Consider the following 72,089-nt stretch of genomic DNA (forward strand, 5'->3'; position numbering starts at 1 on the left):
GACCAGAAAACATAATGCCTGTACTACTATCGTAGGTGGGGCATAAAAAAACCGGCGAAATGAGACAAATAGCGTCTGTACGCAAATTCTTCATCTGCTATGCATACATCAGACCTTTATATTCGATTGTACATTTAGCAATATGATCAATAGACACAGTGACAAATTTAGATATCATAGCAACTTTTGACAAAATTGGAAAAATGACGTTATATTTTCAATTTTGACCATTTTATTATAAGGGAATGGGATGAGTTAAACTTGATGGTGGCATCTATCTATACATTGAAATACAACTCCAAAAGACGAAATTTAGCTTACAATCAAACAAGATATGTACAAAACAGTAGTGTAGAAAAAATAACACATGGACAGTACGAACTTACATCAAAACCGGGATGGGTATTTACTGAAACGACCTCTTAAGGCACACATTGTGCCAGACTACACCAAGTGTGCATGCCAATGATACAGACAAAATAATGCAGATAAGTTTAATTTGAAATAATTTTATTTATCATATTGCTCATACTGTAAATGTCACGCACAGGTTTATATAAACTGATACGTGCTGTAAATATTCATTGTTATTTCGACCCCTTACATTTCTCATTGTTTGGATTCAGTTGGTTAGAGTGGTTATCCAGGTCGGGTTTAGTTCCTGTTCCAGTATAACCAGGCTGATGTCCTTCATATTTAGTGCTGGTTGGATTACATTGGTCGGACTTGCTGTCGTTATTTACTTGGCTTTGACCTTTTTCAGACCTTTTCTTCTGTAAAAAAGAAGTCAGATTTCATATTATACCTTAATTTTTACCCTAAATTGTTAAATTAGCAAGCATCCTGTGAAGTTTCTAACCATCAACATAAATGCAGTTCAACAGTCAATGGAAATCTAGTCGTTCGCTTAAATAAAACTTTCATCACTTGAATTGCTGTACGACAAATTAACAAGATAATTATATTGAAAAATTGTAATTACAAAAATACCAAACTCCAGATTAAATTAAAAAAAGGAAAGTCCTTTAAAACTGACAAAACCAAACGTTTAACTATATTAAACAACGGAACGACTGGAAAGCAACTGACTTGGTACAGACATTTTCCGAAATTATGGAAGTAACAAACGGATTCTTGTCATTTAAACCTCTATTGATTTCCGGTGTTTTGAATTCTATTTATATTTTGTAAACATTTAATTTCAAGTTACAATAAATTTAGTTTCAAGTTACAATAAATAATGTCATAACACACCATCATAAACCATATGTTACGTTTATCGGTCGCTTATATTGCATACGACATAGTTGAGTAATTCCTTTCTCTGAAAATTGCGTTGTAATATTCTATTTTTGTCGTGTCAGTTTCGTACTCGAATTGCTCCCAAGCTATTGAAAAGAAATTTGTTCCACAGAACATTTTGACTCACATACATTTTCTTCGGAGACTGCCTGTATGAAGTCAACAATATGGCAGTTGTTTTTCACTTGTTCCGTTGATTGATAGAGTTTGATTTTGTCAGTTTTTGTGGACTTTCCTTTTGGAATTTGACTTGGAGTTTATACTTTTTTTTGTTATACTTTTATACATGACATGACAAATTTTGTGTCAGACATTTGGACTAACATGGTAAGAACATATGTCAGACATTTAAAGTTTTATTCGTCAATTGATTTGGACTGATACTTTTCAAGATCTCTGCTGAGTGTACGAATATAGTAGGTCTCTTGTACAAGGCATACAATGAAGAAATTTTTTTGATATAGTTATGTTAAGGTATGTAATCTGATTCAAAGTAATTTCACACCGTATTAAATTCTGAGACCATTTTCATAGATTTATAGTTTATATACACAAATTTACTTGATAGTTGTACATAACAGATTTCTGTTTTCTGTTGTTTTTCTTGTTAAAGAACTTGTGAGATAATTTTGTATGCTTTGGAAGAAAATTAGCGTGCCAACTTGTCCGGGAACACAGTTACCGTCCCTTGATTTTCGTTTTCCACAAATATAGTCTCTAGTGTGGACAGTGTGTTACTTGCCATTTTTTTTATACCTCTTCCAAATGTATTTCTTCATGTTTTATGACTCGAATAGCAAGCAGGGGGATGAAATTACACTGTAAAAAAATTGGGTCATGAATTAAAAAGTAAAGTAGTGATTTGGTCCAGCTGAAACAGGTTAAAAATTAGCACTTTGGAAGCTGTCAAAAGATTTCAAGACCCCTTAACATGAAATTGTCCATATTTTGAGTTAGAGCCGATGAAGTTTTCTATAATTTTGATATAATTTGTCCCAAAAATAGTACAACACACTGTAAAAATATTATTGAGAAAGCGCAGGTGGGAATTTTTTTTATTTTCATTTATTGTCTAAAAGAAAAGCACTACGAAATAACTGTGTACTCGGACCTAAGAGGTGAAATCAGTAAATATAGAATCTGTACTTTGGCAACTTCCCTGAATGATTTAATGGTGCCAATTTGTCAAATAGCATGAAACTAAAGGATTTAATCTTTTATTTGATAGAAATTCTGTAAATAATGACCCATTTTGGCATTATATGGTCATAATAAGCATATCAAAGATTTTTCAATTTTGATTCATAGGTGGCATTCTGACTTTCTATGTGACAGATTTTCATGTGTCAATATTTGTGTTTCTATGCTTTAATCCAGTTGTATTACTTATTTGTTAACTCTGAATCTACAGAAAAGAAGATTATCTCAGACAATATGTGCAAAATGTGTTGTATAAATGACCCTCGTCTAACGCCCTGTTTGAATCAAGTTAAATGTGAGGAGCTTGGTACATAAAAGTTGAAGTCCATAATAAAGATTTCACTAAATTTGTATAAAAAGCACTTTACAATATCTTTTGTACCTGTTTCATTTCACATAATATCTTTCTTTTCTTCTGTAGAATAGCAAGTGGTTCAATATAAGCCTATTGAGACTAAAATTGCATGCAAGTTTTCACTAAAAAGTGAAAAATCTTTGTATCAGACCATACTGTCTGCAAAACAAGTTGAATGCAAGAGTCATTTTGTGCTCAGATTTATTGTATCATGTAACCTGAGTATAGAAATTATAAAAAAATAAAAAAAGACACAAATTTTTATTTCCTATAGCTTCAGTATGCATTTTTGAATGTAAATGTGTGCTAGGTCTAAATTCACCCTAAATTATTTTCAGTCCTACTTGGCTTAAGACCCTTTTATACTAATATGGTATGCTATTTGTAATTTTTCTTTCCATTTAAAGTACATTAAATACATATATAAGGATTATTTATACCCAAAAAACTTCACAAATTTAAAATTGCTGGAAAATATTACATCTTCATGTAAGGCCCCCCTTCATTGGAAAAACTCCATTTTTTGGCACAAGCTCATATAAATTTGACTTTTGAAAAATTGTGATAAGTCTGATAAATCAAATGAGAATTCTATTGCTTTTAATACATGATATATTATATATTAAGGCATTTAAAAAGTAATTTTTTGCAATATTTTAATTTTTAAAGCCCCAAATGTTGATAGTTGATTTTTTTCAATTTAAACGTCAAAATTTAACTAGCAAAGTTGAATATATAAATTATCATATTGTCTATAATATATATTCTATTGCCATGAAACTTTGTCAGCAGTCTTATAATATATTACGCTTTAGTCATACCAAGTTTTATTAAGATTGGTCAGGTTTTTCTATCCTATTAGGTCCGGGAACACAGTTATCGTTCCTTGATTTTCGTTGTCCACAAATATAGTCCCTAGTGTGGACAGTGTGTTACTTGCCATTTTTTTTTATACCTTTTCCAAATGTATTTCTTCATGTTTTATGCCTCAAATAGCAAGTTGGGGGATGAAATTACACTGTAAAAAAATTTGGGTCTTGAACTTTAAAGTAAAGTAGTGATTTGGTCCAGCTGAAACAGGTTAAAAATTAGCACTTTGGAAGCTGTCAAAAGATTTCAAGACCCCCTTAACATAAAATTGTCCATATTTTGAGTTAGAGCCGATGAAGTTTTCTATAATTTTGATATAATTTGTCCTAAAAGTAGTACAACACACTGTAAAAATATTATTGAGAAAGCGCAGGTGGGATTTTTTTTATTTTCATTTATTGTCTAAAAGAAATGCACTACGAAATAAGCCTAGTGCTAATCAATGTGGAATAGTCGGTCGTACTATCTGACAGCTATATATATATATATATATACATATATATATATATATATATATATATATATATATATATATATAACAAGTCTAAAAGGGTACAACATCACCAAAAAATGACAATAAACGAACAAATGTAACTATAAATATACGGATAACAGATATCCTTCATCAGTATGAGCACGATGTAAAATGAATCAGATCAATCTATTCTGATTATTAAACTATAGCAATCTTGAATTCTATACAATAAAAAAAGTGAAACAGATTCACCCGAACATCATATGTAGAGACGCTAATAAATTTTTTAAATTTCCAAAAAACGACTCAAAGACATGCCTAAAATGAAAATAGTAATTAGAGATATGAACTGGCACAACTCTAAAATTCCAAAATGACGTCAGTTAAGATGTTACAACAACTGCGTGTAAATACATTCCCAAAAAAAACAGCACTGATCAATATAAGCTGGTAAAATATGTCAAACAGAGGCTGTCCTTAGCTTTCTTATCCAAAACCTTTCCCGAGCAAGTCTGTCGGCTCTTGACCAACCCTCGTTGACCACAACTGCGTGTAAATACATTCCCGAAAGGGCCGAAAGACCACAACGAGGGTTGGTCAAGGGCCGAAAGACTTGCTCGGGAAAGGTTTTGGATAAGAAAGCTAAGGACAGTTTCCCCAGAGGGCATAAATGAAAAAACATAGAATGAGTCACTCACTTTCCCTACCATCACTCATTTTCCTGACATCATTTGTTTCCAGTTACTCCGGCTTCCTTACTTGACTCTTACAGTTTTAAGGATTCTTTTGGAATTTTTTGAATTTTACTTGTTTAAATACCAGGTTTCTTTTGCATTTGGTAGGGATGTACAAGTACACATCCACATCCAATTTTTTAACCTTAGCCCAAATTTACTATTATTTTTTCTTTTCATTTTAAAACTGCTATTTATTTGGGATGATAAGTACGCAGCCTCTGTTTGACATATTTTACCAGCTTATATCGATCAGTGCTGTTTTTTTTTTGGGAATGTATTTACACGCAGTTGTTGTAACACCTTAACTGACGTCATTTTGGAATTTTAGAGTTGTGCCAGTTCATATCTCTAATTACTATTTTCATTTTAGGCATGTCTTTGAGTCGTTTTATGGAAATTTTAAAAATTTATTAGTTTCTCTACATATGATGTTCGGGTGAATCTGTTTCACTTTTTTTATTGTATAGAATTCACGATTGCTATAGTTTAATAATCAGTATAGATTGATCTGATTCATTTTACATCGTGCTCATACTGATGAAGGATATCTGTTATCCGAAATATTTATAGTTACATTTGTTCGTTTATTGTAATTTTTTGGTGATGTTGTACCATTTTAGACTGGTTTTATATATATATATATATATATATATATATAGATAAGGGCATTCGATTGGGCCGTTAACATTTCTTTGCATCAATTTTGACATCTAATTTGTAAGAGGTTGATTTTAGAAATATATTTTATATTTCAAAAATGCATGGATTAATATCTAGAAAATTACATGTCAATTCGATCTTTTTTTCAAGGAGAAACGAAATCTGATGAAACACATGTCAGAAAAGATATGCAGCTAGACGACATTATATAAATATGTAATACAAAAAAGAAATGTTGCATGTTGAAATATCTACGAAAACATTGATAACAACAACCAAGACAAAAATACATATGCAAATTTAATCCAAAACAAAAAGCATCGCGTAAATATAAAAAAAACTAGTATTTTCGGTCATTTATTTTTGAAATCTCTTTGTGTATACAATATCTTTTTGTGAAAATATTAACATAAACATTAGAATATGACTGTTTTATTAGGATTTGAGATCAATTGAATTTTCCCTTTTACAAATGCCTCTCCTAAATCTGAAATCTATTTAAAAAAAATTGTTCAGACAGTGAAGTTTTAGTCATCTTGCTTTGGACGTTTTGTGTTTTTTTTTAACAGTGACAAATTCCGAAATCGACCAATAGATATGCTAGTGTAAACTTTTTTTCGGATCTTTTTTTAAATCCTTTTATGTGCTACCCTATCCACTACCTCCGTAAAAATTATTGCAGTTACCTCTCCCTATGCCATTTCCATCAAAGATTAAAGATTGACACAAAGTCAATGAAATGATAACAATACTTTGAGCATTCATGAAGTAGTATTATTTGCTATTTCAAAGAGAATATAATCACTGTGTCTAAACTACCCCGGCAAAAATTGTTTGGACTCGATGGTATCTAATATCCGGCACGGTGACGGAACATCAATAGACAGAGAAAAGGTACTTTTCTGTTTATTTATTTGTTATTCTTATGATATCGAAGAATATTTATACATATATAACTGTTTTCTATTGTGAGATATAATATTTTCTACAACCGTTCTAGATTAACAGAGAAATAAGTAAAAATGCACGTCAAAATGACGAATTGAACGAACCTTGCCTCGAATTTGTTTAATTTCTCCTTAAATTGTTCACATGGTACGGAAAGAAAGGTACGGAAATAAAGATATTGACATGGAGATTGCAAAACTAGTCACTATGAGCACCTCAATACTTGTATTTCTGCGTGTGGAACGAAAGAAATAGGTCATGTCAAAATGGAAGCACCCGGTTTTGTCAATGTGTACAACCCGGTTTTGTTCTAGATTTCACAAGGCAGAACCCGGTTTTGTCAAAGAAAAAAAATGCATAATCGCATAACATAATTGAACTTCAGCAATTAAAAGGAGTTTGGTGGCTGGTTGGAAAACGAGTTCTTACTGAGGACAACCTGTTATTTATTTGAATCTGTAAACACTTGAATTCCTACTTTATTGGAACAATTTTGCTTTGCATTAAAAAAAAAAATACTGTAACTGCGAAATAGATAGAAATGAAGGTTAAACCGCAAATTGAGTTTTAAGCTCTCTATACGTTTTTTTTTTTATATGAATTATGTAAATTTTAGTGTTTACACTTAAAATTAGAGTTTATGGTCTTAAAAATTGAAAGACGCACATTTGATATGTGATTTTCTTGCACAACAGGATGGTTATCTTTATAAGTAATCCAATCTACCTAGGGGTGTAATATTTCCTATGATCGTTTAAAATAAATCTTCTTAAGGCTAAATGTTCATTATAAGGCATGATAATCAAACAAATGTATATATGCTTGCAGAATCGCCATAGAAAATGAATGTTTATGGTGAGAAAAGGATTACAATAATCATGCATTAAAATCAAATCTATCTATCCCTAATTGTAACTATAATACTTAGTACAAATTAGTATTATAATAGTCTCAGGCCATCGAGAAAATGCAATAATGATGAGTTTATTAATAGTTGTATAAATAAACGGTTCTGTTATCTCTCCATTGTGTTATGATTATCGTACATTGACGTTGGTCAATATATTATTGACAATATATAGGGACGGATTCAGGGTTTTTCAAAGTGGGCGTAATTCAAACAGCTTACATACCGCAGAGCGTAGCGAAGCGAACAATGTTTTGGAAGAACGAATTATGCTAAAAAAAAATCGTAAAAAAAAGATTTAATTTTTTTGGGCCATCAAAGGTGGGGAGGGGGCGTGTGACCTGTACGCCGCCTGGATTCGCCACTGATGTTATATAACTAAATCGTATACCAACTTTATATAAATTGTAACTTGGATGGAGAGTTGTCCCATTGGCACTCATACCACATCTTCGTATATCTATTGAAATTTTATAAGAAATAAGAAAGCAGGGACACCCACGAAATTGGATGTATGTGAGTAGGATTGTCATGTTTATTCTAAAAATTCACATTGATATTTTGGAATTGTCGGCATGCGAGACCAAGGGATGCAAATTCGTGGCGGCTTGGACTCTTTGTATGAAGCTTCATATGTCAGAAGTTAGAAGGCTTGACTGCAACATACCTCGCACACATATCTTTTATGTAACGACAGAGGCAGATTTAGAGGGTTTTCCAGGGAAGCCCTCCCCCCCCCCCCCCCCGCCCTTTTGTGGGAAAAATTTGGTTGATTATTTAGGGAATCATTAAACCTAACGTATGGCGCACATGACTATTTATGTGACCTTGAACTTATTTTCTTGATTAATTGGTAAATGTTAAGTTTTTTTTTTTTGGTTGGTTTTAATGATTGTAATGTGTTCATGTCCGTCTGGCAGGTTTCATCAGACCTTGACTTTTTTATGGTTCTATGAACAATGTTAATCTTATAAGATACTTTTATTAAATTATTTATCTTACAGACCTTCAAAATAATTTCGATAACGATCATTCCAGCAGTCGCGACATGTCAGTGCGTACAGTCACTCCTGTAAAAATAATACGTAGTATTTATTTTTGTAAAAAAAAAACGCAATTGAAGTTGTTTTGCCATGTCTGATTTGTTTATCTCGTTCGTGTAAGCCTTAATTATGAAATGTTAGACTTTTTTTTAATTCAAGAACGGTTCAATCTTGTTTGGAATTCTTGGTTGGTTTTAGCTCACCTGACCCCAAGGGAAAAGTGAGCTTTTTTCATCATTTTGCCCCCGTCGTCCGCCGTATTCCGTTAATTTTTTACATAGTCTTCTCCTCTGAAATTACTGGGCTACAATACATTTAACAAAGCTTATCCACAATCTCATGTCGGTTTTAAAAGGTCTAACGAACTTATGTTTAACTGTTTTTCATCATCATTGGGGTATCTAGTTTAAAAAGTTTTTGATGACCCCCGCTTGTCAACAAAGATGGCCGACATGGCTTAAAATAGAACATAGGGGGATGCAAGTTTTGTCTATTATTTGAAAACAGCTATAGATAGAGAAAATTTAACAGGGGCAGATATGTTCATAATGTTGAGCTCTACCTTCTGTCCATACACATCAAAACTCTCACACGAATTCTTATAGAAGTTAATGTCCTTGAATGGCAAATTTCTCCTTTTTTCCATTTCTGTCTATTATCTTGAAATATATAAAAGTTATATAGCAAAAATGATCAGCAAGACAATATATACGAATAAGTCGACTTGGTCGATATCCTTGTAAGAATTATTGACCTTTAATTACGATTTTTACCATTTCTTTGCGTTTTTGCCAATTATCTTACAAAAATCTTCTCCTCTTTAACAATTTAATTAAACTTGGCCACACGCTTTATTGAGGTATCTGGTTTGAAAACGCACATGATCAGCCATTTGTAAATTTATTTTTTTGTTTCAGGGTACCAGTGTTAACGTTGTTTATTCAGAAAATAAACAAAACAGTGTTCTATACATAGACAAAACCGGGTCATTGTGTAGTAAACAACATTGACAAAACCGGGTGCTTCCATTTTGACATGACCTATTTCTTTTGTTCCATACGCAGAAATACAAGGATTGAGGTGCTCAAAGTGACTAGTTTTGCAATCTCCATGTCAATATCTTTCTTTCTGTACCTTTCTTTCCGTACCATGTGAACAATTTAAGGAGAAATTAAACAAATTCGAGGCAAGGTTCACTCAATTCGTCATTTTGACGTGCATTTTTACTTATTTCTCCGTTAATCTAGAACGGTTGTAGAAAATATTACATCTCACAATAGAAAATAGTTATATATGTATATATATTCTTCGATATCATAAGAATAACAAATAAATAAACAGAAAACTACCTTTTTTCTGTCTATTGATGTTCCGTCACCGTGCCGGATATTAGATACCATCGAGTCCAAACATTTTTTGCCGGGGTAGTTTAGACACAGTGATAATATTAAATAACCTTTTCCAATAAAGATGACAAACAACAAACTTCAGGACAAACACATTTGAGGTAATATTTATATCTATTTTCAAATGCAGTGATCTAGCGAAGTCCTTTCCTGGGATGTTCATTTCTAATTTGAAATAGTTAAAAATATTCATATCATTTTATATATATATACTCATATTGGTAAGAGAGTATTAATAGACAGAGTTTATTTACATACAGTTTCTCAGTTTTTGACTGATGGATATTAAGTGTACAATGACAAGTCTTATACATATTTCTCCCATCGTGAATCTATAAAACCCTTTATAGTGGTCTAAACTTAAAGGAACGTGAAAAGGAAATGAAATCTTTATTCTGCAGTATAATTTCCTAAAAGTTATTCAAGAGTGAGGTTAAAAGTAAAAGTTTTCCCTTTTTGACTAATACACTTTTATAAAAAAGTGGAAAAAAAGAAGCAAATCATTAAACTGCAGACTAATTTCCTAAGGTTTTTCAAGGGCGACAGTGAAAGTAATGTTGTCCTCTTTTTAACTGATAAAAATTCAGTGTAAAAATGACACAACCACATTACGTTTCATAGTCTAATTAATTCCATCAATATAAGATAAAAATTTGTTTTAACGTTTGATAAAAGTGGAATAGAAACCAAATCTTTAAATTGCAGTCCATTTCTTAAAAGCTATTCACGGCCTAGGGTGAAAGTGAAAGTAAAACTGTGTTTTCCCGGTTTTAAACTGATACGTCATCCAGCTTTAAATGTATGTGTACATTGAAAACGAACAATGATATAAGTTGTTCAAGACATAAAAAACGATAAACAGTATACATAATGAGAACAAAAACAACTGTGAAACAGATTTATTACGCAGCAACTACAGACATAAACAGTTATGGACACTCAGGGCTTTGAACAGTTGCATAAGTCATCATTTACAATGTACACATAAAGTTTTGAAGTCAAATGGACAGGGGAGGGGAGGGGGAAGGGAGCGGAAGAAGGTGCAAATAACGTCGTGTTTTGTCATATGTAAATTAAAATCCCGATGAAAATTCAATTTGGATGACAAGTTATGAATTTGAGACTACAAGTAAAATATATCCGTAAGTGTATATCTTATATTTCATGAAGGTCAACAAAGTCATGATGACAACCGCTAAAGACTTACGAGAAAAAAAAACTTCACCGTTATGATTTAGAATCTTTGCTTCAGAAGTTTCGTTATAAGCAGAAGCACTTTATCAAGAAAATTCTAATAGAAAACAAAACCTCTGGATATCGTATTAACTGGGAGATATAATTACTTCGATTCCTCAGTGTTTCCCATCAATGACAAAAAGTATGATATTCGTTTTCTAATGGTCACTTTTGCATTTTTTAGTAATTGCATGACTCTTCCTACGGTATGTTTGCGATATGACAGATCGTTTTATTTTGATGTTCACTCTTTTACCTTAAAAATTTGCCGCAGTCTTAATGAGTCAAATTTATGGTTATAATACTTTAAAATTGGTCTGTTACAATGGTGTTATGTCTTAATTTCATGGATATAAGTTTACTGTCGTAGATCCCACTTGTCTGTGTTTATTACCTTAGTGACGTACCCACTCTCGCTCTTTTAGAGCGCATGCGAATTCCGCAATATTTGCTTTAACTCGATTTGCCTTAATCGATATATGAGATCTAAACATTGAAAAACTACTATTGCCTTTTATTATTGACATGTTCTGGGTCTGTCCCTTAGTACTGTCTGTTATGATCTGTCTTTGTTTATTCCCTCCATTGACACGTTCTTGGTCTTGACACTTACTACTGTCTGTTTCTTAAAAAAAAATACGAGTATTGACATGTTCCTTGTCTGGACAATTACTGCTGTCTATCTATATATTTTTAAAAACAAATTAAAAAAATAAACGAATAAACGAGGCGAAATGCTGCGGTATGGAAATCCTTCTTCTGCTATGCATACGTCAAACTTATATATAAGCCAGGTTTTCTGTGTCGATTATATTCAATTGTACATTTTTCTATATGGTTAACAGACACAGTGAAAACTATAGATATCATAGCAACTTTTGACAAAATTGGAAAAATGACTTTGTCTTCTCAATTTTAACCATTCTATTTACGGGAAATGGATGGTTAAACTCAGTTTGATTGTTGCATGATTACTAATATGATACATAACACAAAATCAAACAGGATATGTACAAAACAGACGGTAGTGTAGACTAAAGTAACACATGGGCAGTACGAACTCACATTAAAACAGGGCTGAGTATTTACTGAAACGACCTCTTAAGATAAATTAACTGTGTACCGCCATCTTGGATTGTAAAATAGCAGTACACAATCGGTCTAATTCTTTGCTTAAATCTGCAAATTCTGAGAAAGATTGACAAATAATATGTAAGACTGTTAATTTGAATAAAGAAAAATTTTCATTTTTTACTTGTAGCAATTAAACAAAATCGGTGACGCTATGTTGTCTTTTTATTTTCTTTAAGCATATTATAAAACCTATCTTCTAATATTTTATATCGAAATTCTATCTCATAGATTTTTTTGTATTTACAAAAAAGTGTTTTCTCATGAATAATCTTGCCAAAATTAGACAATTTTGCACGACTTGCAGCTTGAAAAATAGCACGGTGACCCATACTTTTTATTATATTTTGAAAAAAGTATGGTAAAATCTACATTTTGGCAAAGTATAAGAAAATTCTATACGAGGAAATATAAACCGATGATCCACTTTAGGCACACAAATTGTTAGGCTAAACTAACTTAGCATGGCGGTGATGTTTTCACACAGAATCAGACAGAAAAGTTTAATTTTAAATAATTTAATTGTTCATTTTGTTCATACAGTAAATGTCTCGCACACACGCACACACACACATATATATATATATATAATAATACGTGCTTTAAATATTCATTGTTATTTCGATCCCTTAAATACCTGATTGTTTGGATTCAGTTGGTTGGAGTGGTTGTCCTGGTCGGGCTTAGTTCCGGTTCCAGTATAACCAGACTGATGTCCTTCATATTTAGTGCTGGTTGGATTATACTGGTCAGACTTGTTGTCGTTACTAGCTTGGCCTTGACCTTTTCCAGACATTTTTCTTCTGTAAAAAACGAGTCAGATTTCATACAAGACTGTAGTATGCACAGTTACCCCGAATTTTTAAATAAACAGAAAATAGAAAAAAATAATGTTTTACTACTAAAACGTGAACGTTAAGTTAAAGCATCAAGTGCAGCTTCAACTCATCAACATTAATCATTGCAATTCAACAGGCAATATGGAATTCCAGTCATTTGCTTTAATAAATTTTCACCGCTTAAATTATGAATTATTGTACGACTGATTAACACAATTATATTGAAAATATGCATATAACATATTAATTTTCTAATCATTTTAACCTCTATTTGTTTTTTGTGTAATGATTTTGTCTTGTATTTTGTAAACATTTATTTATAAGTTACTTTAAATAATGCCATAATACATTAATTTAAAGCGCGTTTTACGTTTATCGATCGCTAATATTTCATAAGAGATGGTTAGGTAATTCCATTTTCGGAATATTGTGTTGTTTGTTATGATTTTTTTTTGAAGTTTCGTACTTTGACTGTTTCAAATTTATAAAACATGACATTTGGACTGACAAAGTCTGAGAATTTGTCGGTCCAATTCTTTAATTGTATAAAATAATTCATTACATATATAATAATAACATATGTCAGACATTTCAAAAGTTTATCAGTCAGATGATTCGGAATGAAACTTTATAAAAACTCTGCTCTTAGAATACTGTACGTCTCTAGTAGGAGAACAAATCTATTTGATTTAGTTATGTAACGAAAACCAAATGTTAGTCTGTAATCCAAGTTATTCTACACAATGTTAGATTCTGAGCCTTTTTCATAGATATATCTTTTAAGATGAGCTTCTTGTGTAATTGAATAATACAAATATGCTTAATAGTTGTACATACCCGATTTATGTTTCCGGTCAAAAAAGTGATGAGAGATTTCTGTTGCTTTGTAAAAAAGTTAGTGTGCCAACTGGCGCAGTGCGACGTAGATCAATCAGTCATATGCTTTTATAGTCGGGTCGTACTTTCTGGAAAATATATATAAATAACGGCATTCGATTGGACCGTTAATATTTCTTTGCATCAAATTTGACATCTACTTTGATAGAGGTTGATTTTACCAACTGTTTCATTTTTCAGAAAAAAAGCATATATCAAAATAAAAAAAAATACATGTCTATGATGGTTTATAAAACTGTAACTTACCTGTACTATATTGGATTCCTCCGGTAAAACTGTAACGGGAGTGAAGTTTCCTTCTGGCTTCGCTATCTTCCCGTTGTCTAACCCAAGTTCTGGGATATTGGACAAACTACGATATAAACAGAATGTTTATTTGAATAAATACATGGTTGAAATATACAAGTCATACAATAATGACATATAAAAAGATACAAAAGTACGGTGGTAGCTAGTCTACATGTTGCCTAAAATGTACGAGCCAAAGTATGAGCGTCTGCTCATTTCAAATCCTCTCGTAGACTGCCCAAAGACCCGGTGAGTGACGTCATACTTATAGTTCCTAGGGACAACGAGCCCGGCCGGGCCGGATGTCAGGCACGTGCAAGAGGCAGGAAGTCCCGACAAGAATAATTACATGGCCGGTCTCGGAAGAAAGAGTTACGGAACTATAAATAATACTAACATTAACCAATTTCCCCAAATAAATAAAATAAATAACAAGTAAACAAAGTGACCACTATTTCAAAACAATAAAACAGTTTTATTTGTAACTTTTCGGAACTTTTGTCTAAACATTTTCAATGTCTAAAAATAACATAGTTTCATAAATGTAGAAAGAAGAAGAGATAAACGAAGGGTTTTCATAGGTCTACGGTGACAAACAGGCTGCATAAAATTCCTACTGATGTAGTCAACATGGCAGAGTCTAGAAACATGTCTTTACACAGCCTGAAATTTTCAGACATCCTATATATTTAATATTACTAAATCGGAAAATTTAAATGCAATTACATATCATTTTAAAGAAAATTCATCAACTTTTTGACGATATTCTATAAATTTATACTTCTACTGCCTCTGTGCGATATATCTAAATTTCAAATATGTATTATTTTACGATAATCAGATACTGATTTAGATGCTCTAATTGGACATATAATTTCATAAAAATCTTCAATATCGATCATGCTTTACATATCATATTTGTTTTTCGTTCATTATTTTGTACATAAATCACGCCGTTAGTTTTCTCGTTTAAATTGTTTTACATTTGTCTTTTCGGGGCCTTTTATAGCTGACTATGCGGTATGGGTTTTGCTCATTATTGAAGACCGTACGGTGACATATAGTTGTTAATTTCTATGGCATTTGGTCTCTTGTGGCGATTTGTCTCTTTCGCAATCATAACACATCTTCTTATTTTTATATTTACGTATCTCTTATATCTGTTAGTACATGACGTCGAAACATATCTGTGTTAATGAATACTTGTATTTCGCTGAACTGTAGTATACATAATTGTTTAGAGGCCAGCTGAAGCACGCCTTCGGGTGCGGGATTTCTCTGGCAGCTTTGAAGACCCATTGGTGGCCTTCGGCTGTTTTGTACCCTTTGGTCGGGTTGTTGTCTCTATGACACATTCCCCGTTGCCATTCCCTATTCTATTGCATACTGTTTCTTACATTATACATCTAGTTACATGCATGAACTCAAAATGTAGTTTAAGAAAAAAAATGGATAAATGTTGAAACTACAACAGGCGACAACTGTTGACACAAATGGAAAAATTACTTTGTATTTTCAATCTAACCATTCCATTTTACGGGAAATAAAATAACGGGTTTTGACATGGCAAACCTTCTACTAATATGACAGTTGTCAAAACAACTTCAAAAGACGAAATCTAGCACACCATCAAACAGGATACGTTCAAAACAGACGGTAGTGTAGACTGAAGTAGCACTTGGGTAGTAAGAACTCTCATCAAAACAGGAAGGGATATTTACTGAAACAACCTTTTTTAGGCACCCATATTGCCAAGCTACACTAAGTTTTCATGGCATTGATGTTTTACACAAAGAAACAGGTAGATAAGTTGAATTGAAAATAATTTAATTTATCAAGTTGCTGAAACAGTAAATGTCCCGCACAAGTTCATATAAACAGATGCGTCTAAATGTTCATTGTTATTTCTTTCCCTCATATTCCTGATTGTTTGGATTCATTTGGTTGAAGTGGTTTTCCAGGTCTGGCTTAGTTCCTGTTCCAGTATAAGCAGACTGATGTCCTTCATATTCAATGCTGGTTGGATTACACTAGTCAGAATTGTTGTCGTTACTTGATTGGCCTTCACCATTTCTAGCTTGGCATTCACCTTTTCCAGATTAGCCTTCCCCTTTTCCAGCTTGGCCTTCACCTTTTCCAGACATTTGTCGTCTGTCAAAAAATGATTCAAATTTCATATTCGAGCTTAGTAGGCACTGTATCCCCGAATTTTCAAATAAACACGAAATATATAATCAATGTTTTGCTACTGAAATTAACGTTAAATTAAAGCATCCAGTGCAGATTCCGATTATCAATACAATTCAGTGCAATTCAACAAACAGCATAGACATCCAGTCATTCGCTTTAATAAATTGGCATCTCTTAAACATGTACTTTTACTGTACGACAAGTTAACACAGCTATATTGAAAATATGCAAATAACATATTGATTTTCTAATCATCTTGACGTCTACTGCTTTGTTGTTGTTGTACTTTCGTACTTTGACTGTTCCAGATTTATTGAAACAGTACATTTGGACTGATAAAATCTCACAATTAATCAGTCCTATTCACTATTTTTTTGTTGTTTAAAAATTCACTAATTTTTGTCATACCTTCAGACGGACATGATAACACCATATGCCAGACATTTCAAAAAGTTTATCCGTCAAATGATTCTATCAGAACTCTGCTCTTAGAATATTTTACGTCTCTTGTACAAGGCATAGCTTTTTGATCTAATTATGCGAAGATACCTAAATGTTAGTCTGTTATCCAAGTTATTCTAAATAAAGTTAAAATCTGAGACTTTTTTTTATAGATAAATCTTTTAAGACGAGCTTATTATTGTGTAGATAAATAATAAAGGGTAGTAAATAGATGTACATACCCGATTTCTGTTTTCCGGTTCAAAAAGTGATGAGAGATTTCTGTATACTTTGTAAGTAAGAAAGTGTACCAACTTGCGCAGTGCGATGCAAATCAATCTGTAGTATGATTTTTATAGTCGGGTCTTAATATCTCGCAGCTATAAATGTATAACGGCATTCGATTGGACCGTTAACATTTTGTTGAATCAACTTTGACATCTAATTGGTTAGTTGATTTTAGCAATGTATTTCATAGACAACTTTTGATTAATATTACCACAACTTCCCTTTACAATATTTAATTCCTCCTTACAGAAATGACAAAGTTCTATTTGTAAACTTTTGGAAAGTTAGTCTTAAAATTTTAAATATCTAAACATAATACATTTTCATCAATAAAAGGCGGACGAAGGGTTGTCGTATGCTGAGATGGCAAGCGAGCTTCTTACAGTTCATACATAAATTCTTACATAAGAAGTCAGTATGGTATAGTCTCGACTCAGTTCCTTTAGCAGTCAAAATGAGTTGCTATTTATTACAAGTCTTTCAATTTGTTTTTCATTAGAACTTTGCTCTAACATCAATATCTGTGAAGTAAAGTTCATATCCCATTATAGTAACTTATAAATAAATGTTTCTGACATTATGAATCGAGTTACGTGCATGGATTCAAATTGAAGTTTAAGATAAAACAAAATGGATTAATGTTCAAACTACATCAGGCGACAGTCAAACTGATCAACGCAGCTGTTTGCCAAGATAGATTGATATGTTGTAGGAAATAAAATGCTGCAGGTTTAACGAGCTTCATGCATAACCACCCCTTATTCATCCTTAGCACATTATACAATTTTTGACCAGGCGACTTAAGGTAAAAGTACAGTAAATAGGCTGTCATGTATCAACAACATATCAAATTTAAAAAATATTATATGCATTGGTAATTGGAGATTTCAAGATTTCAAGACAAAATTAAGAAGGCTTTTAGTCGATTTTATGTGCTTCCTTTACAAATGTGCATCTATTTTTTAAAGAAATAATTCAGCAATATTTCAGAAAATAAAACAGGTAAATGCATTATTTTTTTCGATTTTCTGTTATAGTTCAACCTTATGTAAGTTCTTACTGTAAGTGAACTGCCAATATTAATTTTATGATAGTAAAAGATACAAAACAACTAAATATTTTGAGGAAATTAATGTTTAAAGTGTAAACTGAACCGTATGTATTTGTCGGAGTACACATAACTTTTGTATTCTTCCAATTTTAGAATCTTCGACTGATCATTACCTTAGTCTGGGAGAACCTTATTTTATTATCAGTTGTATTTTCTTTTGAACTAGCTTTCGGTGACTGCAAGTACTCATATATCGTGACTGTCTTTTGTCTTTATCTAATTTGCTGTTTGTTCTGTGCTTTGTGCCAATCTAATAGATCAAGTATCTTTTAACTATTTTGATTAGGTTGTTATAGTTTGCTATTAAACCAATGTCTCATGTTAGGTATAACAGAGCGCTTTATTATTATGTGCACTATACCTTAAAAGATATAGCCACATGCTTATTAATGTTTGCAATACTTCAAATTGGTCTGTTGTTACAGTGGTGTTTTGTCTTAATTTCCTGAATACATGTTTACTTTGTCAAAGACCCTACTTATCTGTTACGATCGGTCTTGGTTTATTAGCATTAAAACGAACCCAGTCTTGCTCCCTTTGGAGTTCATGCGAATCCCTCAATTAACTGACTACGGGTAACTTTGTTCTTTTTTGTTTGATTACTAGCATTGACATGTTCCTGGTCTTGATACTTTCTACTGACTGTATTATCTTTCTTGGAAAAATACCAGCATTGACATGTTCCTTGTCTGGACAATTACGTTTGTCTATTATGCTCTTTAAAGTAATCAATAAAAAAACGGAAAAAAATAGACAAAATGCGTCTTTTGGTATTTGGAAATCCTTAAACGGCTATGCATACATCAGACATTTGTATTCGATTATACAGTTTGCTAAATGATAAGTAGACACGGTAAAAACTCTAGATATCATAGCATTTGTTAACATATATGGAATAATGAATTTGTATTCTCAATTTTAATGATTCCATTTTACGGGAAAGGGATGAGTTAAACCAAGTTTGATTTACCATGCCTTCTTCTTATATGACAGTTCTCTAAACATTGAAAAACAACTTATTAAGACGAAATCTAGCACATGATCAAGCAGGATATATTGAAACAGACGGTAGTGTAGACTAAATTAGCACTTGGGCAGTAAAAACCCACATTTAAACTGGGACGGGTATTTACTCAAACAATCTCTTAAGGCTCACATATTGTTAGGCTACACTAACTTCGCATGGCAGTGATGTATTTCACACATAATCAGGCAGATACGTCTTATTTGAAATATTTTAATTGTTTATATATAATCAACTGATACGTGCTTTAAGTATTCATTTTTTTTCCGACCCCTTATATTCCTGATTGTTTGGATTCCGTTGGTTGGAGTGGTTTTCCAGGTCGGGCTTAGTTCCGGTTCCAGTATAACCAGACTGATGTCCTTCATATTTAGTGCTGGTTGGATTACACTGTTCAGACTTATTGTCGTTCCTTGCTTGGCCTTCACCTTTTCCGTTTTGGCCTTCACCTTTATCAGCTTGGCCTTCACCTTTTCCAGCTTGGACTTTACCTTTCCCAGCTTGGTCCTCACCTTTTCCAGACATTTTTCTGATTTAAAAAAGAAGACAGATTTCATATAAGAGCTTAGTAGGCACTGTTATCCCGAATTTTCAAATAAGCAGAAAATAGAAAATTCAATATTGTGCTTCTAAAATAAAGCATTCAGTGCAGCTTCCGACCATCAACACAAATCATTGCAATTCAACATTTAGTATGGAAATCCAGTCATTCGCTTTAATAAATTTTCGTCGCTTAAACTTTGATTTATTGTACGACAAGTTGCCACAATTATATTGAAAAAAAGGCAAATAACATATTGATTTTATAATCATCTTGACCTCTATTGTTTTCCTCTGTATTGAATATTACTGGTATTTTGTTAACATGTAATTATACTTTACTTTAAATAATGTCATAATACATTATGATAATGCACATGCTACGTGTATCGACGTTTATATTTCATTAGACATGGTTAGGTAATTCCATTTTCTGAAAATTGTATTGTTTATTATATTCTTTTTTGTGTAGCAGTTTCGTACTTTGACTGTTCCAGATGTCTTAAAACAGGACATTTGGACTGACATGGTCTCAAAATTTGTCAGTCCAATTTTTTTAATTTTATTAAATATTTCACTAATTAGTCACCTTTAGACTGACATGATAACGTTTATCAGTCAAATGATTCGGAAAAAGTAAAACAAAAATACCGAACTCCGAAGGAAATTAAAAAAAAGGGGATTGACACTTTAGGGCTCTGCTCTTAGAATATTTTACGTCGATTATACAAATGGTAGTCTGTAATCCAAATTATTCTACACTATATTAAATTCTGAGACTGTTTTCATAGATATATCTTTTAAAACGAGTTTATTGTGTAAATGAATAAAAAAAAGACATACTTGATAGTTGTACATACCCGATTTCTGTTTTACGGTTGAAAAAAGTATTGATAGATTTCTGTATGCTTTGTTAAGAAAGCTTTTGAGGCAACTAGCGCAGTGTAATGCGGATCAATCTGTAATATGCTTTTATGGTCGGGTCGTACTATCTGGAATGTATATATAGATAACAACATTCGGTTGGACCTTACACAATTCTTTGCATCAACTTTGACATCTAATCGGTAAGGGGTTGATTTTATCAAGGTGTATATAATTTTCTGAAAACGCATATATTAATATCTAGTTAACAACATGATAATGTTAGTTAATATTACCATAACTTACATATACTATATTGGATTTCTCCGTACACAAATGATAGTTCTATTTGTTATGTTTCGGAACGTTTGTCTGACATTGTTTAGATATATTCCTACATAAGAAGTAAAAAAGGCATAATATAGAAACATATTCTTACGCAGGCATAAAAAGTTGCTATTTATTACAGATCTTTCAATTTGTTTTTCATTAGAACTTTGCACCAACATCAGTAACTTTGATGTTATGAAGTTCATATTCCTTTCAAGCTCGTCTGATGATAGGTGTCATGCAGAAATTCTGAAAAAAGGGAAACTCCTCATACATTATACTCGAAACATTCATCTTATTCCTTTCGCAGATTTGGAAAATTACTAAATAACACAAAATAATGTGCACTCCATGTTCGTACCTTAACCACATAAATCACAGACCTAAAACCTCTGTCGTGTTTGGTATATACTTTTATTTGTTGTAAATATTTATTTGTGTTTCAAAGTTCTACGTTAATTAGCGATAGAAAGAGGGAGTGTTTCGACAATAAAAAGTAAAAGGAACCGAACCATGTATGAATAATTGAAATTAAAAAAAAAGGAAGCATACGAAAATTCTAAAACAGCTAGTCATTTTCCTTTTGATAATTATTTTATTGTTTTAAATTATGTTCATCTCATTTAAGAAACCCATTTTGAAACGTTTATATTAATTTAACAGGATTGAATGATACGTGAACTGAAACGAAAACAAAAAATGTTGATTTAAACGGTTTACTGTCAAGGTCATTACTAGTGAACGAATAATCTTACGTAAAAGAGAGTCGAAAGATACCAAAGGGACATTCAAACTCATAAGTCGAAAATAAACTGAAAACGCCATTGCAAAAAAAAAAGACAAAAAGACAAACAACTGAACACAAAACACAACATAGAAATCAAAAGACTGAGCACCAAGAATAAAAAAAAAAACCGGGGGTGATCGGAAGGGTAAGCAGATCCTGTTCCACATGTAACACCTGTCGTGTTGTTGCTCCTTTAAAATATGCGCAATAACGGATTGGTAATTGACTCTTATCTAACCCTAAGACATCACCAAATTCACAAACTATCGATCATGTAAATTTTCTAACCCTGAAACCTGACCGAATGTGGAATATTGAAATTGAAACAAGTTGTTCATGACAAAGGACAGACAGGACTGTTACCGGTATAAACATCAAAGACATTCAAAAATTAAAAAGCACATAAAAAAACCCACTAAAAACTAAGGCAAGAGCAACACGACAACGTCCTATAGCGAGTGAAACCACCGTTTTATTGTTAACTGACACATATTCTCCTTTCCCTTAAAAACAGAATTGTGTTAGTGGACTTTTCTACTTGTAAGCACCCATAGTTAAACTTTTAAATTTATCCATTTTGCTTACACATGACATTCTCTTGTCTGACAAAAATTGTACTGACTAAGTTCGTTATTCTTTCAACCATTTTATTTTATTAATGCTTGTGGTCTTGTCATCAATAGAATTTCATAATTTATTTACTTTTAGCCATTAGCAATACCATATGTTATAGTATTTAAATTTGTGACAAAAATCAGGGTGGTGCTATATTTTTTTCCAGGTGTAAACACATTGAAAACAATGAATTTTTATTGTTGTTATTTTATAAATATTGTATGTCTCGGGGTTTGTGTGTGTGTAGATGGAACACTTAAGCTGCTTGAAAAGATCTCTTTTTCATGTTTCAAAATAAACGAATAAGGTGCGAAAATAGGCAAATGTGGCATTAAGTGTTACCCTTGACTTTCCGTCCTTCCGTCCGTCCGTACGTCTTTCCATCTGTCCGCCCGTCCGTCCGTCCTGCCGCCTTTACGTCCGTCTCATTTTCGTTTTTGCGCTCTTATTTAAGTTTGCCTCATGCAAATTTTACTCATACGCAATGCTAAGAACAACAACACGCAGACAGTGTTCGAATTTGGGCAGTGAGTCTTTTACTGTTCTAGAGTAATGCTCCTTTTTAACTCGGAAAGTTGCAAAGCTTGAGGGGGCATTCGTGTCCTCAGACACATTGTTCTTTTATTTAATTTTTTATTTGTTTATCTTTAAATAGATATCCACAGCTTATCAAGTCTTTATATCAATTGATACGATACATCATTAATAAAAATTATATTTACCAAGATTTCCAAGATTTAAAAATATGTGACAAGGGTTGGGTAAATGGTTTCGTAGAAGCTCACCGCTACCACAAAAAGATCCAAGTCCCAAGAAATTGTATGCACTTTGCATTCTTTATCTTTTTAAATCTTATTCAGGTTATTTTCTGTAGTTGTTGCCCGTTTATAGATAAGTTCATGTTGATACTTAGTTGTTTATCTACCTTGCTCGTATTTGTACTTCCGGTACACTGCTTTGTAGGACACTGGAATTTATTTGAAATATGACTACCAAAAAGCGTTAACATGATGAGGTATGAGTATCTATGTGAACTGCCAGAAAAGAAATCAGTCAAACGAAAGTTCTACTAAGCTGGATGACTTAATATGGCAATATGGAAATGATTAGAAGACATTAAAAGGATGTCCAGACAGAGAAAACGCCAGACCAATTTGTACATTATATGCTGTGAAAGGCCTGCGCATAATTTGAAGAACGTAAGCCAGAGATAGAAATATAGATGCTGTCTTGGGTAGTATGGAGGAAGACAGAATCTTTGATTCTACTACATCTTAGGCCATCAAGGGAGAATCAATGAGGACCAAAAAGTTAAACCAGTTTGCAAGAATACCAACACTTTCCATTTTCGACTCTGATTTGTCATTCCGGCACAATTCTGATTTCAGAATAGACCAAATGGGGTCAATTTTTACAAATTTATTACACATATTACTGTGAATAACTTCTTTATGAGACTTTATACTTCAGTTTTCAATATTAATTTTTATTATAGATAATACAGCTTATACCGCTGTTTTTATAAGAGATAAGTGGGAAAATGTGTCCGGGCGGACACAAATTGCTACTATAAAAAGTCCATGGTTACAAAATGTACTAGTGTTTTTAGGTCCATGTCAGTAAATAATGTCGACAGATAAATTTTCCTAGTTATTCTTGTCCATGTCCTGAATATTCCTAGGTAAAAATGTCCATCTCCTTTATTTTACTAGGACAGTTTTTTGTTCTGAAAGAAATCATATACATGTAAATAATGGGATGTGTTATTGTTATGTTTGAATGTTTTTGAACAGTTGTACATTAATCTTTCATTATTTTATTAAAAACTGGCAATCTCATTAACATGATAAAAACCAATAATTAGGTTTCGCTTCCATAGTGGTGATACTCTCCGTCAACATCGCATTTAACCAGATTGAAAATATGGGTGTTTTTATAATAATTAGGTCTTTCCACGAAAAAGTGGAAAGACCTTTTGATTTTGTTCTGAAAATTTTTTTTTTCTTGCATGGTATTTGTTGTTTCAAAAGATGAGGCTTAGATTTTTTGTAGATGATATCGAACAGTTTATACGCTTTTGAAACCAGGTTTAATCCACCATTTTTTTCATAGGGAAATGCCTGTACCAAGTCAGGAATATGACAGTTGTTTTCCATTCGTTTGATGTGTTTGAGCTTTTGATTTTGCCATGTTATAAAGGATTTTCCGTTTTGAATTTTCCTTGGAGTTCGGTATTTTTGTTATTTTACTTTTTTTTTTAACTGACCCTGCTAAACCGAACAGTTTACTTTGTAAGAGTTATCTCCCCGAACACTGTTTTTCTGTTATGACTACTCCTTCGCAACCGTAAAAGAAAGCAACAAATTTTATTTCCAAATTGCTCGGTATATCCTCAGAATGTCACGTTTAATTTTTAACGAAGCGTTCTGGAGACTCAATATGAGAGTTATTTCCCCTTCTGAATTCAAAATAAGTGAAATGTAAACCATAGGTGATAGAGACCTAGGGTCTTTTGATTTGAGGTCAAGGTCAAAGGTCAAGGTCGTGTCTTAAAGTTTGATTTTGGCCTGTTATCACTTATTATCAGAAACTGTATAAGGTATCGACAAAATATTTTTACTAAATATTTAGTTGCGACATGTCGTAACACATAAATGTTTGTTGGAAGGGTACATTGACATTTAATTGGAGTTTTCTCCCCTATTTTATTAGAAACTAGCTGTATGGTGATATAACTTATTAACCATGTATAGTAGAGACCCAGGGTCTTTTGATTTGAAGTCTTTGCTTTATGACCTAGAAATTAAGGTCAAGGTCAAATTTTAATTTGACGTTCTAGATTTTGACCTTTCCTGAAACTATTCTTGGTACATGATAAAGTCATATGGTCTTTTACATGGGGTTGCAAACATATAACCTTGAAGGTCAACCGGAAGTGACCTTTTGTTATCCGGAAGAAGTCATTTTGCATTATTTTCATGTCAAAGTTTGGAATCAGTGTGAAATCAGGTTAAAATAAAACCGGAAGTGAATTTTGTAAACCGGAAGTAACTACTTATCTACCTTGTTTTTAGCAAAAGGATATATAAACCATATATTTTTGGAATCAGCGTGAATAAAACTATTATCTAACAACATCGTTTTTTACGAAAAAAGTAAAATTCTTTTCAAAACAAGACTTATAAACACAATCCAAGCAAATATTCCATCATAAATGCTAACATAGACTACCCTGGATAACTAATTCACTTAGAAAACTCATAAACAAGAAAAACAGACTAAATAAGAAACCCAAAGACAGCAACTTCTCTGACAAATACAAAACATAGAGAAGCTTTCTGGAATTACATTGAAACAATAATTTGTGACCTATCTATAAACGAACCAGACCAACCTTCAAACAACCAGGCAAGGCCAAAAAAAAACTTTTCCAGTTTATAAAATCCATAAGAACAGACAAATCGTGTATCTCGGCTCTCAAAAAAGATGTCAACCTCATAACTGACACCACTGAAAAAAGCCAACATCTTGAACGATCAATTTCAGTCGGTTTTCACATCAGAACCCAATAGCACCATACCTGATAAAGGACCTAGCGAACATCAAAATATTTCACATCTAACCATATCTACACCTGGTATTACTAAACTTCTAAAGAACATAAACCCTCACAAAGCCACCGGCCCAGACAACATTAAAGGTCGAGTTCTTAAAGAACTACACGAACAAATAGCACCAATATTACAGCTTCTATTCAAAAAGTCATTTGACAGTGGGCAAACTCAAATAGACTGGAAACATGCTAACGTCGCTCCAGCTTTTAAAAAGGGAGAGAAACATAAAGCAGTAAATTACAGACCTATTTCATTGACTTGCATCTGTTGCTAGTTAATGGAACACATAGTTACAAAGCATTTAAAGAACCACCTTAAAAATAACAACATCCTCTATGATCTCCAACATGGCTTCCGAAATTCACGCTCGTATGAAACTCAGCTACTTTCCTTCATACAAGAAACATACAATAAAAACATTCAAACAGATTTAATTATTATGGATTTTGCTAAGGCATTTGATAAAGTTCCACATCGAAGACTTCTCTATAAATTACAATATTATGGCATCTCTGGACAAACACTTAACTGGATAAAGGCTTTTCTTTCGAACTGTACACAAACTGTTGTCATAGATGGAAAGTCATCATCCACTGTCCCTGTCACTTCTGGTGTTCCGCAAGGTACTGTATTGGGCCCTGTCTTGTTTCAGGTTTACATTAATGACCTACCAGACTACTTGACCCACAGTAAGCTCAGGTTATTCGCAGATGATAGCAAAATATACAGACCGATCAGATCCCAGAGTGACTGTGATAAACTCCAAGTAGATCTAGACGCGGCAGCTAGTTGGGAGCGGGATTGGTTATTGGCTTTCCATCCAGCTAAATGTACTGTGCTATCTGTCACAAAAAGAAACAACCTGTACAGCACAGCTACATTTTAAATGGTCATACACTTGAATCGGTAACATCAGCTAAGTACCTTGGTATCACAATACAGTCAAACCTCAAATGGGACAAACATATAAATGACATTACATCCAAAGGTAACAAATCACTGGGTTTTCTAAACCGAAATCTAAAAACAACAAACCCACACATAAAAACCCAGGCATACCCAGCACTCGTCCGACCAAATGGAATATTCTTGTTCTGTTTGGGACCCTCACACAACGGAATCGGTATCCAAAATTGAGATGGTCCAACGACGAGCTGCTCGGTATATCTGCAATAAATACCACAATACGAGTAGTGTTACAAATATGCTTACCATATTAAAAATACCATCACTAGCAGAACGTAGGCTACGCACAAGATTGGTTATGATGAATAAGATATCATAACATCTTGTTGCTATTCCATCTGACATACTCATTAAAGCAGACTCAAGAACTAGGAAAAACCATACACTCACATATAGGCATATACATACATCTAAGGACTCCTACAGACATATATACTTTCCTTATACAATACAACAGTGGAATCAGCTCCCTGTGGTACTTGTCCAGGCACCATCCATTTATAGCTTCAGGGAACAGCTCACTTCAGCTGTTCTCTGTACTATTATTTAATAGCATTAATCAATATTGTATATAGTTTTAATCACAAAGTTGTTATTTTCATTGCACTATATAATTACATTTTGTTTAAATTGGGGTAAACATTTTTTAAATAGTCCACGTATGTGGACAATATGTAATCATCGGATGTCGATGGAATATTGTATACCAAAAGTAGAAGAAGAACAGAATTGATAATTAAGCCGAAAGTGAATATTTTCCTTTCAAAAATACGCATTTTTCTTGCGCTGTATTTGTGTTTCAAAAGATGTCGCTTAGATTTTTGGTATACGATATCGAGAGGCAAAAGATACCATAGGAACATTCAAACTCATAAGTCGAAAATAAACTGACAACGCCATGGCTAAAAAAAAAGACTAACAGACAAACAACAGTACACAAAACACAACATAGAAAACTAAAGACTGAGCAACACGAACCCCAAAAGTTTATACGCTTTTGAAACTGACCCTGCTTAACCGGGCAATTTACTTTGTAAGATTAATCACCCCGAACACTGTTTATCTTGTGCGAACTACTTCTTAGCAACTGTAAAAGATTACGACAAAATTATTTACCAAATTGCTCGTTATATTCTCAGATTGTCGAGAACAATTTTGATCGAAGAGAACTGAAGATTCCATATGAGAGTTATTTCCCTTAATGTCTTCGACATAAGTGAAATGTAATAGTTATTCATAAACCATATGTGATAGATACCTAGGGTCTTCTGATTTTAGGTTCTGGATCCAGCAAAGGAAAATGAGGACAAGGTCAAAGGTCACGGTCAAGTTCTAATTTTTTGCATTTGCTTGTGCATATATCGACAAAAGATTTTCACTAGATCGTTAGTTGTGATCTGTCGTAATAAGTAATTTTTCTGCGAAGCAGTGTGGTAACATTTACTAGGAGTTTTCTCCCCAGGAATGGTAAAATAAGATGTATGGTAATATAACTTAAAAACAATACATAGTACAGACCTAAGGTCTTTTGATATGAGGTCCTTGCTTGATAACTTCGAAATTGAGGTCAAGTTCATAGGTAAATTTGAAATTCTAGATTTTGACCTTTGCTCTAACTTCATATTTATACATGATAATGCCATGTAACTTTTTGCATTAGGTTGTAAGCCATATGAACTTCAAAAAGCCAACCGGAAGTGACTTGTGTAAACCGGAGGTAGCTATTTTTATAATTATTTGGTGTAAAAGTATATAGAATCATATTTGTTCGGAATAAGTGTCAAGTAAACTATCATATAATACCGAGAGTGACATTTTTCAAACCATAAGTAACAAATTATCTCTCTTATTTTAAACAAAAATGTATAAAAACCACATATTTTTGGAATCAGCTTTAAGTAAGCTATCGTCTGACACCAGAAAGGACATTTTAAACCAGCTTTTAATATTTTCATATCAAAATATGTGCATTTGGGGTGGAAAGAACTTCAATTGTTCTCTGAACAATTGGTTTAAAAAAAAAAAATTTTCGGCTGTATTGTTTTTTTCAAAAGATGTCGATTAGATTTTTGGTATATGATATCGAACAGTTTATATGCCTTTTGAAATTGACCCTGCTTAACCGTAACAGTTATCTCCCCGGACACTGTTTTTCTTTTGCACACTTCTTCTTCGAAACCGTAAAAGATTACGACAAATTTATTTTACCAAATTGCCCGTTATATCCTCAAGTTTTCGAGAATAATTTTGATCGATGAGATCTGAAGATTCCATATGAGAGTTATTTCCCTTAATGTATCGACATAAGTAAAATGTAATAGTAACTCATAAACCATAAGTGATAGAGACTTAGGGTCTTTTGATTTGAGGTCCTAGGTTCACCAAAACAAAATGAGGTCAAGGTCAGAGGTCAGGGTCATGTTTTAATTTTTTTGCTTTTGCTTGTGCATGCTCCTTCTATGAAACTGTAGTATATATCGACAAAAGATTTTCACTAAACTGTAAGTTGCAATCTGTCGTTACAGGAAATTTTCTTCAAAGCAGTGCAGTAACAGTTACTAACTTATTAACAATACATAGTAAAGACCTAAGGTCTTTGGATATGAGGTCATAGGTAAATTTGACATTCTAGATTTTGACCTTTGCTTTAACTTCATATTTATACATGGTAAAGCTAAGGGATATTTTGCCATAGGTTGCAAACCTTTTGACCTTGAAAAGCCCAACCGGACGTGACCATGTATACACCGGACGTAGCTATTTTTTGTTCTTATTTAATTTAAAAGTATACTGAACAATATATTTATGGAATCAGTGTCAAATAATCTATCAGGGTATACATGTATTCGATGTAAATCGAACAACGTTGTGCACCTACCTCTCAAGAGTTTTCGTAGAGGAAACAAATTTCAATGCCGTAGAAATCGCTTTCGAGCTCCGTAAATATCAGTGAAATCCTACAATAAAATGTCTGCTCATTGATTAGAATAAAAATCTGTGATACAAACTGCTGCTGAAATAAGACATTGTCTGAAAATAATCGATAAACGTGTTGCACAGGATAAAATAGATCAAAAGCATTCACTGCTCGTGAACTCCGATCAAATAAAATTGAGAATGGAAATGGGGAATGTGTCAAAGAGACAACAACCCGACCATAAAACAGACAACAGCAGAAGGTCACCAACAGGTCTTCAATGCAGCGAGAAATTCCCGCACCCGGAGGCGTCCTTCAGCTGGCCCCTGAACAAATATATATACTAGTTCAGTGATAATGAACGCCATACTAAACTCCAAATTGTACACAAGAAACTAAAATTAAAAATATTTCAAGGCTAACAAAGGCTAGAGGCTCCTGACTTGGGACAGGCGCAAAAATGCGGCGGGGTTAAACATGTTTATGAGATCTCAACCCTCCCCCTATACCTCTAGCCAATGTAGAAAAGTAAACGCATAACAATACGCACATTAAAATTCAGTTCAAGAGAAGTCCGAGTCTGATGTCAGAAGATGTAACCAAAGAAAATAAACAAAATGACAATAATATATAAATAACAACAGACTACTAGCAGTTAACTGACATGCCAGCTCCAGACTTCAATTAAACTGATTGAAAGATTATGTCTTCATCATATGAATATCAGGCACAATCCTTCCCGTTAGGGGTTTAGTATCATACCATCATAACATATATGAGAAGAACATAACCCGTGTCATGCCAACAACTGGTTTTTAAATAAATGTGTTTAGTTCCGATGCAAAGACCCTATAAGTGAATCAATATTAACGCCAAAATACATCTATAGTAACAAAAGAAATACATAATGTGTTATTCCGTCGATATACATGTTGTCTGTCCAACATCTCAACTTAAAAATAAAGAAATTTGTTAAGTTTTCGCTGATATGAACAAGCCTTGTGACGTCATTATCCGCTCGAGAGACACGCGCGGGGGACCTGAAATAGAATTGAAAACAATCCAATCTTAATATAGAAACTTAAACAAATCAAGGATGCGGACCCTTGTACGAAAATGTGATCTGAGTTCCGACCCGTTTTTTTATTAAAAGGGAGGTGGGGGTCATTTAACCTGGTTTTTCTTTTACTGTGTCCTAATAGATAAAGAAATATCTCTCGCTGGACGGTAAATCACTTACTCGTGAGTTTTTTCTCCTTGTAATTTAAACAATTGACTGGTAGACGTTAAGACATTCATTGAACATTGAACAAGCAAACAGACAAACAAACAAAACAATCAATCAATCAATAAATCAAATAATCAATCTATCAATCATGAGTTCCGACCCTTTTTTTATTAAAAGGGAGGTGGGGGTCATTTAACCTGGTTTTTCTTTTACTGTGTCCTAATAAATAAAGAAATATCTCTCGCTGGACGGTAAATCACTTACTCGTAGGTTTTTTTCTCCTTGTAATTTAAACAATTGACTGGTAGACGTTAAGACATTCATTGAACATTGAACAAGCAAACAAACAAATCAATCAATCAATCAATCATAATCAATCAATCAATCATGTTTCGAAGGGAAAAGACCGTTCACAATTATTTTTTAAAACAATTGATTTATATCTACACTTGAATTTGTTCTTAGGAAAATTGAGATCACAGATTTTAATGATGTTTAGAACTAACAAAAAGTTGAACAACAAAAATAAGGAACTCCAAGGAAAATTCAAAACGGAAAGTCCCTTATCAAATGGCTATAGCAAGCTCAACCTCTCACTTGTATGACAGTCGCATAAAATACCATAATATTGACAACAATGTGTGAACAAAACAAACAGACATTATAGGTAAAAATGTCAAAAATAGGGGTACAGCAGTCAACATTGTGTTATAATCTTAATCACTTAAAAACAAACAAATATGTAGACAAAGAAAAACAAAATGGCATATAGACAAAACACATAAGGAAAAATGAAAGTCAAGAATACAAAAAAATTACCATAGCACAATAACACAATGGCGGGATGTATGAGTACCGAGTCACGCCAAAAGGATATAACCAAAAATGGACTAAACAGTAAAGGTTAATAATATACATAGTAAAATAAAAAAACGCTGTAACACGTCCTTAAGATGACAAACGACGTCAGTACCTAGAATCTATACTTCAAGATCATCATGTATTATTTGTGAAGTTGATACGGAATATTAATCAACAAGGTCTTGGTATCTTCCGATGAACTTTTTTAGAAAAAGGACGAGACGTTCTTTGACATAACCCTGGTTCGTCAATTTTCTGCTTAGACACTGGTGACGTTTAATAAAGTCTGAGTACCGAATGAGTTGGGAAATGTATATCCCATATGCAGGTGAAGTTGGTATATTGCTATTAAGGTGGGAGAAATTGATAATTTCAAAATTAAAATCATCTTTGTCATAGATTCTGGTACTATATTAATGGAACCCAATCAGAAAAGTTTGGATTGTTAATAGAAAGAACATCATCAATATATCTTAATGTGAAATTAAATGATCTGGCTTCTTTGATTTTCTTGTTTTTGACAAGTGTCTGCAAGAACTCCGACTCATATGAAAATAAGGAGAGGTCGGCAAGAAGAGGCGCACAGTTCATTTCCATAGGAATGTCGAAAATTTATTGAAAAAGTCTACCTCCAAATTCAACAAATATGTTGTCAATAAAAAACTCCAGCATACTGATTACTTGTACCTCTGTGTAGCATGTTTTACCTTTTTGTTCACTATTAACAAAACATTCCGTATGGTATCCCAAAGTAATAAATGTATAGCGTATGCTACCATTTTTATATTGAAAAGTATTGTGGATTATTTCTTTTAGACGATTTTTCAATTTCACATGGGGAATGGTGGTATACAGGGTTAAACAATTTTGTTTCTTTATTTTACTATTGGAGTCATTATTATACAAATTTGAATTAATACTAAGGAATGTCTTGAGAGTTTAAATTTTAAAGGAATCATTTTTCCTAGAAAAAATAATAACATAATTCTATAAGTAGAAAATTAGATTTTTTCTAATTCAAAAATCAGTTAAGTCCCTGGAAATGATTTACTAGAAAAATAAGTGCCAGACATATTTTACTAGCTATTGACTTATTTTCTTAGGAAAATCTATCCTGGGACTCACTTTTCTAGTAAGATTATGGCCATGGATTTGATTTTCCAGGACACAAAGTCCGGGGGACAAATATTATTACCGGACCGAATTTACTGTGACATTTTGAGTAGTTGAAAATCAATCGAGTTCTAGGATATTATATTATGTTAGTCTGATCAGCTAAAATGTACGACCCGTTGAAAAAGCATAATCTTTCATATTTTTTGTAAATATTTGAAACTACAAGTACGAGTGTAACTCAATATAATTGTAGAAAAGCATATATATTTAACTTTCATATTTCATTAGTTATTAGTTTAAAGGTAAATGCATAAATCGACATTATTTTGGTAATATGGGTTTCACCGATTTCGCTTAATGTAAAGTGTATGTGTGTGGGTTGTATGTAAAAGCATCGAAAAATGGGCTTAGCTGTAAAAAAAAACCGCATCGATGTCACACTAACTTCTTTCTGTTTTTTTACAGTGTCCACAAGAATAAATCATATATACTCACAAAAATGTTAATTGCATCCTAAAGATCTAATATTACTAAATTGGAAAACTTAAATGCAATTACATAACATTTTGAAGAAAATTCATAAATTGAAATCTAAGTAAAATTATTGATCATTTTTGCGATATTCTATAAATGTATACTTCTACTGCCGATGTTCGATATATCTAAATTTCAAATGTGTATTATTTTACAATAATCAGATTACAAATCTAGATGCTCTGATTGGACATAAACTTTCGTAAAAATCTTCCATATCGATCATGCTTTACGTATCTCTTATATCTGTGTGTATATGACGTCGAAACATATCTGTCTTAATGAATACTTTCAATTCGCTGAACTAATATACATTATTATTTAGGGGCCAGCTGAAACACGCCTGAGGGTGCGAAATTTCTTTCGTTGCATTGAAGACCCATTGCTGGCTTTCGGCTGTTTTCTGCCCTTTGGTCGGGTTGTTATAAAAATAAGATAAGTGGTATGATTGCCAATGAGACAACTCTCCACCAAGACCAACTGACATAGAAGTTAACAACTATAGGTCATCGTGCCGCCTTCAACAATGAGCAAAACATATTCCCCATAGTCAGCTATAAAAGGCCCCGAAATGACAAATGTAAAACAATTCAAGCGAGAAAACTAACGGCCTGATTTATGTACTAAACAATGAACGAAAAACAAATATGATACACAGCAACAAACGACAACCACTAAATTACAGGCTCCTGACTTGGGACAGTCACAAACAGACTGTGGCGCGGTTTTACTAGTTTGTTTGCGCCAAACCTTCCCCCTAACATGGGATAGTGGTGTAACAGTACAACATAAGAACAAACTGTAAAAATCAGTTGAAAAGGGCTTAACTCATCAGATCGATAAAAAGCAGAAAGACATCTTACAAAAACACAGACCGGACGTGGCAGGGTATTTATACATCCCCACAACAAAAAAGACACTAAGTACAGATTTGAGAGTACTCGCAGTTACTGACAGCTAGTTCAAAGCCAATAACAACTAATAAAAATATCATGCATCTAAGACTAAAATACCAATCAGTACACATCCAACATTCAATGGATTTAGTGTAAAAACGTCATTAACAGTCAGAGAAAAACATGACCTTGTGTAATGCCAAGATACAAGTATCGACAGATTGTAGTGCCACGAATGTGCATATGTATATAAAAATAATATTTATTTAGATTTTAATTTACTGGTAACAAAATCAATATTAGTACCAATAAAACAATATTCAAAGATCTAATTACAGTGTCGAATTGGTAACCTTATAGCATAAGTTTATTTAAAGGATCGATAAGTTTACCCGGATCGTATCTAAATTTCAGGGCTCGTTAAAAAACATCTCCGTAAAAATTAGAATGTGATATCCCGTTTGGAATAAGTTTACAGCCAAACTTTCAAACCAAATCTTTGTATTTATGGAAGAATTTAATAAAGGTTTAAGTAATTTATGGTAATGAAATCCCTGACTTAATAATTTACCAGTAAGACATAGATTACATTCAGTGAAGTCCAAAACGTCACAACAGACACGGGCATAGCGAACGAGTTGTGATACATAAACACGTCCAAAATTAACAATAGGGAATAAAAAATCGTCCCTTTTGTCGTAAATTTTTGTGTAGAGTTTCCCCTGTAAAACTGAAATATCTAAATCTAGGAAAGGACAGTTATTATCGTTTATATTTGATGTATTCAAAGTAAGTTCCTTTGAGTAAATTTCGGCAGTATATTTAGAAAATTATTCTTGATTATTTAACAAAAAAATATCATCAAGATAACGGTAAGTGTTGTTGAATTTATCAATTAAATGCAATTTAAACGGATCTTTACTGAGTTTCGTCAAAACAGTACAAGAACAAGTCTGCTATTAAAGGGCGCAATTGGTGCCCATAGGAATACCTTCAACCTGTCGATAAACTTTATTGCCGAAACGTATATAAATATTATCAAGGAGAAATTAACAGCTTCAATCATCTCATCACATCTCCAGTAAGTATGTCTAGCATATTTACCTTTCTCATTAGAGAAAAAGCCTTTAATTTTTGAGGTGTAAACTGAACCGTATGTATTTGTACAGAATATAGTGCGGTGACGAAATAGGAAAAACCGATTACTTAAAGAGTTTAATTTCACTTCATATTACACGGATAAAACTTGCACAGTCCTAGAAAAATGATTTTACTTGAATTTAAGATTGGTCGTCAAAAAGTTTTATCTTTTAGCTAGCAAATTTGACTAAAAATGCAGATCATGAGTGACATGCAGTTTGACTTTTTTTCAAAGGCTGCACTCAATTATATTTCTTTTTTTTTATTTTATTCAAACATCACATACAATGCTTTATTAATTAATCGGAAAAGCTAATCATAAAAGCCTTTTAATGACAAATTATGAAGGTACAAAGTACTGTAAACGGGGACATTTTGTGTTTCAGCGGATTCCATCATCATTCAATGAAGCTCTAATGTATAAATTGTATCGTAACTACTATAAATTAATAAAACTGCAATTCTCTTTTCATATATACAAGTTTTATGGAATAAGATTCTTTGACACGATTTTTTTTAAACCTTCAAAATACCTACTATCAAATAATTAACTTAAATCATTTCCGGAAAGTTGTGTCCGGCCCTTGATTGGGCAGAGTGCTTAGTTTTATTCATAGAGTTAGGGCTTGATATTTATTGTATGTGTTGATGTTTTATTGTTTCTTTGATTTGTTTTGTGTTCGTAATTCTTTCTGATGTCGTGTTGTATAGTTTTATTTATATAAGAGGCAGAATAAGTTTTTGAGTTTAGTTAGGAAATTTGGATCCGACAAAATCCCAAAAGATGACAAAACAGGGAAGTGCGTTGAAACTTGGCTTTACTTAAAGAAAACCATTTTGCCTTGTTCTTTAATTTGAATTTGAGATATATCAAGACGTCCTGTCACTCTATTACCCACATTTCAGTCAGTGTTTACATTTCATATATCCCAGTGAGCGTGTGATAAAGGATACTACCGAATCTAGAATGGCTGCTTCATATCTTGACCTTTTCTTTGATATTGACATAGGTTCAGGACTTCAAACAAAAATCTATGACAAACGTCACATGATAATTTTAAATTTCCAATATCAAATGTCTCAGTTCTCAATAGAAGCATACCCTCTGCTCCATCGTATTGCGTTTACGTATCTCAATTGATACCCTAAGCTCGTACATGTTGAACAGGGGTGTGCTTCTGACACTAAACTGCTTAAAAAAGAGACAGCAGATACCAAAGCGATATTCAAACTTAATAGTCGAAGACAATCTCACAACGCCATGGCAAAAGCCGAAGAACGACGTAAAGACAAATAAAATTCTACAAAACCCTACATAGAAAACTAAAGACTGATCAACACGAACCTAACTAAAAGCGTGGGGTTATCTCATGTATCACAGAACGGCTAGCAGATTCTGCTCGACATGTGGCATCTGTCTGTTGCTCGTGTAAATAGGAATTCGGTAATATGTTCAGAGTTGTGAGAAAGAACCGGCGACTGAAATGGACACAAATCAAATTTGTTTTCGTAAATTGTCTTGTTATAAATTAGGCCGTTAGTTTTCTCAATTGAATTGTTTCATATTTTTCATGTCAGGGCCTTTTATAGCCGACTATACGTTATGGGTTTTTCTCATTTTTGAAGGGCGTACGGTTGCCTATAATTGCTTACATCCACTTCATTTGAACTTTGATGGATAGATGTCTCATTGGCAATCATACCACATCTCCTTATTTTTATACAAAGACAGTTTTTAAGTCACCATCGCGAATTGCGTTACTTTTAAGCTTTACCTTGTCTCAACTCACTAGCAACATCCTTTTGTGGTTTAAGATATTTAAATACTAAGTAGAAACTAAATTTACCATTTGAGTCCTATTCCTGTTTGTGACATTTTGATTGATTGTGATTTGCATGGCGTGTGATGCATGCATCGCAAAAGACGCGTATGCTGTTGGCACATCCAAACTCAACTCTTTTTGAAGTTCATGGGATTCCCTCAGTTTTTTTTTAAAAACACACGTGTAACAAAGTGTAAATGAATCTATATTTGTTCATATGCCTGCATATATTGTAATACAAAAAGCTATATTCAAGCAAGGGATTACGGACTAAAAATATAGATTCAGGTGAAGAGTTACTTGCTTTACCACCACTCTAAACCTTAACGGGGATTCAAACTTCATTAATTTATTACAAATACTTTACAGAACAAGCGTTTCACCATAAGCAATGCCAACCATAGTTCATATATCAAATCAATTTATACAGAACAGACTGTAGGGCAGAACAATCATGACAATCGGAAATTGTCGACAAACTACAATCATGCAAACATGGCAAGTGTTTACTGTCGATCAGAGATTGGTTTTTTCCTGATTTTTGTTGAGGGATATTTAGAGTTGCAAGCAGGAAAAACTATTTCTTTCTGAACAGCGTTCATTTGTCATTTCTCGTAAAAGCGCCCAGATGTTACAGTTGTTTTATATTCCCATGATTTTATATTAATATGCCAAAAGTGTATTCTGTAATTTAGAAATGTTTTGAAATGTCCTATGATGCCGGACAAAAGCATTCTACATGTTGTACACAAACATTCGACCAGCACTATCTTCCATTGCAGAACAAGTCAAATGTCCGAAGCTTAACGTTCATAATCGCAATATTATTAGGATTTTTGGTTTTAAGAATTTTGTCTTGACCATTAACCACTACAGTGAAACTTTGTACCTATGTTGATATTCGTGATTTATTTAGCTTAACCTTGCATGTACGAATATATTTGTTCCAGCCAAGGGTCGGAACCTTAAAATAACGTTCTCACAATACAGAAGTAATTTCAAGTCTGAGTTACTTATTAAAGCAAAGTCTTTAACATGTTTAGTACGATGTTAAATTATCCTGCTTAGAAGAGATTTTCTTTTTTTGTTTCACTTAGTTAAACTAAGTTAAATTTTGGATTGAACAACAGAAACTTTCACAATTTCTATACAAATAAAAGGCGGTTCTAGTCAATAAAATGCCTTTTTGAAACCGTAAGTCTATTTTATATCGATTTATGTTCCTATTGAGACATTTTATTTAAAAAAAAAATTATAACATTGTTTACACTCAAATATAAGTCCGTTTTGAATGAACTTTTGTTGCCAGTTTGGCACGTACCGAATTCAACCTATATGCCCAAAACTAAAAATTTCCATTTTCATTGAGGTATAATAGCTAGTAATATAAACAAATACGTATGTGTCTATACATTTTGTAAAATCTTATACGTTCACTCGGGAAACTCATTTAATGATGGTTTTCCACTTTTTTTTAATAAAAATTTAACAAGGAAGAAAACATATGCAAGTTTGCAATCATTCTACTGCAAAAAGGGTATATAAATTGGAAATAAATATTCAATGTTTTTCTCTCATGAAAATGGTTAGTGACCTTTGATCTTGATCTCTGAAAATCTATACCATATTTTCTTTTGACAACCAAATTAATTTTAAAGTACACACATTTTCGAATCGAATGATATATGGTATAGCCGTGTAGTAGTTTTGACGTTTAAATTTTGAAAATTCTGACTCTGGTCACCGGGCTAATAAACATGATTTTTATATTCCTCCAATCTTAAAATATACGACTCATTGTCACTTAAGTCTGCGAGAACATTATTTATTTATTAGTTGTCATTTCTTTTAAACTAGGTTTCAGTAACTGCAAGTACTTGTAGATCGTGACTGTCTTTTGCCTTTATGTAAGTTTTTTTTTGTGCTTTGTGTCAATCTAGTGGATAAAGTCATTTTCAACTGTGTACAGTTTGTGATAGTGTGCTATCAAGCCACTGTCCCAGATTAGGTATAACAGAGCGTTTTATTTTCAAGTGCACTCCACCTTCAAGATTTAGCCACAGGCTTATAAAGTCAAACTAATGATTACAATACTTCAAATTGGTCTGTTGTTACAGTGGTGTTTTGTATTAATTTCCTGAATACATGTTTACTCTGTCAAAGACCCTACTTGCCTGTTTTGATCGGTCTTGGTTTATTAGCATTATGACGCACCAAGTCACGCGGCTCTTGGAGTTCATACAAATACATCAATTTTTTTGTTTGTTACCTTGATTTGTATTAATCGATTTATAAATTTCGATCATCGAAAACTACTGTTGCCATTTATTATTGACATGTTTATGTCTTAGTTTATTACCAGCATTGACATATTCTTGGTCATGACCCTTGCTACGGGCAGTTTTGTTCTTTCTTGTTTGATTACCAGCATTGACATGTTCCTGGTCTTGACACTTGCTACTGTCTGTTATGGTCTTTCTTGGAAAAATACGACTATTGACATGTTCCTTGTCTTGGTAATTACTGCTGACTATTATGATCTTTGTGGTAAACAAATTTTAGAAAACAAACCCTATGAATTGAGACAAATAGCATCGTTATGGAAATTATGTGTCAATTATATTCGATTGTACATTTTGCTATATGGTTCACAGACACAGTGACAAAAATAGACATCATAGAAACTGTTGACACAAATGGAAAAAATACTTTGTATTCTCAATCTAACCATTCCATTTTACGGGAAATGCAAAACTAGGGTATAATTAGTTTTACGTAGCATACCTTCTACTAATATGACAGTTATCAAAACATTGAAAAAAAAAACTTCAAAAGACGAATTCTAACATACAATCAAACAGAATACGTTCAAAACAGACGGTAGTGTAGACTGAAGTAGCACTTGGGCAGTAAGAACTCGCATCAAAACAGGGAGGGATATTTACTGAAACAACCTTTTAAGGCACCCATATTGCCAAGCAACACCAAGTTGGTATGGCATCGATGTTTTACACAAACAATTAGGTAGATAAATTGAATTGAAAATAATTTAATTCATCAAGTTGCTGAAACAGTAAATGTCTCGAACAGGTTCATATAAACAGTTGACTGTAAATGTTCATTGTTATTTCTTTCCCATATATTCCTGATTGTTTGGATTTAGTTGGCTGGAGTGGTTGTCCAGGTCTGGCTTAGTTCCAGTTCCAGTATAACCAGACTGATGTCCTTGATATTTAGTGCTGGTTGGATTACACTGGTCAGACTTGTTGTCGTTACTTGCTTGACCTGCACCTTTTTCAACTTGGCCTTCACCTTTTCCAGACATTTTCTTCTGTAAAAAAGGAGTTAGATTTCATATTCGAGATTAGTAGGCACTGTTACCCCCGAATTTACAAATAAGCAGAAAATAGAAAATTCAATGTTTTCTACTAAAATTAACGTAAAATTAAAGCATCCAGTGCAGATTCCGATCATCAACACAATTCATTGCAATTCAACCGACAGTATGGAAATCCAGTCATTCTCTTTAATACATTTTCATCGCTTAAACTATAAATTATTGTACGACAAGTTAACACAGCTATATTGAAAATATGCAAATAACATATTGATTTTCTAATCATCTTGACGTCTATTGTTTTGTTGTTGTTGTACTTTCGTACTTTGACTGTTCCAAATTTATTGAAACAGTACATTTGGACTGAACTATCTTAAATTCTGAGCCTTTTTTTATAGATACATAAAAAGACGAGTTTATTGTGTAAAGAAATAATAGAAAGTTAGTTAATAGTTGTACATACCCGATTTCTGTTTTCAGGATGAAAAAGTGATGAGAGATTTCTGTATGCTCTGTTAGAAAGTAGGTCTGCCAACTAGCGCAGTGCGACGCAGATCAATATGTAATATGATTTTATAGTCGGGTCGTACTATCTCGCAGCTATGTATGTATAACGGCATTCGATTGGACCGTTAACATTTCGTTGCATTAACTTTGACATGTAATTTTCTAGATATTGATTCGTCCATTTTCTGAAAATGAAATACATTGCTAAATCAATCTCTAGAAAATTACATGTTAATTTTGGTTAATATTACAACTTCCCAATACTATATTGGATTCCACCTTACAATAATGACACAGTCCTATTTGTAAACTTTTGGAAAGTTTGTCTAAATATTTTAAATATCTAGAAATAATACATTTTATTCAATAAAAAGCGGACGAAGGGTTGTCGTAGGCCTGGGTGGCAAGCGAGCTTCTTTCGGTTCATACACGAAATTCCTACATAAGAAGTCAACATGGCATAGTATCGACTCAGTTCCTTACGCAGTAATAAAGAGTTGCTATTTATTACAGATATTTAAATTTGTTTTGCATTAGAACTTTGCACTAACATCAATATCGGTGAAGTTGTAAAGTTCACATCCTATTATTGTAACTTTATAAATAAATGTTTCTAACATTATGAATATAGTTACGTGCATGAATTCAAATTGAAGTTTAAGATGAAAAATATCGATAAATGTTCAAAATACAACAGTCAAAATGATAATAGCAGATGTTTGCAAAGAAGGCTTGACATTTTGTAGGAAACAAAATGCCGCAAGTCTAATGAGCTTCATGAACAACCACCCTTTGCAAATTCTACAGTTGTTGACCAGGTGACTTAAGGTAAAGGTACAGTGAATATACTCATATCAATTTTAAGAATAATATATGTATTCGTAATTGGATATTTGAAGATTTTAAGACAAACTCAAGAAGGCTTTTATTCGTAGCCGATTGTATTTGCTTCCTACACACATGTGCATCTATTTTTAAAGAATTAATTCAGCAATATTTCAGAAAATAAAACAGACAAATGCATTATTTTTTCGATTTTCAGTTATAGTTCAACGAGTCAAAGTTGAATGCAAAATTTTACTTAAATCTATGACATAGCCCATTTTATCGTATCTTGACCTTAAGAAGGTTCTGACTGTAAGTTGACTGCCGATACTAATTTCATTATAAAAAAAAGGTACAAAACAACTAAATTTCCTGAGGAAATTAAGTTTGAAGGGTGATCTGAACCGTATGTATTTGTATTGAATAAACACGACTTTTATATATTCTTCATATTTAAGAATATTCGAATGATTGTTTCTATAGTCTTGGAGAACATTATTTATTTATTATTTGTAATTTCTTCTGGACTATCTTTCAGTAACTGCAAGTACTCATAGATCGTGACTGTTTTTGTCTTTACGGTTATTATAATCTTTTTAGTAAACAAATAAAAAAAGACTGAAAAAAGAGACAAAATGAGTTGTTGTGAAAATTCTTCATCTGCTATGCATACATCAGACCTTTATATTAGATTATACATTTTGCCATATGATGAATAGACACAGTGAAAAATATAGATATCATAGCAACTATTGACGTAATGGAAAAAAAGAAATTTTATTCTCAATTTTAACTATTCCATATAAGGCAAATGGATGGGTTAAACTAAGTTTGAGGTGCCATAAATTCTACTTATATGACAATTATCTAAACATCGAAAAACAACTTCAAAAGACGCAATCTAGCACATGATATAACAGGATATATACAAAGCAAACCATGTAAACTAACGTATCACTTGGACAGTACGAATTCACATTAAAATATGGATGATGGGTTTTTACTGAAACAACCTCTTAAGGCAACATATTGATAGGCTATATTAATTTGCATTGTTCTTCACACAGAATCAGGCAGATAACTTTAATTTGTAATAATTTAATTGTTAAGATTGTTCATACAGTAAATGTCACGCACATGTATATGTATAAACAGATACGTGCTTTAAATATTCATTGTTATTTCGACCCCTTGTATTCCTGATTGTTTGGATTCAGTTGGTTGGAGTGGTTGCCCAGGTCCGGCTTAGTTCCGGTTCCAGTATAACCAGACTGATGTCCTTGATATGTAGTGCTGGTTGGATTACCCTGTGCAGACCTGTTGTCGTTACTTGCTTGACCTTGACCTTTTCCAGACATTTTTCTTCTGTAAAAAAAGGAGTCAGATTTCATATTCGAGCTTAGAAGGCACTGTTACCCCGAATTTCCAAACAAGCAGAAAATAGAAAATTCAATGTTTTGCTACTGAAATTAACGTTAAAATAAAGCATCAAGTGCAGCTTCTGACCATCAATGCAATTCGGTGCAATTCACTAGTCAGTATGGAAATCCAGTCATTCGATTTAATAACTCTTCATCGCCTAAACAATGAATTATTGAACGACAATTATGCAATTAACATATTGATTTTCTCATCATCTTGACTTCTATTGTTTTTCTGTGCATTTCATATTACTGGTATGTTGTGTAAAAATTTATCTATAAGTTACTTCAAATAATGTCATATTACATTATTATAACTCACATGTTACGTTTATATTTCAGAAGACATGGTTAAGTTGCTCAATTTTCTTAAATTGTGTGCTTTTGTATATTCTTAAAAGTTTCGCACTTTGACTGTTCCAGATGTATTAAAACAGGATATTTGGACTGACATAGCCTGAAAATTTGTCAGTCCAATTCTTTTAATTGTATTGAATAATTCATTAGTTAGTCACCTTTAGACTGACATGATAACGTTTATCAGTCAAATGATTCGGAAAAAGGTATAACAAAAATACTAAACTACAAGGTAAATAAAAAAGGGGACTGACACTTTATAAGAATTCTGCTCTTAGAATATTTTACGTCTCTTGTGCAATGCATTACAAAGAACAAATCTTTCTGATATGATTGTGAAAGTAACCATATTTTAGTCTTTAATCCAAATTGATCAACACCATGTTAAATTCTGAGACTGTTTTCATAAATATATCTTTTCAGACGAGATTATTATGTAAATGATTAAAAAATATACTGAATACATACCCGATTTCTGTTTTCCGGTTGAAAAAAGTTGTGAGAGATTTCTGTATGCTTTGTTAAGAAAGTTAGTGAGCCAACTAGCACAGTGCGACGCAGATCAATCTGTAAAATGCTTTTATAGTCGGGTCTTACTATCTGGAAAATATATATAGATAACAACATTCGGTTGGACCTTACACATGTCTTTGCATCAACTTTGACATCTAATCGGTAAGGGATTGATTTTATCAATGTTTTTTCATTTTCTGAAAATGCATGTATAATATCTAGTAAACAACATTTCAATTTTGGTTTATATTATTATCACTTATCTATACTATATTGGATTCCTATGTACAAAAATGACAGTTATATATGTTACCTTTTAAAACGTTTATCTGAAATTCTTAAATATCTAAAATTAATATATTTTCTTAAATAAATGGCGGACGAAAGGTTGTCGTAGACCTAGGTGTCAAGCGGGCTTTTAAAGATCATACATACATTCCTGCATAAGTAGTCAAAAAGGCATAGTCTAGAAAAAATAATCTCACGCAGTAATAAAGAGTTGATATTTATCACAGACCTTTCATATTGTTGTTCATTAGAACTTTGCACCAACATCGGTATCTTTGATGTTTCGAAGTTTGTATCAATTTCAAGCTCGTCAGATGACAGGTGTTATGCAGAAATTTGAAAAAAGGGAAACTCGTCATAGACAATACTCGTAACATTCAATTTATTCCTTTCCACAGTGTTCCTTTCGCAGATTTGGAAAATTACTGGATAATACCCCAAAAAAATGTCCCTTCGTGTTCTTTGCTTAACGACAGACCTAAAACCTATTTTCAAGTTTGATATATTTTTTCATTTATTTGTATATATTTATTTATGTTTTCAAGTTCTACATTTATTAGCGGGTATGAAAGAGGGGTGCTCAGACAATAAAAAGTAAAACAAACCGAAACATGAATGCGAAAAAGTATAACAAAAATACCGAACTCCAAGGCAAATTTAAAAAGGGGAAATTTTCAAAATTAAACGCTATCAATTAATGAAACAAGTGAAAAACAATCGTCATATACCTGAATTGGTACAGGCATTTTCCGAAAAACAAAATGGTGGATTAAACAAAAATTGAATCAAACAAACAGGGATCATACGAAACTATAAAACAGCTTGTCATCTTGCTTTGGTAATTCCTTTATGGCATAAAAAAAAACTATTTTAAAAATCATATGCATGTCTTTAATGAAAACCATTTTGCTTCATCTTTTTAATAAGCTTGGGATTTTCAAACATTTTGGCCTCGAGCATCACTGAAGAGACATTAATTGTCGAAATGCGCATCTGGTGCAGACAATTTGGTACCGTTTATGTTATTACTATCACTGGGTCGATGCCCCTGCTAGTGGACTGATAGTCCCCGAGGGTATCACCAGCCCAGTAGCCAGTACTTCGGTACTGGCATGAAAATACGGATTTTGTGTTAAAATTTGCTGTTACAAAATTTTGGAAATTGTTTTAAATTAAGAAATATATCTCGCTCATGCAAAGCTCTGATTCCTTGCCCGGCTTTGGCTATACTTTTTGTCCTTTTTGGTTCATAGCTCTTCAATCTTTCTAATAAGCTTTGGATTTTCAAATATTTTGGCCTCGAGCATCACTGAAGAAAAATTGATTGTCAAAATGCGCATCTGGTGCAGAAAAATTGGTACCGTTTATGTTATTGAAACGTTTATTTTAATTTGTGAGAATTGAATGATACGAAAAGGGAATTGTGCTACTGAACTTTATATTTGTAAGCACCCATAGTTTCATCCATTTTAGTAACCCAGACATCCTTTTGTCTGACCAAAATTGTACTAATTAAATTCGATATTCTTTCAACCTTTTTATTCTATTTATGCCTGTGGTCTTGTTGTCAACAGAATAGCATAACTTATTTTCGATTAGCCATAAATATAATTATATGTTATAATATTTTAGTTTGTTAGAAAAATACAATACGTCAATAATGTATGGAAACGTTTCAATGTAATCAAAATTTTCTTTAGTTGTTGCTCGTAAGTTCATGTTAATATTTAGTTGTTTATATACCATGATGGTATTTGTACTTCCGGTACCTTGTTTTTGTAGGATATTGGAATTTATTCGTAATAAAACTAACAAAAAGAGTGAATATGATAAGGTATGAGATTTAACGATTTTAAGAGAAATAAAGAAAATTTTGCCGATTTTATTCGCTTCCTATACAAATGTGCATCTATTTTGAAAAATTCAGTAATACAAAAAACAAAAAAAAATTCTGAAGGAAATTAATTTTTAAAATGTAAACGTGTGAATTTGGACAGATTACACATGACTTTCATATTCTTCAAATTTTAGAATATTCGATTGATTGTTACTTAAGACTCGGAGAACATTATTTTTTCATTAGTTATAATTTCTTTTCAAATAGCTTTTCAATAACTGTAAGTATTCATAGACAGTGACTGTCTTTTGCCTTTATGTAAGTTGGATTTTTTGGTGCTTCGTGCCAATCAAATGGATCAAGTCATTTTCATCTGTTTTCTACAATTTGTTATTACGTGCTTTTAAACCACTGTCCCATGTAAGGGAAGGGTTGAGTGATCATGAAAATGTCTAACTATTTCTGAATATGTCTTAATATGAGGAGCCTCTAACTAAATGGTTGTTGTTGAAGGCTGTCTGCCATACTTGATTTTTGTTTATTGTGTTGTGACACAGTCATAAATCATGCCGTTGTTTTTCTCTTTTGAATAGTTTCAGTTTGGATTTTGCTAAGTGTCGAAGGCCCGCATACGATGATCTATTTTTGCTTACATCAACGCCATTTTTAAACTCTGTTGGATAGTTGTCTCATTGGCAATATTATCAGGTCTTCTTATTTCCATATACATAAACATTAATGATCAGACAGTGGCCGTGTTACCTTACAAATATTATGCCACCCCTTGTGTTCATTTTATTATGCCCCCGACGTAGGCAAAAGGGACATTAAGTGTTAGCCATGACCGTTCGTCCGTCCTTTCATCTATCCAAATTTGGCCATTCGTGTCCTCATACACATTCTTCTTTCATTTTTTCAAGTTTTGGATGATTTTTTTAAAGGAGGCTTTTGACTAAGTTATATAACATAAATATTCTCTGTCATGAGAGATGTTAAATATTTCAATTCAAACGGTATATATTTCGGAAAATATTGACAACAAAATCTTACTTTGCATTACATTTGACAAATTTTTAGGGTTTCCCGTTTCCGGAGATTTCAAGATAAAAACATTATTTATCACTAAAAATAGTAATTTCTTGTTATGAAATTTTATAAATTTCCGTGTAAGAGTTGGTAAACTTTTGGGGATTTTATGATAAAATCTGAGTTTTTTGCCTCAAAATGTTATTTTTGGTGATGAAATTTTATTAGTTTCCTTATACAACCATGTTTGTGATGTTTTCGATAGAGTTATATTTTAAAATAAAATATTGGTTCATCATAAAATAAATAACAAAATTTCCCAATTTTCATTGAATTTTTATTGAAACAAAAATCTATTGTTTTAACCAAAACTCATCTATTTCCACCACTATTAACTTGATAGACCTTTAGTACATCAAATATGATGACATTCTGGACACAAAAATTCTCCAGTAGTTTAATTTGCAATTTTGTTAATGTTTTAGACTGTTCTGCATATATTGACTGGACTATAAGCCACCAGCCACCGATTTGAAATTAAAAAAAAACAATGATAAATGTAAAAGCAAAATATTGTAACAATAAACTTTTGACATAGAAATATGTCTGGCCTTAATGCAAGTCTAAAAGGATAATTCAATTGTTGAAATTAAAATGACTGTAACATGTAAACTATGAAAAACATTCAAAGCCAATGAAAGATGCATGAATGTGCAGGGCAAAATCATCTCCATGTAAATGAGATATCACAATGCTTATGCAACTGCTTACCAAATATCACTGGTCTAGCAATTGGGGGGGGGGGGGGGGTCATTTAAATTGACCTTATATATAACTTATATACAAACTTTAATATCTACACACAGTCAAAGTTGCAAAGTCATTAGACAATGACTGAGGGTGCAGAGCCAAATAATCTTCATAAAAATTAGATGTGTTAATGCGAGTACAAATGCATACCAAATATCATTGACTTGAGAAATAATTCTTTCAGATAATACTATATATAGGTATAAAAGTAAAACGATGTGGTATGATTATCAATGAGAAAACTTTCCACCAGAGACCAAATAACTTAAAAGTTAACAACTATAGGTCATCGTACGGCCTTCAACAATGAGCAAAACCCTTACCGCACAGTAAGCTATAAAAGGCCCCAAAATGACAAATATAAAACAATTCAACCGAGAAAACTAACGGCCTGATCTATGTACAAAACAACAAAAGAAAAAAAACAAGATATACAGAAACAAACGATAACCATTAAATTATAGGCTCCTGGCTTAGGACAGGCACATGCAGAATGTGACGGTGTTAAAACATGTTTGCTAGCGCCAAACCCTTTTTTTGGGGCTGAATTCAGTAGGGATGAGTCAAACCCTTCCCTCAACCTGAGATAATGGTGTAACAGTAAAACATAAGTATAAACTATAAAAATCAGTGGAAAAGGGCTCAACTCATCAGATCGATACAAAGAACAAAAAACTCTTACAAAAACAAAAAAGACACAAAGTACACAAAGTACAGATCTGACTGTACACGCAGTTATTGAAAGCTAGTTGAAAGTCAATAACAACTAAATAAAAACTCATGTATATAAGACTAAGATATCAATCAGTACACATCCAACAGCCAATGTATTAAGTGTAACGTCATTAACAGTCAGAGAAAAACATGGCCGTATGCAGTGCATAAATATAGGTATTGGCAGACTGTAGGACCGTGAATGTACATATGTGTGTAATAATAATACTAAGTTAAGTTTTAATTTATTGATAACAAAATCATTATTTATACCGACACTATTCAAAGACCTAATTACAGTGTTGAACTGGTAACCTTATATGCCTTTTTCAACCAGGGTAGGCAATATATGTGTCAATATCTTTATACCGAATGTAAGCGTAAATCCGTAATATAATTTAATATGAAAACAAGAAGATGTGGCATGCTTGCCAATAAGACAACTATTCACCACACAACACAGGGAGTTCTTTGAGTTATCCTTGTCGGTAAAACAATCTCCGATAGCTTGAATTTGACGCTGAAACAATAATTTGATGCGAGTTGTTCCGGCTTTGGACAGGTACATGACCATGTAATCGGGTTAAGCTAGTAATGATATTTCATCTCGGTCAGTAGATTAAAAAAACGTTTATAAAAGAACATTCAATTAAAATAAGTAAGGAGAAATAATAAAGTATAAATTGAGGTATATAGTGTGTCTTCCTCCATCTTGGATTTTGAAATACCAGAAAACAATCGGTCTAGATCTTTAATAAAATGTGCAAATTTTGAGAGTAGTAGGTAATTCATGTGTAGGAATTTTCATTTCAATATAGAAAATGACATGTTTTATCATATTTATGGTTGTATTTAAAAAAAAAGAATACTTTTGTTTGATTCAATTTTTCCAACTTTGCCACATAAGGGGAGGCAACTCAAATGTAAGGGCAGATAATTCAGATAAAGTTACTTTACAATAGAATGTGTTAGGAATTTACCTATTTTATTAAGTAGCAAGAAAACGGGTCCCGTGGTCCCATTTTTTTCTTGTTCTTATCTGAAAGCAAAATATTAGAGCTATCTTCTCATATTTTATCTCAAAATTCTATGTTGTAGTTTTCGTTTTATGGCTGAAAATTAGGTTTTTCATGCATAATCTATACAAAATCTGTCAATTTTGCACAACCTGTTGCATGAAAATAAGCCCCTTGACCCATTCTTTTTATTAATTTTTTTTAAAAAGCATAATATAAACTACATTTTGGCAAATTATTAAAAAAATCTATGGATTGTAATTTAGACACCCCATCTACCTTAACGGTACAATAGAGACGCCTTGACAAGAACCTTAAATGCTCTGGCTGATGAAATAAGTAAAGGTTTAACGATACAAAACCTCTTGTTTGATGTATAATGTCTGCGTTGCAGTATAATAATAATTATATTCTAATATTGTTATGCTAATATCAAGACATTCGTTTTTGCACGAAAATATTTTCTAGTTTAAAAATGTTGTTTCTGTTATTGGTCATTCGAAGCTCTATTGTCAAAAGTTAGTCCCACCATCCCACCCACTTTGAAATGCATGTTAACTTTGTGATAGTATTACTGGCTTACTGTGTATATTCTATTTTGTAGGCTGTGATTGTACTGTAGATGTTGCAAAGTTTAGTCACATTACATAAGATGCCAGGCTCATAATGTGTTTCACCAGACGCTCGTTTCGTCTACATAAGAATCACCAGTGACTCTCGAATCAAAACAGTTGGAAGGTTGGACTATAGAACGCCACAGCTTTCTTATGTGGTACTCTGATATTACGTTATGTTGTATTATTATTATTTGATTGTATTTTGTCTTTACATAATATGGTTTTGACATTACGTAATGATGTTTTGATATAACTCAATATGGAATAGTCATTACTTAAAGATATTTCGATATTATATGATATGGTTTCGTATGGACTTGATATAGTTTTGTCATTACTTAATATGGTTTTGTCATAACTCGATGTGGTTTCATCATTTTTTAATGTGGTTGTGTTATTAGGCAATGTGGTTTTAACATTACTTGATGTGTATGTGGCTTAACGTAATGTAGTTGTTTCATTACATGATGTGGTTTTGTTATTTCGTAATGATGATTTGCCAATTCCTTATATGGCTTTAAAATTACATAATGATGTTTCAAAATTTGTCGATTTTACACTACATGATGTGTTCGTTCCAGTATTTGATGTGGTCCTGTCTTTCTTTGATGTGGTTATCACATTACTTGATGAGGTAAAACCACGTGACTATTTGGGAAAACTAGTTCTATTTTTAACAGATTTCCATGTTTTATTTGCCTCGGATGAGTGTGGCAATCCATCGAGTTAGAGTTCAAATTAAAGTTCGGGATACTGTTCGAATTAAACTTCGAGTTAGTCTTCGGTTTAAACTTTGAGTAATTTTCGATTTAGAGTTAAAATTCAAGTCATAATTAGAATTAAAGTTCGAGTTAGCATTGAGTTTCGAGTTGAACTTCGAGTTTGAGTTAACTTTTGAGGTAGAGCTCGAGTTAGACTTCGAATTTGAGTCTCATTTAGATTAAGATTTCGAGTTGAAATTGAAGTTATCGAATATGAGTTCATATTTAAAGGGCTTTTGATTGGGCTTCCGAAAAAAGGGTTAAGGGGTATGCGTACAAAAGATAAACAATGTTACAGTATACAAAACACCACAAAGAAATCGAAATAAGATTAGATGTGGTGTGATTGCCAATGAGACAACTATCCACCAGAGTTTAAATACAGTGGATGTAAGCAATTATAGGCACACGTAACTAATAACTAAACAACTTACGAAAAACAAATATGACAAACATGAAACAACGACAACCATTGAATTATAGGCTCCTGACTTTGGACAGGCACATAAAGAATGTGCACGTGGTGGAGTTAAACATGTCTGTGAGCGCTAAACCCTAACCCTACCATGAGTGAATAGTGTAACAGCACAACACAAGAATTAACTGTATAAAAATCAAACAGCTGCGCCATGAGCGCATGATACGGCCGTCGCTTTTTCAAAGAATAAAGTTCAATAACTTCTCAATGTTATATCAGGAATTTATGAAAAACTAAAGGAAGGTTATCTTAATAGATGTAAACCAGTCACCAAAGCACTTTGAAGATATTGTCCGAAAACTGGAAAGTCACCCATTTTTATGAATAATATCCCATAACTAGGAAATGTAAAATCTAAAATTTATAAAAATTGAAAGGGAGCTTGCGTCAATAGATATAAACAATTCACCAAAGTTTCATGAAAGCTGCTGAAAGTATTTTTGAGTTATTGTCCGAAAAGGGGAAGATCCCCCTTTTTTTAATGAATGAAACCCCATAACTCGGAAACGTAAAATCTAAAATTTATAAAAAACGAAAGGGAGCTCATGTCAATAGATATAAACACTTCACCGAAGTTTCATGCAAATTGGTTAAAGCGTTTTTGAGTTATTGTCCGACATGTTAACGACGGACGGACAGACGGACGGACGGACAACGGTATACCATAATACGTCCCGTAAACGGGCGTATAAAAATCAGATGCGATTGGCTTAACTCTATAGATCGGTATGACTGGGCAATATAAATCCATCAAAATCCTGGGGTGATCTCGGGTGCTCCGGAAAAGTAAGCAGATCCTGTTCAACGTGTGGCACCCGTCGTGTTATTCGTGAAAGTACAAACCCAGTGATTTGGTCTAATTCGTTAAGTCACATTCGAGGAAAAGAGGACGGGATTGTGGTTACGACAACTGGAACATATCCATCGTCACCTGTGAAACAGATATTCCAAAAAGGTTTTTTTTTCCAATTTAGTGCGAGGTATATCAGAGAATGGAATTTATAAAAATATATATTAAAAGATTGATATTCGTATATGTTCAAATGATAATACACGCTAAAAAAAATCTGAGAATTCTTATTTTATAGAATTGATGCTTTGTCGCTTAGTCCGATCCTCCCATTTCCCTGTAACTTTAGTGTGAGTTGATTTAAAGTTTCTCATTTGTTGATAATAAAGTACAAGTCATTTGATGTGTGTCCAGCCTGCGATATTAATGTCGCGAAAGTGAGACACAACAAACCTATATTCCGTCGTCGGCGTCTTCATCATTTAGACTGTTATGTTACTCGTTTGAATTGTTTTTACATTTGTCATTTCTGGACCGGTTATATCTTACTATGCGGAATGAGTTTTGCTCATTGTTGAAGACCATACAGTGACATATAGTTGTTAACTGCTACGTCATTTGGTATATGGTGGAGAGTTGTCTCATTGGCAATCATACCACATCTTCTTATTTTTATATAATTTTAAAGTTTTATTTGCATTAAATATTACCAATTTAAAGTATTTTGTCATGATGAATTTTTAAACCTCCATGAATTGTTATAAAACTTTTATAGGAGTTAATCTTCTATATCGAGATAAAGCATGTACAGAAAAACAATTTTTTTAATTTAGTTTTTTACCGATAAATGGATGTTTTACAGTCAACATTACACTTTTACAATGACAGCAGCAATCTCAGGCGAGACACAGGGTTCCATGGAATTCTTCACGAATTTATTGTAATACTGCTTCCATTTGAGAACTAAGGGGAAAAAAACGGCAGGACCAAGTGGTTTTGAGATATCCCCCTTATGTCCGAAATATTGATATTTTTTTTGTACTTTTTCTTATTTTTGTCTGCCGTTCCCCTTTTTCATACCAAATAACTCTGCACAACAACTCAAACTTTAATTTGAACTTTAACTCAATGGATAGCGACACTCATCCGAAGCACATTATGGAAATCGGGCTAAAAATAGAACTATTTTTTTCCAAAATGGTCACGTGGCTTTACCTCATCAAGTAATATGATAACTACATCAAAGAATGACAGGACCACATCAAATACAGGAACAAACACATCATGTTGTGTAAAATCGTCAAATTTTGAACCATCATTATGTAATGTTAAAGCCATATGAAGAATTGACAAATCAATTACGAAATAACAAAACGACATCATGTAATGAAACAAATACATTACGTTAAGCCACATACACATCAAGTAATGTTAAAACCACATTGCCTAATGACACAAGCATATTACATAATGATGAAATCACATCGAGTTATGACAAAACCATAATAAATAATGAAAAAACCATATCAAGTCAATACGAAACCATATCAAGTAAAATCGAAATATCATTACCTAATGACTATTCCATATTGAGTTATATCAAAAAATCATTACCATATTATGAAAAGACAAATATCATCAAGTTATAATAAAACAACATAACGTAATATCAGAGTACCACATAAGACAGCTGTGACGTTCCATATTGGACGGCCAAATCAAATACGAATTTGAAGAGCATTAAAAACCGAACATTCCGAAAAGTTGTGCCAAATGGAAGAAGAAAACCTTTATTTAGTAATTCGAATAATTCAACATTTTATAAACAGTTAATTTACAGAAACTGAACATAAAAATGATATTTCTTGTCAACACAACACACAATATTGTATGTATTCAATTCTTGGTTAGCTGTTCCTCAATACAAGTGTTGTTTACTTTTTTTTACCACCACGTGAAAACAGGTTTCGCTCTAAGTTAATAAATCCGTTATGTTCTTTTGAATCTTTGACGAATGAAAACATAAGATTTTTTTTATTTTAAGTATCGACCCTATCAGACATATATATGTGTGGATAATGTTTTACTTATAGTTTATTTTTTAGTTAAGATATTTTCTGGTAAACGAGAGATAATCCAATTTAAATCAAGTACCATCACCCATATGTTAGGTAGAAAATTATGGTGTGTCACTTTTCTAAATGGAAATAACGCGTTATAAATTCCGTGCGTCCAAAGAGCTCTTCTGGATTTACCCCCATCGGGACAGTTTTAAATCATGTCAGTAACGAAGCACTGACTACGTATACTGAGCCGATGATAGACACAGGAACAAGCATTCCAACAGCAGCGGTATCGACCCAGTACTAGTAAATGATTAACAAAATCCATCTCGAATGTCAACTTTGTCTGAGGGAGTTGGAATCTTATTATATGAAAAATTCCTAAATTTATCAACGGAGAATTGAAAAGAATGATTTAAATTATGTCAGTAGCGAAGCACTGACTACAGAGCCGAACAAGCATTTATACAGCAGCGGTATCTACCCAGTGTTTGTAAATAAAAATAACTCTAATAAGTTTCGTGCGTCCATAGCGCTTGTCTTTATCTACTTTCACCAGGGACGTTAAAAGCCAAAAAAATGAAAACCAAACAAAACAGTAGCTATATGACCAAAAGTGACCGTGAATGAATACCCAACTCCATCTAAGTTAAAAAAAAATCCTTAGGGAGTTTGAACCTCAGTTTCAAAATAATTCCTAAATTGATCAACGAAGAATTTAGTAAAAGAACGTTTTAAAACATGTCAATAGCATAGCACTGACTACTGAGCCGATGAAAGTCACGGGAGCAAGCATTCTATTAGCAGCGATATCGACCCAGAACTAGTCTTGAAAATAATCTGTTTTAAAAACTCCCCACAAGTTAAAATTAATACTGATTTCTTTTTCCATATAAAACGGAAGGGGGATATCGCTTGAATTGTAAGTATATGAAACTTTAAAATGAATGAACTAAGCAATATATCAAACAATATTTGAATCTATATTTTATGATTGATTGATTGCTGTTTGTTTAACAACAATAGACTATGACGAGGACAATTAAACAATGAATACAACAGATAGGTTTTGTAAAGAGATTCGTCAGGGATGACGAACGGAAACTTTAAACTGACACTGTGAAAAGAGGGTATGTTTATTAAGGACAGAAATTTGGCATTGCAACAGGCCACCTGCAGAAACCCTCAAAAACAGGTTGCAAGAATTCTTTACCGCTCAAAAAGCGTAACATTATGCTTAGTACATAAATGCATATACTAGGCATTTGTTTAACGCTCCCTTTCAGACTGGACGTGACTGCGTATTTATACATCTCATACAGACAACAGAACAATCCTCCAGGATGGTCACTTGTCACCAGTTTGGAGAAATCGATGTAAGCTGTCGACCCAAATAAACATTCAATGTCAATCCCAAACGAATTAACCCAAAATATAAAGTGTAACCTTGCCATGAAAAAAAAAGCAGATGAGCTGAAGAAATTAAAACGCGCATAAACTTTTAAATGTTCAACGTATGATTCTAAGATATTGGCGGAAAAGAGAAGAAAACTGATACAATTCGATTATAAAATATTCCACCTTTTAAAAAGAATCGTTGTTTTTCCGGACTGAGAACTTAGGCCTAATGTGTACGAAATTTCCCCCAAAAAATAAAGTGTAATCTTGTCATTAAAAACAAACATTATGAGCTGAAGAAATTGAAACGCGCATAAACTTTAAAATTTTCAACGTATGATTTTAAGATATTGGCGGAAAAGAGAACAAAACTGTATCAATTCGATTATAAAATATTCTTCCTTTAATAAAAAAAATCGTTGTTTTTCCGGACTGAGAACTTAGGCCTAATGTGTACGAAATTTACCCCAAAAATAAAGTGTAATCTTGCCATTAAAAACAAACATTATGAGCTGAAGAAATTGAGACGCGCATAAACTTTAAAATTTTCAACGTATGATTCTAAGATATTGGCGGAAAAGAGAAGAAAACTGTTACAATTCGATTATAAAATATTCTTCCTTTAAAAAAAATCGTTGTTATTCCGGACAGAGAACTTAGGCCTAATGTGTACGAAATTTACCCCAAAAATAAAGTGTAATCTTGCCATTAAAAACAAACATTATGAGCTGAAGAAATTGAGACGCGCATAAACTTTAAAATTTTCTTATATATGTATCCCTCTTGAATTAATTTATAGTACGCCCATTCACTTCACATATTATTGAAAAACAACACTCGAATTGATACAAGCCATCTGGGATGAATTGAGAAACACCTAGAAATTAGCTGATACAAAACTTTATATTACCGTCGAATCTTGATTATATTGACTTAAACAATTAGCGAATATAAAAACGACGGATTTATTTTATTGGTCGCATAAGAACCCAATAATTATATTTTATTAATTAAAGTGTGGATTTTCAATATGTTGTTGTTATTTTGATAAAATGAAACTTGTTAACCCATGCCAAACTGACTCATAAGCTAAGCTGCTTTGAGTTGATCTTTTGGTTTTCATTTGGATAGCAGTGTATACTGGATATCCAAGTTTGAAAACATTAAGATGCTGTCTTATTTTTCACAAGTTACTCCAACCATTTCACATACTACATTATCAACTCTGCGACATGATAATACTTCAACAAGTTTAGTTGGTCACAGAACTACGACCGGTGCACAGCAAAAGGTTGTTAGTTTCGTCATTCCTGCAGACCGTTTACTTCCGGAGCCACATCCAAAATATCTGACTGACATCTTTTTTGTTCTGTTTGTTATGATAATTTTCTTTTCGGTTGTTGGAAACGGCTTGGTTATCGCCATTTCTGTCAAAGCCCGAAAATTGAAAACAGTGACTGACATTTACATAATGTCACTTGCCATAAACGATTTACTTATAGCTACATTAAATATGCCATTTCAGCTTTACTTTACCGTGGTAAATGAATGGATGACGGGTGGAAAGACAGGCGAAGCATTGTGCAAGTTTACTAATTATATACAAGGATGTACTATTATTTCAAGCATCTTCACTTTACTGGCCATTGCAGTAGACAGGTAAGTCACCACAGCAAATAATTCCTATTAGTTCTGATGACAATCTTACTTCTAAAGATATGAAGTCGTGTTAACCTCCAGGAAATTTTGTCTCCATATATGACGATTCAATGTTTAAGATAAAGAACAGAAAGATAGTTATCTAACATTTTAGTTCGTCCTCAATATATCTACTTTAGATATTGTTTTTCAAAAAATAATCAGTATAGTTCACAAATCATGATTTTGAAATTATTTAACTCTGCGTTTCATGTCTTCCCAAATAAAAATCGTAAAATTGATAGTATCACTGAGTATGACTGTGCTTCAAGTTTTCATATGTTTACCAAAGCGTTAGTTTAATCATAAGTGCCGCAACAAGGGACGTCTTTATTTTTCTCAAGATTTGATTTAGTTTTAACCTTTGTGTTATGTTTGTGTCAAAAGTTATAAAAATTACAGTTTATACGCCGTAAAATCATTCTATAATAAGATTATTTATCTGTCACCTGGCTGGTTACGCAGAACTCTAAAGTATTATTTGAAGATTTATACAGTGTTACATTTTATAACTCGTATGAGATATCGTTGCATACAAAAGTAAAATATGAAAACCATTCCATAATTTCAAATATTAAGTAAGACACAAGATGACAATTTGAAAAACGTAACGTTTGTTCAGAAATTGGTATATGGACTGTTGTAGAAAATTTACAATTATTGAAAGTGTTGAAGTCCAATGTTTTATGTTAATGTCTTTTGCAAGTAAAATTATACCATATGTCAGGGCATGATACTGGTCATATGCAAAAAGGTATGAAACAAGTATTTTTTCAAGAAATAGTGGCAGTGAGAGTTAATATATAAACTGATCAGTATCGCATTTAATCACTTTCATGTCATTTTGTAGGTATTTCGTCATTTGCCGAGCAAAAATTTCTCAACAGAGACATAGACAGAAAACCGCTATTATCGCCGTAATCGCGGTTTGGATTGTATCTATGTTGATAGTCATACCACATCTTTTATACCAAAAACTCCAAATCAGGCTAAAAATTTCAACTATAAATGGTTTACTATTTTTTGACGGTATTAGATATATATGTGTCGAAGAGTTCCCATCATACCCTGTAATCAACGCACAGCGGCTTTATTCACTGATCCAATACATTGGTTGCTATCTTATACCTGTTGTCATCATGGCGTTTACGTACGGTAGAATAGGTCATCGGCTCTGGATTCATCAGCCCATCGGAGATATCCTGGCCAATCCAAGAAACCATGGTCACATCATCAAGCAAAAGAAACGGATTATTCGAATGTTGATGCTACTGTTCTTATCTTTCACTTTGCTATGGTTTCCGTTTTTCACCTTTGCGTTGTATTCGGAATATGTTGCCATAGATAAATCTTATCGTGTTAAGTTAACTGCTCTAAAGTTAGTCGGGTATAGTAATTGCTGCGTGAATCCAATCATATACACATTTTTGAACAAAAATTTTAGACAAGATTTGTCGAACTTGTTCTGCAGGAAAACAACAGCACTTTCTAATCAAAGACGTCCCTACGAAACAGGCAATCAAACTGGGAATAGTAGATTTTAACATGTACTTTCTGACACCAATATGCAGAGGCATAATACATATCAAATTGCCGTAATCTTGAAGAATTTCTCAGTAATTGACAACAAATGCATATTCAATACCTTTATCAGTATGTGTTTTAGCCATTAGAAAAAAAAACCTAATATCTGTGATACAGTTTAATATACAAGAGACAGGAACAAAGGATAAGACACAAGTAAAAGATGCATATAAATGAATGAATGAATAAATGAATAAATGAATATTTTAATATTTAAGTGCAGCCTGAATTATAACAACCAGTCATGTTCAAATATACAAATGACTTTCAGTCAGCCAAATAGACCTAAGATGCACTGTTATGATGTGATACGCATTATGTTTTTATTATTGAAAAGAAAAAAGAAAAAAGTCCTGATTTAAACGAAAATATAGTAAGGCACGTAATCAATTGACCACAGACTGTCTGATAGTATAACAGTTCAAAATAAAGCTAGAAACAAGCTTGCTGTAATTACAAAATATATGTGTTAATCTGATGTTTATTGGTAGTGTATTTAAATCTATGTTGTAATTGTCTCGGATGTCGTTGAATAGTGGTGTTCTCAATGGTTCGTTGCATTTACAGTACAGCGTAAAATGGGTGTTGTCCTCTTTGGATTGAGACTTGCACATTTACATAGGCGTTGATCAAGTGGCACATTTCGAAATCTACCCTTTTCAATCTCTAAAGGTTATATTTCGCTTGGCATCCAGGATATTACAGATATTTGTTGTCTTGACAAACATTTCTTCAAGTATGGCTTTACCTTGAAATCAGTTTTAATGTTTTAGCATGTGCGCAATTTAGGCAAAACTTATAGGTTACAAGAGCGCAATTATTTGTAATGCATTTTTCATAGGACCCCAGTGGTATTCAAAAATTTATTTCTTGAAGAATAAACAAACTAGATAAAAATGGGTAGCAGTTCCTGTGACTAGAGATGTCAGCCTTTTATTACAGCAAAAAAAAAAGTATATGGTCATGCGGCAAAAAGTGCCCTAAAATGCAGTTGTTATGGAAGCTTCCAAATTCTGCACTAAATTGGAAAGGTTAATTTTGAATGGCTCCTCAGTTAATAAAAAAAATATATCTTCTACACATTGTGAATTGTGAATTTAATTTTCACCTATTTCCAAACTTAATGGATAAGCTTTCAAATAAAAAATAATTCCAACCTGCATCATCCAATCAGGAGCCTCAAAGTTTTTTATTCTGAGTACCATCTTGGGGTAAAAATTTTGCCGGTTGAATGTAAACAAATAATTGCGCTCTTGTAACCTATAGAAAGAATAAAATTGACTCGAATCAGGACAAAAATGTATCTGTTTAACACAGAACTTATATAAGGAAGAAATACCAAGTGTGGAAGAAATTGGTTGAGTTACTTAAGAGAAACTACCATATGAAAGAGCAACCCGTGCATTGCGGCCACAGAGGAATTTCATCTACAGATTTCAAGAATGCTGTCATGAAAATAAAAAAATTACCATTAAATAACATTAAAAGTTCATTTGTTTAGTGTTTTTGTTTATAAAATTAACATTTCTCTTTATGCATGTACAAGTTGAATCAAATGTTCATTCAGGGTGGATTCTACCCTTACTTTTCTTAAAGTTGTCAAAATTAGCAAAATTTTGGACTTTTTGTCATATATTTTTGAAAATAAAGTGTACTGAAGATGCACTCTGGATCTTTATCATTTATATTTTTATTACTGAAGATAAGAGATACAGGAATGATAGCAATTAAAAGTGGTTGTCTTCATAATGGTTATAAAAAAATCCAAAGTTTATCATATGGCCTGTTCAGAGAATTTGTCACAAATCATGATTTTGAAATTATTTAACTCTGCGTTTCATGTCTTCCCAAATAAAAATCGTAAAATTGATAGTATCACTGAGTATGACTGTGCTTCAAGTTTTCATATGTTTACCAAAGCGTTAGTTTAATCATAAGTGCCGCAACAAGGGACGTCTTTATTTTTCTCAAGATTTGATTTAGTTTTAACCTTTGTGTTATGTTTGTGTCAAAAGTTATAAAAATTACAGTGTATACGCCGTAAAATCATTCTATAATAAGATTATTTATCTGTCACCTGGCTGGTTACGCAGAACTCTAAAGTATTATTTGAAGATTTATACAGTGTTACATTTTATAACTCGTATGAGATATCGTTGCATACAAAAGTAAAATATGAAAACCATTCCATAATTTCAAATATTAAGTAAGACACAAGATGACAATTTGAAAAACGTAACGTTTGTTCAGAAATTGGTATATGGACTGTTGTAGAAAATTTACAATTATTGAAAGTGTTGAAGTCCAATGTTTTATGTTAATGTCTTTTGCAAGTAAAATTATACCATATGTCAGGGCATGATACTGGTCATATGCAAAAAGGTATGAAACAAGTATTTTTTCAAGAAATAGTGGCAGTGAGAGTTAATATATAAACTGATCAGTATCGCATTTAATCACTTTCATGTCATTTTGTAGGTATTTCGTCATTTGCCGAGCAAAAATTTCTCAACAGAGACATAGACAGAAAACCGCTATTATCGCCGTAATCGCGGTTTGGATTGTATCTATGTTGATAGTCATACCACATCTTTTATACCAAAAACTCCAAATCAGGCTAAAAATTTCAACTATAAATGGTTTAATATTTTTTGACGGTATTAGATATATATGTGTCGAAGAGTTCCCATCATACCCTGTAATCAACGCACAGCGGCTTTATTCACTGATCCAATACATTGGTTGCTATCTTATACCTGTTGTCATCATGGCGTTTACGTACGGTAGAATAGGTCATCGGCTCTGGATTCATCAGCCCATCGGAGATATCCTGGCCAATCCAAGAAACCATGGTCACATCATCAAGCAAAAGAAACGGATTATTCGAATGTTGATGCTACTGTTCTTATCTTTCACTTTGCTATGGTTTCCGTTTTTCACCTTTGCGTTGTATTCGGAATATGTTGCCATAGATAAATCTTATCGTGTTAAGTTAACTGCTCTAAAGTTAGTCGGGTATAGTAATTGCTGCGTGAATCCAATCATATACACATTTTTGAACAAAAATTTTAGACAAGATTTGTCGAACTTGTTCTGCAGGAAAACAACAGCACTTTCTAATCAAAGACGTCCCTACGAAACAGGCAATCAAACTGGGAATAGTAGATTTTAACATGTACTTTCTGACACCAATATGCAGAGGCATAATACATATCAAATTGCCGTAATCTTGAAGAATTTCTCAGTAATTGACAACAAATGCATATTCAATACCTTTATCAGTATGTGTTTTAGCCATTAGAAAAAAAAACCTAATATCTGTGATACAGTTTAATATACAAGAGACAGGAACAAAGGATAAGACACAAGTAAAAGATGCATATAAATGAATGAATGAATAAATGAATAAATGAATATTTTAATATTTAAGTGCAGCCTGAATTATAACAACCAGTCATGTTCAAATATACAAATGACTTTCAGTCAGCCAAATAGACCTAAGATGCACTGTTATGATGTGATACGCATTATGTTTTTATTATTGAAAAGAAAAAAGAAAAAAGTCCTGATTTAAACGAAAATATAGTAAGGCACGTAATCAATTGACCACAGACTGTCTGATAGTATAACAGTTCAAAATAAAGCTAGAAACAAGCTTGCTGTAATTACAAAATATATGTGTTAATCTGATGTTTATTGGTAGTGTATTTAAATCTATGTTGTAATTGTCTCGGATGTCGTTGAATAGTGGTGTTCTCAATGGTTCGTTGCATTTACAGTACAGCGTAAAATGGGTGTTGTCCTCTTTGGATTGAGACTTGCACATTTACATAGGCGTTGATCAAGTGGCACATTTCGAAATCTACCCTTTTCAATCTCTAAAGGTTATATTTCGCTTGGCATCCAGGATATTACAGATATTTGTTGTCTTGACAAACATTTCTTCAAGTATGGCTTTACCTTGAAATCAGTTTTAATGTTTTAGCATGTGCGCAATTTAGGCAAAACTTATAGGTTACAAGAGCGCAATTATTTGTAATGCATTTTTCATAGGACCCCAGTGGTATTCAAAAATTTATTTCTTGAAGAATAAACAAACTAGATAAAAATGGGTAGCAGTTCCTGTGACTAGAGATGTCAGCCTTTTATTACAGCAAAAAAAAAAAGTATATGGTCATGCGGCAAAAAGTGCCCTAAAATGCAGTTGTTATGGAAGCTTCCAAATTCTGCACTAAATTGGAAAGGTTAATTTTGAATGGCTCCTCAGTTAATAAAAAAAATATATCTTCTACACATTGTGAATTGTGAATTTAATTTTCACCTATTTCCAAACTTAATGGATAAGCTTTCAAATAAAAAATAATTCCAACCTGCATCATCCAATCAGGAGCCTCAAAGTTTTTTATTCTGAGTACCATCTTGGGGTAAAAATTTTGCCGGTTGAATGTAAACAAATAATTGCGCTCTTGTAACCTATAGAAAGAATAAAATTGACTCGAATCAGGACAAAAATGTATCTGTTTAACACAGAACTTATATAAGGAAGAAATACCAAGTGTGGAAGAAATTGGTTGAGTTACTTAAGAGAAACTACCATATGAAAGAGCAACCCGTGCATTGCGGCCACAGAGGAATTTCATCTACAGATTTCAAGAATGCTGTCATGAAAATAAAAAAATTACCATTAAATAACATTAAAAGTTCATTTGTTTAGTGTTTTTGTTTATAAAATTAACATTTCTCTTTATGCATGTACAAGTTGAATCAAATGTTCATTCAGGGTGGATTCTACCCTTACTTTTCTTAAAGTTGTCAAAATTAGCAAAATTTTGGACTTTTTGTCATATATTTTTGAAAATAAAGTGTACTGAAGATGCACTCTGGATCTTTATCATTTATATTTTTATTACTGAAGATAAGAGATACAGGAATGATAGCAATTAAAAGTGGTTGTCTTCATAATGGTTATAAAAAAATCCAAAGTTTATCATATGGCCTGTTCAGAGAATTTGTCAAATTCTGAGGGAGGCATGTGCTCAATCTCAAATATTTTTAATTACTGAATGAACTTTCCATTCAACTTGGATTACAAAAAGATAAAATACTGTCCTACTTTACAAGGGTATATAAAAACTTTACAAACACTAAACAATTAAAGTGAAAACTGTACAATTCCAATATGTCTGGGTTCAAAAAAGGAAATATATTTAAATTTAAGGCTGGAAGTATACCTCATAACAAAAAAAGGACTAAACTATTGCCAGTGAAAAGTGACTATGACACACCTAAATATACAAGACTTACCATGAAAAAGTACAATTTAGTAGTAAATGATCCATACACTGATCCAGAGGAAAAAGCCAGGCGGTCTGCTCGTGCGGCCAAACTACTGCGACCAAAGTCTGATGAGGTCTCTGTTCCAAAAAAAAACCAGGAATCATGCTGTAAATGACAAAAGGTAAGGCAAAAATATATAATCTAACTTTTAAATAGAGAAAACAGTTACAGATGAACAATTAAGAAATATCACAGTACAAAATAGGTCTAAAATTGCTAAAATATACTGAAAATTCATAAAATTTCACATTTCTTACACTAAAAATATATTAAACTGGAATTTACTCTGTCTTTTCCTTCTATAATTAAGTAATTTTTTGTTTTGTTTAATTGAAAAAGAGATAATTAGCACTATAAAACTATGTCAAAATGTCCAACAGTCAGTTTAAAAAATTTCATACCCAAGCAAGTGGCTGGTAACTCTAATTCAGAAAGAATGTAGTGCCAACATTCCAATGGTCAAAAGTATTGGGGATGTATCCTTGATATTAAGGCAGACAACATTGAGGTTGAGCACCTGGTTACTGATCCTGACAGCTCTGCATACAGGGCTGCACAAGACTTGTATGAAGAAGGCACAACAAGTACTCAGCCTGAACATTTCCTTGATACACGGCATGTGTCTGAGAATATCCGTAAGCGTACGAAGAATGATAAGAACCTGTTACAGATTATGCCAGTAAGAACACAAGTGAAGACACAAAAACTACTGAATTGTTTTTCAGTTGATTTGACAGAAAGGTGTAATTCCGAGCTGGCTCAGGCAAGGAAAATTTACAGTGGAAACTTTCAAAAAATCAAATATAAAATATCGCATGTCGTTGACGCAATCGTCAACTGTTACACTGGAAATCATTCGCCGTGTAAAAAACATTCATTTTTATGTAATGGATTACAGAAAGTGTGGCTTAGAGGAAGGTCACTACTACCAAAAACATTCAAAATTGCACACTCACAGCAAAATATAGACTTTATAAGAAAGACAGTCAACCTGCGTCTTGGCCCAAATATACTTGAGAAGACCAGACTTAATATGAACACTAATTTTGTTGAGGGATTTAACCGTAGCCTGAGGCGTTCTTTACCGTCAAATGTTCCTTTTAAAAGAAATGTTACCGGTCGTGCTCATTCAGCTGCTCACAGTGTTAATTTTGGTCCAGGAGAATCAGTTCTAGAACTTTGTACTGCTCTTCATTGTGAAGTCTTAGTTAGAGGCTCTGCATACAAGGCTCTAAAAGAAATACAAAAAGTTGACATTTTACAAAAACAGCACAAAAAGACTATGCAATACAAGCAATTTAGAAGTGATAAAAGGGCTAAACTGTACAAACTGTATGAAAAACTAAGTGAAATAATAGAATATGAAAAAAATATGTTGTTAAAATGTGATCAAGGACTGAAATCTACTCCGCAGAAACATAGTGACCATTCATACAGCAGAAATGACCGAAAGAGAAAAAGATCTGTTAGAAAATAAATATTTATTTATCAAATTACATATTAAACAATATGGCTTGTGACTTTTATAGCAATGGCCCTGATTTTTACAATATAGGCGGTCTTGATTTATAGCATGAGGTTCAATAGTTATGTGTTCAGGATTGACACAGAGAGTTTGGTGACAAATATGGCTACATTCTACTTTATTGTTGTTCTCATCTATTTGTGGCATATCATATCTTGTCAATCTATGCTTAATCATGTATGCCAGTCTATGTGCAGCCTCTCTTTTTTCCTCACCCCCTGGCCATTTCACAACCTGTATGCCATAACAAGATTTTCCCTATTTTGCTCCGACCCATTCAACACATTCCTTCCCATTCCCCATAACTTCAGTTTTCTTAAAAATTTGAGTCCAATATTGTCCCAAAAGGCATCCATTGTGACAAATCACTCGTGTGTTTTAAAAAGTTCCGAAAATACTTAGTTTTTGAAAGTGAAAGTAAAAGTCCATTTTCAGTATAGGTTACAAGAGCGCAATTATTTGTAATGCATTTTCCATATAACCTCAGTGGTATTCAAAAATTTATTTCTTGAAGAATAAACAAACTAGATAAAAATGGGTAGCAGTTCCTGTGACTAGAGATGACAGCCTTTTATTACAGCAAAAAAAAAGTATATGGTCATGCGGCAAAAAGTGCCCTAAAATGCAGTTGTTATGGAAGCTTCCAAATTCTGCACTAAATTGGAAAGGTTAATTTTGAATGGCTCCTCAGTTAATAAAAAAAATATATCTTCTACACATTGTGAATTATGAATTTAATTTTCACCTATTTTCAAACCTAAATGGATAAGCTTTCAAATAAAAAATAATTCCAACCTGCATCATCCAATCAGGAGCCTCAAAGTTTTTTATTCTGAGTACCATCTTGGGGTAAAAATTTTGCCGGTTGAATGTAAACAAATAATTGCGCTCTTGTAACCTATAGAAAGAATAAAATTGACTCGAATCAGGACAAAAATGTATCTGTTTAACACAGAACTTATATAAGGAAGAAATACCAAGTGTGGAAGAAATTGGTTGAGTTACTTAAGAGAAACTACCATATGAAAGAGCCACCCGTGCCTTGCGGCCACAGAGGAATTTCATCTACAGATTTCAAGAATGCTGTCATGAAAATAAAAAAAATACCATTAAATAACATTAAAAGTTCATTTGTTTAGTGTTTTTTTTTATAAAATTAACATTTCTCTTTATGCATGTACAAGTTGAATCAAATGTTCATTCAGGGTGGATTCTACCCTTACTTTTCTTAAAGTTGTCAAAATTAGCAAAATTTTGGACTTTTTGTCATATATTTTTGAAAATAAAGTGTACTGAAGATGCACTCTGGATCTTTATCATTTATATTCTTATTACTGAAGATAAAAGATACAGGAATGATAGCAATTAAAAGTGGTTGTCTTCATAATGGCTATAAAAAAATCCAAAGTTTATCATATGGCCTGTTTAGAGAATTTGTCAAATTCTGAGGGAGGCATGTGCTCAATCTCAAATATTTTTAATTACTAAATGAACTTTCCATTCAACTTGTATTACAAAAAGATAAAATACTGTCCTACTTTACAAGGGTATATAAAAACTTTACAAACACTAAACAATTAAAGTGAAAACTGTACAATTCCAATATGTCTGGGTTCAAAAAAGGAAATATATTTAAATTTAAGGCTGGAAGTATACCTCATAACAAAAAAAGGACTAAACTATTGCCAGTGAAAAGTGACTATGACACACCTAAATATACAAGACTTACCATGAAAAAGTACAATTTAGTAGTAAATGATCCATACACTGATCCAGAGGAAAAAGCCAGGCGGTCTGCTCGTGCGGCCAAACTACTGCGACCAAAGTCTGATGAGGTCTCTGTTCCAAAAAAAAACCAGGAATCATGCTGTAAATGACAAAAGGTAAGGCAAAAATATATAATCTAACTTTTAAATAGAGAAAACAGTTACAGATGAACAATTAAGAAATATCACAGTACAAAATAGGTCTAAAATTGCTAAAATATACTGAAAATTCATAAAATTTCACATTTCTTACACTAAAAATATATTAAACTGGAATTTACTCTGTCTTTTCCTTCTATAATTAAGTAATTTTTTGTTTTGTTTAATTGAAAAAGAGATAATTAGCACTATAAAACTATGTCAAAATGTCCAACAGTCAGTTTAAAAAATTTCATACCCAAGCAAGTGGCTGGTAACTCTAATTCAGAAAGAATGTAGTGCCAACATTCCAATGGTCAAAAGTATTGGGGATGTATCCTTGATATTAAGGCAGACAACATTGAGGTTGAGCACCTGGTTACTGATCCTGACAGCTCTGCATACAGGGCTGCACAAGACTTGTATGAAGAAGGCACAACAAGTACTCAGCCTGAACATTTCCTTGATACACGGCATGTGTCTGAGAATATCCGTAAGCGTACGAAGAATGATAAGAACCTGTTACAGATTATGCCAGCAAGAACACAAGTGAAGACACAAAAACTACTGAATTGTTTTTCAGTTGATTTGACAGAAAGGTGTAATTCCGAGCTGGCTCAGGCAAGGAAAATTTACAGTGGAAACTTTCAAAAAATCAAATATAAAATATCGCATGTCGTTGACGCAATCGTCAACTGTTACACTGGAAATCATTCGCCGTGTAAAAAACATTCATTTTTATGTAATGGATTACAGAAAGTGTGGCTTAGAGGAAGATCACTACTACCAAAAACATTCAAAATTGCACACTCACAGCAAAATATAGACTTTATAAGAAAGACAGTCAACCTGCGTCTTGGCCCAAATATACTTGAGAAGACCAGACTTAATATGAACACTAATTTTGTTGAGGGATTTAACCGTAGCCTGAGGCGTTCTTTACCGTCAAATGTTCCTTTTAAAAGAAATGTTACCGGTCGTGCTCATTCAGCTGCTCACAGTGTTAATTTTGGTCCAGGAGAATCAGTTCTAGAACTTTGTACTGCTCTTCATTGTGAAGTTCCAGTTAGAGGCTCTACATACAAGGCTCTAAAAGAAATACAAAAAGTTGACATTTTACAAAAACAGCACAAAAAGACTATGCAATACAAGCAATTTAGAAGTGATAAAAGGGCTAAACTGTAAAAACTGTATGAAAAACTAAGTGAAATAATAGAATATGAAAAAAATATGTTGCTAAAATGTGATCAAGGACTGAAATCTACTCCGCAGAAACATAGTGACCATTCATACAGCAGAAATGACCGAAAGAGAAAAAGATCTGTTAGAAAATAAATATTTATTTATCAAATTACATATTAAACAATATGGCTTGTGACTTTTAGAGCAATGGCCCTGATTTTTACAATGTAGGCGGTCTTGATTTATAGCATGAGGTTCAATAGTTATGTGTTCAGGATTGACACAGAGAGTTTGGTGACAAATATGGCTACATTCTACTTTATTGTTGTTCTCATCTATTTGTGGCATATCATATCTTGTCAATCTATGCTTAATCATGTATGCCAGTCTATGTGCAGCCTCTCTTTTTTCCTCACCCCCTGGCCATTTCACAACCTGTATGCCATAACAAGATTTTCCCTTTTTTGCTCCGACCCATTCAACACATTCCTTCCCATTCCCCATAACTTCAGTTTTCTTAAAAAATTTGAGTCCAATATTGTCCCAAAAGGCATCCATTGTGACAAATCACTCGTGTGTTTTAAAAAGTTCCAAAAATACTTAGTTTTTGAAAGTGAAAGTAAAAGTCCATTTTCAGTATAGGTTACAAGAGCGCAATTATTTGTAATGCATTTTCCATATGACCCCAGTGGTATTCAAAAATTTATTTCTTGAAGAATAAACAAACTAGATAAAAATGGGTAGCAGTTCCTGTGACTAGAGATGTCAGCCTTTTATTACAGCAAAAAAAAAGCATATGGTCATGCAGCAAAAAGTGCCCTAAAATGCAGTTGTTATGGAAGCTTCCAAATTCTGCACTAAATTGGAAAGGTTAATTTTGAATGGCTCCTCAGTTAATAAAAAAAATATATCTTCTACACATTGTGAATTATGAATTTAATTTTCACCTATTTTCAAACCTAAATGGATAAGCTTTCAAATAAAAAATAATTCCAACCTGCATCATCCAATCAGGATCCTCAAAGTTTTTTATTCTGAGTACCATCTTGGGGTAAAATTTTGCCGGTTGAATGTAAACAAATAATTGCGCTCTTGTAACCTATAACGCATTAAACATTGCTGTTGATGGAGTTCAGTGAGTTTGTCCAGAATACAAGATACGATATGAATCGTTGATCGTCGTTCTGAATTAAGGTTGGAATACACGTCTAGTAGATTGCAAACAAGCACATATCAAATTAAAGTGACAAATATTTCATACATATTCAAGATGAGATGAAATTAACAATAAATTCAATAGGTAGTTTCTGAAAGGGGGTCAACAGGAATGAAGGTCGAAAAAGATGTAGTGCCATTTCCCATGTATTTGGTTAACTTTAAGGCTCAACATCAGAAAGTTGTTAAACCAACTGTTATTCGAATAATTTTACATTGAAGGACGTCATTACGCAAAATTAAGGACATGTATATATATATATATATTTGAAAGAAAACATAAAAAAATATTCCCAATAGAATTTTTGTTGTGATTAAGAATGTCCTTCTATTTTGCCAAAATCGCCTTAAACTTTTGTTGAGAGCGAAACTGCTGTCAGCTAAGTTGTTGAAAACTGTTCATTTATAATAGTTTTCTTCAAAAGGTGGATGGTTTAACGTCCAATGACAAACATAACATTAACATCAGGACGAGAACATGTTAATGAATGCGATATGAATTTTACCTACTTTCAACATTAGAAAGAAAAGCTGAGTAGGATTGTTAATGTGCTAGTTCACGTATAACAGTCCGCAGAAATACATATAAAATACGAAGATGTGAAGGATAAGGTGCATTATATGAAGAAGCTTAAGGGCTTCGAGGGTTAATAAGTGGACAAGGTTTCCTTGTCAAGGCCGCACGCCTTTTTTCACAGCTGAGTGATTTTTTGTCTGACCACTACACTATATAAGCCCGTGCATAGACGTGACCATCCTCTTTTTTAAAAAACCAAACCGCTATGGGCATTCATTGGTCTAAATATTTCTTTTTGGGACGGGCATATTACTGTTTATATAATTTGGGAGGGTACATATTAACCCTCGAAGCCCTTAGGCTTCATACAATGCACCTTATCCTTCACATCATAAATGATGCTTGGATAAGGCAACATTATATATCATAATCCTTGGCTTTCTCAGGTTAATAAGTGAACTCTTTGTAGCTCCAATAAATGCAACTTCCAAATAAAATAAGAAATAAATGGAAATTAATAAAGAACTGATGTACATTACCAGTAAAAAACTTGAACAGAGATATAAACAAAGAAATTCAGCAAATATAAGTATCCAACACAAAACTGGTTTGAAAATCAGTCAAATCATTCTGACAAGTTTTGTTTTAAGACGGACAAGTCTTTGCTCTTAAGTCTTTATTCCACATACTTTGCAATTTTATCAAATACCAAAATTAAGTCTAATTAGATGCAGTATAAAGCAAATTTTACACTTAAAATTCTTGGAGCAATGTAGAAAAAATTAAAATA

General features: G+C 32.7%; 1 protein-coding gene and 3 long non-coding RNA genes across 6 annotated transcripts; 1 reads left to right on the forward strand and 3 right to left on the reverse strand.

Annotated features, from left to right (window-relative positions):
• Positions 1–493: 493 nt before the first annotated feature.
• Positions 494–1,137, reverse strand: LOC127708053 (uncharacterized). 2 transcript variants are annotated; one of them, XR_007985137.1, is made up of 2 exons: positions 1,101–1,137; positions 494–773 (listed from the first exon to the last, which is right to left on the reverse strand). It is a non-coding gene; the product is annotated as an uncharacterized LOC127708053 (long non-coding RNA). The 2 variants fall into 2 exon arrangements; XR_007985138.1 differs by having other exon boundaries at positions 1,090–1,137.
• An 11,635-nt stretch (positions 1,138–12,772) lies between these two features.
• LOC127708052 (uncharacterized) lies at positions 12,773–41,494 on the reverse strand. 2 transcript variants are annotated; one of them, XR_007985136.1, is made up of 2 exons: positions 41,380–41,494; positions 12,773–13,073 (listed from the first exon to the last, which is right to left on the reverse strand). It is a non-coding gene; the product is annotated as an uncharacterized LOC127708052 (long non-coding RNA). The 2 variants fall into 2 exon arrangements; XR_007985135.1 differs by lacking the exon at positions 41,380–41,494 and adding an exon at positions 13,947–14,179.
• Positions 16,105–17,247, reverse strand: LOC127708054 (uncharacterized). The gene is made up of 2 exons (XR_007985139.1): positions 17,168–17,247; positions 16,105–16,445 (listed from the first exon to the last, which is right to left on the reverse strand). It is a non-coding gene; the product is annotated as an uncharacterized LOC127708054 (long non-coding RNA).
• Positions 41,495–57,505: 16,011 nt separating the features above from the next.
• On the forward strand, positions 57,506–60,151 carry LOC127709550 (cholecystokinin receptor type A-like). Its single transcript, XM_052215155.1, has 2 exons — positions 57,506–57,996; positions 58,886–60,151. The coding sequence occupies exons 1-2, from the start codon at positions 57,506–57,508 to the stop codon at positions 59,577–59,579; spliced, it is 1,185 nt and encodes a 394-aa protein (XP_052071115.1). The 3' UTR covers positions 59,580–60,151.
• The last annotated feature ends 11,938 nt before the right edge of the window (positions 60,152–72,089 follow it).

Source organism: Mytilus californianus, unplaced genomic scaffold, assembly GCF_021869535.1.
Source record: "Mytilus californianus isolate M0D057914Y unplaced genomic scaffold, xbMytCali1.0.p SCAF_7, whole genome shotgun sequence".
In the NCBI taxonomy this organism is placed as follows: Eukaryota; Metazoa; Mollusca; class Bivalvia; order Mytilida; family Mytilidae; genus Mytilus; species Mytilus californianus.

Bases quoted from the DNA above. Each gene is read 5' to 3' on its own strand.
- LOC127709550 (XM_052215155.1), top strand. From the start codon at position 57,506: ATGCTGTCTTATTTTTCACAAGTTACTCCAACCATTTCACATACTACA. The intron at 57,997-58,885 runs GTAAGTCACCAC...GTCATTTTGTAG, and splicing joins CTGGCCATTGCAGTAGACAG to GTATTTCGTCATTTGCCGAG.